Genomic DNA, 72089 nt, shown 5'->3' with positions numbered 1-72089 from the left:
ACTAAGAAACGGACCTCGTTAGGGATGAGCTCCTAAGTGCCCCTAGGTCGATGGACTAAGAAACGGGCCTAGTATGCATGCCTTGTAGGGTTCAAGACTTGCTACCTTGGACCTGCATAGGACGCGCGCAATTATGTATGTGGTACAAGCCGGGGCCCTAATCATGTTGAGATTATGTTCAAGTATGTATTGTATAAGTTTTCAAAAGACATGTTGCATAAGTTGCATGATATATGGTTAGGGATGTACCATGATTATACTTTATGATTACGCCATGCTAGTTATGCTGAGGTTATGCTATGACAGGATACGTTTGATGATCATCATATGTTATGCCATGATAATTTATGTTATGTTATGATATGCCATGATATGCTCTTAACATGTTACACTTGTCTTTATGCCTTATGACTTGTGATTTTAATATGCTTGACGGTTTTTGTGAGTAGGGAAGGAACTTACTGAGCCATGAGTGCTCATAGCTTACTTTCTTGTACCACAGATAAAGGCAAGGAATGGATGTACTAGGGGAGCAGCAGGAGTGCTTGAAGGATGTGTGCGGTAGTGGACTGGCTAAAAGAAATGACCTTCTTTCATTTAATAAGAAATTTGCCATGTTGATGTTTTTACTTTATGACTCCAACTTTAAGTATGTGTTTGGTATTAAGACCCAAAATTTATGATAAGCATGCTATGTGGACCTTTTATGTCTATTGTGACTTTTAAGTAAGAAAAAGGTTTTTAAATTCTCTAAGTAAGACTTCCGCTGTGTTAAGTATGCAAGAGTCGTCAAGTAACCCCCGTCGCCTTAGCAGGATGGGCGGGGCGTTATAGCTATAGCCCTCACACCACTCCTTGAGCCTCCATCCTACGAACTATCTTTCATTGTTCGAGATGAGCCGACGGGGGATGCTGAACGTACACAAGATGTTTTGTCATATAATTTTAATAACCATATGCTCAGTTATCTTGGCTAGCAACTCAGCCTTCACCCATTTTGAGAAATAATCTACTTCCATGAGTAGAAATCTTCGTTGACTAGTCACCATTGGAAACGATAACAATGATGTTCATGCTGTAGGATCGAAAAGAATTTAGATATCTCCACAATAGCATGATATTGTCCACTTTGGGCCTAGACCCTCATGGCTTTGCTCTTGGGCTCTCCCCAAAAGGCATCATGCCAATGGAGATATCTTTCTCTTTATAAACCCATGATCTTTCCCATGTTTTTTCAATGTGGGACTATGTTTGCAACCTTACAACACCAATAATCCCCCCCTCAAACAAAGGACCACAGGCTTCCCATATTCGATCCTCGACCCACCAGGTCTTCCTGCCCCTCGGTCCACCCGACCTACTAGGACTTCCTTGCCTAGCCGCAACTAGGACTTCCTTCCTGGTGTCTGGTCCTCTTGGTCCGAACATAAGAGCCCCCACTTTCTTTGTTCGAGGTCAATATTGTACCCACATGGCTCAATCAGACCATAGCTCTTGTGCACAGTCAGCGGTTAAACCTTCTGGTAGTCCGGGCTCTGATACCAATTGTAGGATCGAAAAGAATTTAGATATCTCCACAATAGCATGATATTGTCCACTTTGGGCCTAGACCCTCATGGCTTTGCTCTTGGGCTCTCCCCAAAAGGCCTCATGCCAATGGAGATATCTTTCTCTTTATAAACCCATGATCTTTCCCATGTGTTTTCAATATGGGACTATGTTTGCAACCTTGCAACACCAACACATGCCCCACTGGTCGAATGGACAAGACACCGTGGATGCTTTCATCTCCTTGGTAGGTCGGTACTGAATGTTATGATACATCTAACATGACAAGAAAGTGGCCACCGTTCGAGCTGCATCGTCTTACAATGTGGACCAAAAGTACCCCGCCAACATGATTTTTTTAGGCCAATGATCTACTGCTTGGATGACTACCGCAGGAGCCTTGATTAACCTCTTGCAAGATGCACTCAATGTCCTCTAATCCGACGCACTTGAGCAGTGGCCTTGAGAAAGTTCTTTTATATAACTGGTCTACAATCAGAGTGAACCGCCTGACCCTCTTTTTCAACAAATGAGCTTCCTCCTGATCAGCTGGTGTGATGCCCGATCAGAGGAATGTTGGGATGTATACTATAAGCCTAGCTTTTTGTATGAACATCTGTTTTGAAATATTTTGAAATGAAAATCAATTTGGTCAAATGTCTGGATTTTATATTTATATATATGTCAATGAAGTTATCCATTTAATTTATATTGTAGATAACATGGTGTGTGGTGTCACACAGAAGATCATGTTATTGGTTCCTTATAAATTATAAATAGTAGCTCACAACCAAGATGGATAGGGATAAACCATTAGAACAGTTGTAGTGTAATTTGGTATTAATTTATCTTGACTATAAAATTACACTAGTACACTATGTGTGTATTGAGCAGGACCATTTGAGGTTGCTCGATTTATACTGACTATATAAAAGAACAGAACCTTTGTTATTATGGATGTGTGTCGTCTTAATTCTTATATAATAACAAGCACATATACTTAGTATTTATTTCTTTAACTTATCAATGGGTGAGATTTATCCATTAAATCAATAGGCCTGATAAGTTGAGAAATAGTACTCTTTATATAGTGTGTTGTTGATTATAGAAGGAAACTGTGTCCTAATTATTTAGGCTAATGATGTCCCCTTGAGGAACTCATAAGGATTATCATGTAAACCCTGCAGGTGGACTTAGTCCGACATGACAATAAAGTTGAGTGGTACTACTCTTGAACTCAGATGTTAATTAATTAAGTTGTTAGTAACTCATTTAATTAACGAATATACGATATCTTAAACACGGGGAGATTAACGCACTTATAATAAGAAGGAGCCCATATTGTAATATGGGATTGGTGCGGTAGTTCAATAATAATCCTTTAGTGGTATGAGTTATTATTGATGGACTTGAGTTGGGTGTTTGGGGCGAACACGGAAAACCCAAGCCCATCAGGAGGCCTAAACCAATTCTCCTCTAGGTCCCTGTTGTAGCCTCTATATATAAAGTCTCGCATCCACCCTTCCATAACCGAGTTTGGTTTAACTTGGTTTGGTTTAACTTAACTTGGTTTGACTTAACATAACTTGGTTAGGTTTAACTTAACTTGGTATTGTTTAACTTAACTTGGTTTGGTCTAACTTAACTTGGTTTGGTCTAACTTAACTTGGTTTAGTTTAACTTAACCTGGTTTGTTTTAACATAGTTTGTTTAGATTTTTTTCTAAATAAAATTTTGTTAATTTTTCTTTCTTTGTAATCGACGGCAAGTCTATAAAAAGGAGTAGGATCTGCCCCATAAAACCTAATTTTCTATTATTCCATAACTCCCTTCTCTCCTTGTGGTTGCTGCTCCCTCCCCTCCTCCTAGGGCCGGCGGCACAACCTCCTCTCCTCTCCTTGTGGCCGACGCCCCTTATCCCCTACTCCTCCTTGGTGGCTGGCGCCACTTCTTCATCTTGGTGGTCGGCGGCTTGAAGAAAGGGAAGAAGAGGAAGAAAAGCAAGAAGAGGAAGAAGAGAAAGAAGAGGAAGAAGAAGAGAAGGAAGAAGATTAGAAGGTTTCCCATCATACAAACTTCTTTTGTGGCCGGCGTTTTGGAAGAGAAGCAAAGAAGGGTGGTGTCGTCTTGGTAGATCGTCGCCCACACAACGTCCAAGAAGAGGAGAGGAATATGGCAGAAGATCAAGAGGTCAGCGATCTTTAATTCCGCTGTGTATCTAGTTTTGTTTTCTTCGTGTCGATTTTGGATATCGATTTAAAATACCAACACAAGAGGCCAGTGATCTTGTACTTCGATCAAGGTGTGCTTTGATCATTTAATAACTTGCTTGATTGATCAAACACATGTCTGATCGAACGTGCGGGTTGCTAGAAATAGTTCTATACTTGTATAATTTTTTGTACTGGAAATTTAAATAGAACTGAATTCCTAGCGCCAACAATTGGTATCAGAGAGGGTTTTCTACCTCTATGTGATTGGTTTTTGGTTAAATTATGCACTATTCATATATAATTTAGGCAGGATAATAGTAGGATATGCAAAATAGATTAACTCTGTGGTTGCAGGCATCCTAGTTCCAACTATTATGGCCTATTGTGTTTGTATGTGATTTGAACCCATGGGCATGTCAAGGGTATTTTGTGTGTGCATGATTGTAATTATTAAATACAGCCGGAGTTGTATTAGTTTATTTTACATTTTAATCGATCTAGATTACATGTACATTCCTTCGTGGAATATAGGATCGATAAATGTAATTTTTTAATTTCTTATTGTTGCGGCTTGCTATGCCTGGTGCTACCTTGAGGATCGGAGGCGCGGTGAACAAGGAAGTAAGATAGACGCGATGACATAAACCCTAGGGCTGGTGGCTGGGTTTTCTCCTCCTCACCTGGCTAGGATTGGCGGCAGCTAGGGTTGGTGGCATACGGAGGACAGCGATGGATGAGGCCACAATAGTTGGAAATTTATTTTCATATTTGTTGCCTTTATATGCTATGTTTATGTGCTTGTGTGCATGTGTGATGTGTGTGCATGTTAAAATTCCTCGATTTTAAATAACTAAGTGGGAGAGGAATTATTTATATAAATTCCACAGTCTCAATTACTGGTTTGTAAGTGATGCATACACAAACTTGCGCGTTGGCTTTAAGTTCCTTCCTCCATATCGGATGAGTTTGTTTGCAGATCACTAGATCAAACTTCCTCTATGGATGATTATAGGAAATTATTTAGGTTTGTATGATCTTCTTCATCTGAAGGGGCACAATTCTAATTAATGGACTAAGTATCAAGTAATGGTATATACTTAAGCGCATTTAATAGTATCCTCCCCATTGGAGTCACTGCTATTATTTGTGTGACCGAAGACAAACCAACTATTAATTTTATTTGTCATAAAGTTAGGTTGACAAGATAATAAAATTAATGAGTAAAACCTCCTCTTACAAATGTTTGAATTAGTATACGTCCATACTATCGTGGCATACGAAATTCACGGTATTTTGAGGTGTTGGTGAATTTAAATTATATTATTCAAGGAATCAATATTATTTTAAATTATAAAATTTTGACCAAATATTTTATGTTGTGATTCTCAAGATTTCAAAATGGCTTTCAATCCTCTTGCTGCTATTTTAAAAGAAAACAAACTTACTGGTCCCAATTATATTGATTGGAAACGAAACTTGGACATTGTCTTAACCGTTAAAAAGTACAAGTTCGTACTTCTTGAGGTCTGTACTAGCATGCCTGATAAGGATTCTAGTGAAGGGAAGATAGAGAGACATAGGAAATGGGTCAAAGCAGATGAGATGACGCGGTGTTACATTTTGGCTTCTATGTCAAATGTGCTGCAACATCAGCATCAGGCCTTACCCACTGTCTATGACATGATGCTCAATCTCAAGGAACTCTTCGCATACCAGAATCGGGTTACCAGGCAGGAGGCCATGAGAAACTCAATGACGACCACCATGACAGAGGGAACACCCGTAAGGGATCATATCCTCAAGATGATGGCTTATTTGAATGAGATGGACTGTCCTCACAGAAAGGAGAACAATAAAGGTATATCTTGTTCATTAGTTGTCGAAACATGTTTAATGGTGTTATCTACCGGTACCTAGTGTGTATATACAGGCGCCACTGATCATGTCTGCAACTCATTGTAGGGGTTTTAGGAAACCCGATGACTACATGAAGGGGAGATCACCATCTACATGGGCAATGCTACGAGAGTGGCGACTGTTGTAGTGGGAGATGTTTATTTATCTTTTGATAGGACTAAAACTTTGATTTTTGAACATCTGTAAGCCTAGCTTTTTGTATGAACATCTGTTTTGAAATATTTTGAAATGAGAATCAATTTGGTCAAATGTCTGCATTTTATATTTATATATATGTCAATGCAGTTGTCCATTTAATTTATATTGTAGATAACATGGTGTGTGGTGTCACACAGAAGATCATGTTATCGGTTCCTTATAAATTATAAATAGTAGTTCACAACCAAGATGGATAGGGACAAATCATTGGAACGGTTGTAGTGTAATTTGGTATTAATTTGTCTTGACTATAAAATTACACTAGTACACTATGTGTGTATTGAGCAGGACCATTTGAGGTTGTTCGATTTATACTGACTATATAAAAGAACAGAACCTTTGTTATTATGAATGTACATCGTCTTAATCCTTATATAATAACAAGCACGTATACTTAGTATTTATTTATTTAACTTATCAATGGGTGAGATTTATCCGTTAAATCAATAGGCCTGATAAGTTGAAAAATAGTACTCTTTATATGGTGTGTTGATTATAGAAGGAAACTGTGTCCTAATTATTTAGGTTGATGATGTCCCCTTGAGGAGCTCATAAGGATTATCATGTAAAGCCTACAAGTGGACTTCGTCCAGCATGATAATAAACTTGAGTGGTACTACTCTTGGAATCAAATGTTAATTAATTGGGTTGTTAGTAAATCAATTAATTAATGAATATACGATATCTTAAACATAGAGAGATTAACACACTCATGATAAGAAAGAGTCAATATTGTAATATGGGATTGGTGCGGTAGTTCAATAATAATCATTTACTGGTATGTGTTATTATTGATGGATTTGAGTTGGGTATTCGGGGCGAACACGGGAAACTCAAGCCCATCGGGAGGCCTAAACCAATTCCTCTTCTAGGTCCCTGTTGTAGCCTCTATATATAAAGCCTTACATCCACCCTTCCATAACCGAGTTTGGTTTAACTTGGTTTGGTTTAACTTAATTTGGTTTGATTTAACTTAGCTTGGTTTGGTCTAACTTAACTTGGTTTGGTTTAACTTAACTTGGTTTGGTTTAACTTAACTTGGTTTAGGTTAACTTAACTTAGTTTGTTTAGATTTTTTCTAAATAAAATTTTGTTAATTTTACTTTCCTTGTAACCGACGGCAAGTCTATAAAAAGGAGTAGGATGTGGCCCTTAAAACCTAACTTTCTATTATTCCATAACTACCTTCTCTCCTTGTAGTTGCCGCCCCCTCTCCTCCTCCTAGGGCAAGTGGCACAACCCCCTCTCCTCCTCCTTGTGGCAGGCGGCCTTTCCCTCTCCTAGCTTAGGGCCAGCGCCCCTTATTCCCTCCTCCTCCTTGGTGGCCGGCACCACTTCTTCATCTTGGTGGCCGACGGCTTGAAGAAAGGGAAGAAGAGGAAGAAAAGGAAGAAGAGGGAGAAGGGGAAGAAGAGAAAGAAGAGGAAGAAGAAGAGAAGGAAGAAGATTAGAAGGTGCCCCATACTAGAGACTCCTTTTGTGGCCGACGTTTTAGCCGTGAAGCAAAGAAGGGTGGTGCCATCTTGGTAGATTATCGCCCACACAATGTCCAAGAAGAGGAGAGGAATACGACAGAAGATCAAAAGGTCTTTAGCTACGAAGAAAGGTACAACTAGTTCTTTAATTCCACTGCGTATCTAGTTTTGTTTTCTTCGTGTCGATTTTGGATATCGATTTTGAATACCAACACAAGAGGCTAGCGATCTTGTACTTCAATCAAGGTGTGCTTTAATCATTCAAGAACTTACTTGATTGATCAAACACATGTCTGATTGAACGTGCGGGTTGCTAGGAATAGTTTTGTACTTGTACAATTTTTTGTACGAAAAATTTAAACAGAACAGAATTCCAACGCCCTTCAAGGAACTCTATCAGTGGCATCCTTTAGTTGCTCGGGAAGGTTATTCCATTCGTCTTATTGATGTGTGCCACCAGTTAGATTTGTTTGATTGGCTTATCAATGACAATCAACAATAATGAACTGGCTAACTTACCCATCTCATTAGCGGCCTGGTTATCCGACCGGAGGATCTTCTGTATACCACTTCTTGGAAATTTACCTTCAACTTCTCGAAAGCTTCGGTGTATACCTTGAGCCGACGTTACTTATCTCGAACGTGCCCAATAGCTACTGAGCTGCCATCTGAGAATCTGAGTGGATGAGGACACTTTTGGCTCCTACATGTCGAGATGCCTGTAAACCATCCATCAGGGCCTTATATTCGGCTTCGTTATTTGTAGCCCGATAATCCAGCTGTACAGACAATTGCATCCTGCCCTCCCACGGTGATATCAAGAGGATGCTGATCCTGCTACCTTTCCGAGTGGATGAACCATCTACATATATATTCCAAGTCACATCCAACTCGGCGTTCTGGACCTTGATGACAAAATCAGCTAAGGCCTAGGCTTTAATCACCGTCTGCAGTTGATATTGTATGTCAAATTCACTAAGCTCGGTGGTTCATTTGATCAGCCGTCCGGACGCTTCTGGGTTAAGGAGAACTCTTTCTAGTGTGGTGTTGGTGATCACCATGATCGGATGTGAGAGAAACTATGGATGAAGTCTCCGAGCGGCGAGCACTAGCGTGTACGCTAATTTTTCGAGACTAGTGTAGCGGGGTTCTGCATCTTTTAATATATGACATAGAAAATACACCAGATGTTGCTCAGAGTAGTTTTGCCGCACCAACGCTGAGCCAATGGCATGCTCTGTGGATGACAAATAAATCTAGAGTGGCTCGCTGACGTTGGGTTTTGCCAATACAAGTAGGGAGGTAAGATACTCCTTGAGCTCCTCCAACCTTGTCACACTCCGCGTCCCGTTGGAACTTCGTCACGCGACATAGTACCTTGAAGAACGGGTGACTCCTCCATCCAGTTAGCTGTTGGGCCTTCTTCAAGTTGTGAGAAGGGGGCATGTCTTGCAACGCCTTCAGCTTTCTTGTATTCACCTCGATCCTCCATTCAGTGATGATATAGTCCAGAAAGTGGCCACTCTTTGCTCCAAACAGGCACTTATTCAGATTCATCTTGATTCTGTATACCCTTAGAGTTTGACAGGTTTCTACGATATCTGCGCAAAGGTCAACGGGTCGGAGAGATTTTATCAAGATGTCATCGACATATACCTCCATGTTAAGGTTAATCTGGCGTCGGAACACCTTGTTCATCAATCTTTGATAAGTGGTGCCGGCGTTTTTCAATTCAATTGGTATGATGTTGTAGCAATATGTCCCATCAGCCGTGATAAAGCTGACCTTCTCTTGATCTTCATGGGTGAGTGGCACTTGGTGGTAGCCCTGATAGACATTGAGCATGCAGATCAGCTTACTACTCACCATGGAGTCCACCATTTGATCAATTCGGGGTAGGGGATAGAATTTCTTTAGGCATGCCTTGTTTAGATCTCGGAAGTCAATAGAGACTCGCCACTTGTTGCCCGGCTTGGAGACTAGCACGACATTGGCCAACCAGCTCAGAAATTGTACCTTGCAGATGTGACCAGCTTTAAGCAACTTTTTTATCTCCGCTTGGATGATCTGATTTTGCTCCGAGTTAAAGTCCCTCTTCCTCTACTTCACTGGTCGAGCGTCCGGCTAGACATAAAGCTCATGTCGAGCCACGCTTGGTGAGATGCCTAGGAGCGCATGTGTCGACCAGGAGAACACATCATGGTTTCGCCTAAGACAGGTGACCAGCTCTGCCTTCTTCTCCTCCATCAGGTCGATGATGACAAATGTAGTGGATTCCGACTGGCTAGGATGGATCTAGACCTCCGCCTTTTCACCATAGATCAGTGCGGGAGGTTCTTCTGTGATGGTGTTCACCTCCAAATGTTGGATCTTTCACGTGACCCTTGCCTCCGATTTGACCATCTCGACGTAGCACCTTCGAGCGGCCAACTGGTCGCCTTTGACTTTGCTCACCTTATTATCCACCGAGAACTTTATTTTTTGTTACAAGGTAGACACAACAGCTTGGAACTCATTTAGGGCCAGTCAACCCAATATGACATTATAGGCAAATGACGCATCCACCACAATGAAATTTGTGGTCCTGGTCCTCTTGAGAGGCTCCTCTGAGCGATATAGCCAACTGAACCTGGCCGATCGGCAATACTTCATTGCCTGCGAAACAGCGGAGTTGTCATGCGCTACAACTCACTCCCGTCGATTTGCAGCTGGTCGAATGCCTTCTTAAAGATTATATTCACTGATCTACCTATACTAACAAAAATTCAATGAATAGTATAGTTAGCTGAGCTATTACTGCATGGATGATCAAGGCATTGTCATGAGGGATCTTCACCCCCTCTAGATCTTGAGAGCCAAAACTGATCTCTAGTCCCTTGACCTTCTCTTTGTTGTATCCCACAACATGTATCTCTAATCACCGAGCGTGTGATTTCCTGGCTCGGATGGAATCATTGACAGTTGGGCCCCCGGTGATTATTCTAATTTCACTTCAAGCAACATTGCTTCAGTTTTCCTCCTCCTGAGCAAAGAGCTTGTTCCGCTCAGTAGAAGCTTGGGTGGTACTTGTGTTATTTCTCCATTAAGGTTGATGATGGCACTGTTCATCCGTTGGTCTCTCTTCTTCTCTTTACCCATCTGACCGGCGTTGATGTTATCGATCGGGAGTTGGTGAGCAATGATGGTATCCTGGAGGAGCCGGTCGGCTGGAAATCAGCCTCAAGTAATAGCAGTCTCGAGTGTTGTGTGTCGCTAATAGATGAAACGAGCAAAACAACGACATCCAAGTCCTGCCTTTTACAGCTTTGGGTCGACCTACTGCTACGTGCTACACGACATGCGTTCTGCTCTCCTGGTGTGGTTGTGCTACTCCTGATTGGGGACCTTTTGGTGGGTGATGATTGGTGGTTGGCAACCGTTCAGGAGGAATAATATGCTCGACAGGCGCTTCTTTCCTTCGCGCCACTTGGGCTTCCTCCATTTTTATATATTCAGTGGCATGCCTGAGCAGGTGGTAGAAGTCTTTTGGCGGCTTCCGGATGAGTGAGCAGAAGAATTCCCCTTCGGTAAGCCCCTGGGAGAAGACACTAATATCTCCGAGGAGACCGATGGAATATCGATGGTCACCTGGTTGAACCACTTGATGTAGTCCCTAAGTGCCTCCTTAGGCCCTTGCTTTTTCACGAATAAATTAACGCTCATCTTTTGGTGACGATGAGTACTAGCAAAATGATGCAATAAAGCCGCTCGGAAGTCCTTGAAGTTGTGGATTGATTCGATCGATAGTTGCCTGAACCAGCGTTGCGTTGATCCTGAAAGGGTGGTGAGAAAGACATGACACTTCACTATATCAGTGTACTGATAGAGTATGACAACGTTATCAAACTTGGTCAGGTTGTCATCCGGATCGGTCATTCTATTGTATTCCCCGATCGTCAATGGGGTGTAATGTTGGGGTACTGTATCGTCAAGAATCCCCTGAGAGAACTATCGGTTGATTCGTTCAGGAAAATCATTGTTTCTTGGTGCTTTTCCTTTCCGTGCATTCCGAACGGGCACATCGTCTGTGTTGGTTGCTACTCGGAAAGCCTAGAGGTTCCACTGTACAAAAATTTTGTACAAAGGTCTGAACCTTTTCCTAGCTACCATGTGTTCTTTTAAATTAAATTTTGGATCGCCTGCGGAACTTAACACGTTTGATCCAAAACTTAATCTATTTGTTCTTTTAGGTTTTGACTTGGATCTCCTGCGGAACTTAACACGTTCGACCCAAATCACCTTAAGTTATTAATTTCATTAAATATTAATTTCCATAATTGGTTTCCAGTACTGACGTGGCGAGGCACATGGCCTTCTTGGATATGGGAGCAATCACCACCGACTAGACAAAACCTTTTATAGAAATCTAATATTTAATTTCCTAAAATAACTTTAGGTTAACCGAAAAGAACAATCAAATCACAAGGAAAATAAAACAAAAGAACACAACTTGAAAACATATTCGAAATACTAGAATCGTAAGCCTCTTGTATTTGGTATTATTTCCATAAATAACTAGCATGATGCGGAAAGAAAAATTACTAGTTATACCTTTTAGAAAGACCTCTTGATCTTCTACCGTATTCCTCTTCTAACCTCGGACGTTGTGTGGGCAACGATCTTCCGAGATGAGAAACCACCAAGCACCTTCTTCTCCTCCTAGCTAGGTTCGGCCAACACAAAGAAGCTTCACCAAGGACGAAGAACAAAACACCAACCAAGCTCCAAGGGATACAAGCTTTCTCTCCTCCTTCTTCTTCTTCTCCAAGTAGTATCCGGCCACCACAAGAGCTCCAAGCCAATAGAGAAGGTTCGGCCACCACCAAGAGGAAGAGAGGAAGAGAGGTTGGCCGGCCACAACACCAAGGAAAAGAGGGAGAGAAATAATAGAGGTTGTTCACCATGAAGGCACCCTCACCTCTTCTTTTATATTCCTTGGCTTAGGCAAATTAGGAAATTTAATTACAAAATTTCCTTAATTCTTTTGCCATGTAAAGAAAAATTATTTTAATTAAAACAATTTTCTTCTTTTAAACACAATGGCCGGCCACTTTAAAACAAAACAAGGAGAGTTTTAATTAATTAAAACTTCCTAATTTGTCTCCAGAAATTTTATAAAAAATTTCTCCAATAATTTTTATCCCTTTTATGATTGGTTTATAAAAAGAAATTTCTATAATTTTAATTTTTCAACATGTGAATAATTTATAAAGAAGAGAAATAAAATATCCTTTCTAATCTACAAATAAGGAAAGAGATTTAATCTCTTTCTTTAATCTTTTGTAGAGACTTATAAAAGAGATATTTTAATTTTTAATCTCTTCAATAAATTATATCTTTCACATAAGAAAATTTTAAAATTAAAATTCTTTTAAAATTAAATAGGGCCGGCCACCTAAGCTTGGGTTCAAGCTAGGGCCGGCCACCCATGAACCAATGGTTTGGCCGGCCCTAGCTTGATCCTCAAGCTAGCTTGGCCGGCCCCTATAACATGGGTATGAAGGTGGGTATAGGTGGGTATAGTACTCTATAAATAAGAGGCTACGATAGGGACCGAGAGGAGGAATTGGTTTTGGTCTCCCGATAAAATTAAGCATCCCGTGTTCGCCCCGAACACACAACTTAATTTTATCAATAATAATTCATTCCACTAGAGAACTATTATTGAACTACCGCACCAATCCCAAATTACATTTTTGGGCTCCTTCTTATTATGAGCGTGTTAGTCTCCCTGTGTTTAAGATATCGAATGTCCACTAATTAAGTGAGTTACTGACAACTCATTTAATTAATATCTAAGTCCAAGAGTAGTACCACTCAACCTTATTATCATGTCGGACTAAGTCCACCTGCAGGATTTAACATGACAATCCTTATGAGCTCCTCTTGAGGACATTATCAACCTAGTATCTCTAGGACACAGTTTCCTTCTATAATCAACAACACACACTATAAGTGATATCATTTCCCAACTTATCGGGCTTATTGATTTATCGAACTAAATCTCACCCATTGATAAATTAAAGAAATAAATATCAAATATATGTGCTTGTTATTATATTAGGATTAAGAGTACACACTTCCATAATAACCGAGGTCTTTGTTTCTTTATAAAGCCAGTATAAAAGAAACGACCTCAAATGGTCCTACTCAATACACTCTAAGTGTACTAGTGTAATTATATAGTTAAGATAAAGTAATACCTAATTACACTACGACCTTCCAATGGTTTGTTCCTTTCCATTATGGTCGTGAGTTACTGTTTATAATTTATAAGGTACTGATAACATGATCCTCTGTGTGTGACACCACACACCATGTTATCTACAATATAAATTAATTGAACAACTACATTTATCATAAATGTAGACATTTGACCAATGTGATTCTTATTTCTAGATAAATGTTTATACCAAAAGCTAGGCTTTTAGTATACACTCTAACAATTTCCCACTTATACTAAAAGACTAAGCTGCTATATCTGCTACCATACATCTGATTCCTAATCCTTCAATATGCCCATCAAAAGCTCTTGCCTTAAGGACCTCAGTGGAAGGATCAATAGGTCATCACCTGATGCAATCTAGGCAGCAACAACTTCTCCTCGTTTATACGATTTCTCGTATTGGGTGGTACTTGCGCTCTATTGTGTTTACTTGCCTTATAGACTTATGGTTTCTTCGAGTTTGCTACTGTACCAACATTATTACAATAAATTGTAATAATCTTTGGACAAACCAGAAATCATATCTAAATCTATCTTGAGGTTATTGAGTCATACAGCTTTTAATGGCTACCTCAGAGGCTTGCCATATACTAAGCTTCTATGGTGGAGTCCAGAAAAACACCTATGCTTATCACTCTTTCATAGTTATGACTTTACCTCCTAAAGTAAACACAAAACCCCGAGGTTGACTTATTATTGTCCCTATCTGATTGGAAGTCAAAATCCATGCAACCCACAAGGACCAAATTAACTGCCTTGTAAGCTAGCATATAATCTCTAGTTCCTCTAAGGTACTTTAATATATGCTTTACTGCAGTCCAATGTCCTTGTCTAGGGTTACTTTGATATCTGCTAACTATGTCCTTGGCAAAACAGATTTCTGATCTCGTGCATAGCATACATTAGGTTGTCTAACTACCGAAGCATAAAGAACTGCCTACATGTCCTCAATCTCCTTTGATGTCATCGGAGACATCTCTTTAGATAAAGACACTCCATGCTTAAAAGGTAAGAAACCTTTCTAGGAGTTTTGCATGCTTAAAATGAGCAAGGATTTTTCCGATGTATCAAGCTTGAGATAAGTAAAATATATTTTTTTCTTGCGATCCCTTATTACTTTGATCTCAAGAATATATACATTCTCCCAAGTCCTTTATATCGAATTGTTTGGACAACCATACCCTTACTTCTGACAACATTTTGATATTGTTTCCAACTACCAAAAATGTTATCTACGTATAGTACAAGAAATACCACCACGCTTCCATCACACCTTTTGTATACACAAGACTTATCTGGTTACTAAATCCATAGATCTGGATTACTTTGATAAACCGGATGTTCCAAGACCTTGAAGCTTTGCCTCAGTCCATAGACTGATTGAGCTTGCACACAAGATGCTCTTAGCCCTTTGCAATGAACTCTTCTGGCTGCTTTATATGGATGCTTTCTTCAAGACTTCCATTAAGGAATGCTGTCTTGACATCCTCTTGCCAAATAGATAAAAGAATCCGGATAGACTTAAGCATGATTACCAGTGAAAAAGTTTCCTTTTTCATCAAGCCTTGCTTTGAAAGTTACTACCTTCCTGTCTATCCCTCTTTTTCTATTATAGACCTTTTACTCCCAAAGGCTTTTACACCACCTGGTGGTTCTACAAGCTTCCAGATTTAATTAGAATACATATATTCTAATTCTATTATTCATTACTCTTTGCCAAGATGCTTCATATTTATCTTGGAGTGCTTCGTCATATGTCCGGAGATCAGGTTCATGTCCTTCAAGGATCGAGTTCAAAAACTCTCCCAAAACATGAATCTTTTAAGGTTGCTTAACAACCCTCCCACTATGACAAGGCATTTTCTGTAATTGTGTATCATTTGTGATACGTGTTGCAGTTTTCTTATGGTATCTCATCTTGTACAGTTGGTACTAGATTAGACATGTCTTTTATTATTTCCTTAAGAACAAATTTACTTATGAGCATGTTGTTCATTATATAGTCCTTTTCTAAAAATCAGTCATTGATGCTATCAATGACTTTCTGATTTTTAAGACTATAAACCTACTTTTGTTTATCTAGGATAACTTACAAACAAGTGAACTCCTATCCAACTTATCATTATCTCTCTTTAACATATGTGCTAGATTACCCAGATCCGAATATGCTTCAAAATAGGCTTACGCCTATTCAGTAATTCTATATGAGTAGAGAGTTATGACTTGGAAGGAACTATGTTCACTTTCATTTTCAGAGTTTATCCTTAAAACAAATTTGGTAACTTTCTGAATAACTCATCATCTATCTAATTATTCCATAAGAGTTCTTTACCTTCTTTCTACTACACCATTCTGTTGGGGTGTACCAGATGCAGTTAGTTAGGATTGAAATCCAACTTCTGATAAGTGACTCCTAAAATCTCTCAAGAGGTACTTGCCACTACGATCTTCCATAGTGACTTTTTACTTTATTCCTCCGCATCAACCTTGTACTCTTTGAACTAATCAAAGTACTTAGTCTTGCGGTACATTAAGTAAATTTATTTGTATCTTGAATAGTTGTCTATAAATTAGACAAAATATTCAATACTACCTCTTGTCTGGATAGTCATAGGATCACACAAATCAGAATGAACCAATTTCAACATATCTTTGACTCCATACCCTTGGACTTAAAAGCTTCTTGGTTATTTTTCTTCCAAGTAAGACTCGAGTTGGAAAGATTTCCACTACCAATGAACCCAAACATTCATCACTACCAATGAATCCTACTCAAGTATAACCTAGCTTTAGATGCCAAAGATATAATTGGTTCATTTCCGAAGGTTGCTTTCTCTTAAAATTAGAAGATGTGTTACTAATTTCCATTTGTTGCATCGTGGGAGTTATTGGATTATAAATTGTCAACCATCATACCAGAATAGATAACTTTCCTATTTTTCTTGATAACAACTTTGTTATCAAAATAGACATAATATCTATAATAGTTTAGAAACTGAAATCAGGTTCTTTCTAAACTTGGTACGTAAAGACAATTACTTAAAATCCATATTTTATTCTTATCAAAGGATAAACATCTCCCACTGCAACAGTTACCACTTTTACAGTAGTGCCCATGTGGATGGTGATTTACCTTTCATTTAGTTGTGGGGTTTTTCCTGAAACCCTGCAATGAATTGCAGACATGATTAATGGCATCTTGTATCTACACTCCAGGTTCTGGTAGATAACACCACTAGACATGTTTCAACTAATGAATTAAATACACCTAAATTGTTCTTAGTTCTAAGAAGACAGTCTACCTTAATGTCCAAGTCCTATTTCCAATCATTACAATTGGGACTACTAAGTCTTTTTCTATAGTATGACTACTAGGGATTGACAAACATCCTAAGAATCACAAAAACATTTGGTCAAGATCAACTCCTTAAAATCTCCATGAATTTTGTGTATACAAAATCGAAGAGGAGATTTTATTATCTCGTCAACTTTACTTTATGATGAATAAAATTAATAGTTGATCTGTCTTTGATCAAATATTTGGTCAAAACTCTTTGAATTTAAAATAACATTGATTCCTCAAACAATATTATTTAAATTTACCAACACCTCAAACACCGTGAATTTTGCATGCCACGTTAGTGTGGACGTATACAAATTCAACATTTATAAAAGGAGGATTTTACCCATTAACTATCTTGTCAATCGTATCTTTATGACAAATAAAATTATCTCAAACACCGTTAATTTTGTATGCCACGTTAGTGTGGACGTATACAAAATCAATCATTTGTAAGAGGGGTTTTAACCCTTTAATTTTATTATCTTGTCAACCTAGTTTTATGACAAATTAATAGTTGGTTTCATTTGGTCACACAAATAATAGCAGTGACTCCGATGGGGAGGATACTATTAGATGTATCTAAGTGTATACCATTACTTGACACTAAGTCCATTAATAAGATTATGCCCCTTCCGTTGGGGAAGATCACACGCTCTTAATTAACTTCCTATAGTCATCCAAAAATGGAAGTCTGTTCTAGTGATCCACAAACAAGCTCATCCGTTATGGAGGAAGGCACTCAGAGCCAACGCGCAAGCTTGTTTGCATCACTTACAAACCAGTAATGGAGACCATGGGATTTATTTAAAAATCCCTCTCCCACTTAGTTATTTATAAACGAGGAATTTTAACTATGCTAGCCTACTAGTCATGTATACTAACATGCACACACAGCACAATATAAAAGCAATAAATAGAAAATTTAATTTTTAACTATTATGACTTTTATCTCTAGTTGTCCTCCGTGTGTTTTCATCCCAAGCTGCTTCCATTTTTGGCCACCGCCACCGGGTCTAGCTGTCGCATCCATCTTGCTCCTAGTTCCGCTGCGCCTCTGGTCCTTAGAAGGTTCCACGCTTTGCAAGATTCGATCCGCGACATAAATAGAATTTTACATTTTGATCCTATATTCCATAAAAGGAATGTACATGTATCTAGATCAAAAATAAAATCCTAATAAAACTAAATACATCTCCTGCTGTATTTTAATACAATCATGCACACACAGATAAATGCCCTTGACATGTCCAAGGGTCCAATCACACACATAATAACTAAAAGCCATAATAGTTGGATCCTGCATCCATAAAGTTAGCACATCCTACTATTAACCTGCCTAAATTATGTATGACATGTGCATAATTAAACTAATACCAAATACACAGAGGCAAAACCCTAGCTCTGATACCAATTGTTGGTTGCTACTCGGAAAGCCTAGAGGTTCCACTGTACAAAAATTTTGTACAAAGGTCTGAACCTTTTCCTAGCTACCATGTGTTCTTTTAAATTAAATTTTGGATCGCCTGCGGAACTTAACACGTTTGATCCAAAACTTAATCTATTTGTTCTTTTAGGTTTTGACTTGGATCTCCTGCGAAACTTAACACGTTCGACCCAAATCACCTTAAGTTATTAATTTCATTAAATATTAATTTCCATAATTGGTTTCCAGTACTGACGTGGTGAGGCACATGGCCTTCTTGGATATGGGAGCAACCACCACCGACTAGACAAAACCTTTTATAGAAATCTAATATTTAATTTCCTAAAATAACTTTAGGTTAACCGAAAAGAACAATCAAATCACAAGGAAAAATAAAACAAAAGAACACAACTTCGAAAAACATATTCGAAATACTAGAATCGTAAGCCTCTTGTATTTGGTATTATTTCCATAAATAACTAGCATGATGCGGAAAGAAAAATTACTAGTTATACCTTTTAGAAAGACCTCTTGATCTTCTACCGTATTCCTCTTCTAACCTCGGACGTTGTGTGGGCAACGATCTTCCGAGATGAGAAACCACCAAGCACCTTCTTCTCCTCCTAGCTAGGTTCGGCCAACACAAAGAAGCTTCACCAAGGACGAAGAACAAAACACCAACCAAGCTCCAAGGGATACAAGCTTTCTCTCCTTCTTCTTCTTCTCCAAGTAGTATCCGGCCACCACAAGAGCTCCAAGCCAATAGAGAAGGTTCGGCCACCACCAAGAGGAAGAGAGGAAGAGAGGTTGGCCGGCCACAACACCAAGGAAAAGAGGGAGAGAAATAATAGAGGTTGTTCACCATGAAGGCACCCTCACCTCTTCTTTTATATTCCTTGGCTTAGGCAAATTAGGAAATTTAATTACAAAATTTCCTTAATTCTTTTGCCATGTAAAGAAAAATTATTTTAATTAAAACAATTTTCTTCTTTTAAACACAATGGCCGGCCACTTTAAAACAAAACAAGGAGAGTTTTAATTAATTAAAACTTCCTAATTTGTCTCCAGAAATTTTATAAAAAATTTCTCCAATAATTTTTATCCCTTTTATGATTGGTTTATAAAAAGAAATTTCTATAATTTTAATTTTTCAACATGTGAATAATTTATAAAGAAGAGAAATAAAATATCCTTTCTAATCTACAAAATATCCTTTTGTTCGACCGAGCAAGGTAGTCGCTCGGTCGGGATTCCTCCTCTCGGTCGACCTTTACTGCTTTTCCCCGCAGTGATTTGGTTCAGTAGATTGTTTTCGCTCGACAGGACAAGGGCTTCGGCCATCTTAACGTTCCTCTGATCCATAATGAACATCTGATGTTCTTGCCGTAATGTTCTTGGCTGGACGGGTGTTTTGCTCAGACAAACCACCTAGCCGATGGGACACTTCATGTCCGATCGACAGTTGGCGTTGCTTTTCGCTCGACTATCTTTGGTGGGACCGTTGACCACCGTTGATCACGTTGATCACCTGGAATTTGACTTCCATGCCAATAGCTGTCTCTGCATTTGACCCGCGCTTGATGGCCTCCTTGATCGCTGCATTAGTGATGAAAAGGATTACCAGTAGGAGCAACTATGGCAAGCCCACACATATCTCTTGAACATTACACTCGCCCACATCAACTCCATTCCCTTCAAGTGTACCGTTCACCTCAGAATTGTCAACGCCATCTATCACGACAATACCAGCAATCACCACCAGTCCATGATCCTCTCTCTCTGCTCTCCTCTCCCAACTCTGTATTTCAAAATTGATGCCTTTCATCGCCTCATGCGCCTCCTCGTCCACTCCAACCTCTTCATGAGATTAAAGCTCGACGAGGAAGAGGCCTATGACTTCATGCGCCTTCTTATGCATAGTCAAATGGAGAGCCTCCCATTGTTGGTGCGTTTCATGCTTGACCATACCCCTTGCTAGTGAACCCATAGCAAAGCCTAAGTCAATGATTGACCTCTTCGGATGATGTCTCCACCGATTTTTAAGATAGTGCACGTGACAACATCGTTCAAGCTCGCAACATAAAGCCCCATGTTCAACATCTTGTTAAACGAGGGGATGTCCTGCAACACTCGTCTAGTCGTGACAGGTGCTTGTTAGGGACAAGCGTGGCCTCGAGAGGAAACAAGCCAAGCTGTAGGCAACGGGGGTTGTTGGCTGTGTTGGCGATAATTGACAGTGGTAGTAGATATTTGACTTTGAAAGGTGGGAGCGACAAGAGTCAGGAGAAAAGCGAAGGCTAGAAGGGATTACGCGGGTAGGAAATTAGATATTCTAAAATAAGATTTCGATTCAATTTAATTAGTTTTACCGAATTAAGATTTTTAAAATCAAAACCAAATATATTAAATAGAAATAATTGATATTTTTTTTAAAAAATAATTTTTTGAATAAATCAAATCAAAATTTTAATTTCGGTTGGGTTAGTAGGTTAATTTGGTTGAGATAGTGGATACATGCAGGCCCCGCATAGGATCAGAAAGTCAATGTTCTTATTAACATGATGATCAATGTCTAAGGATAGGCCAACCCGAATGAAGTGTTGATCAGACCATCAAAAACCTTAAGTCGATCAGAAAAACCTTAATTGGAAAAGTAGAATTCAGTTCAAGGAATGCATATTTGAGGTTGGATGACAATGACTTTAACTTATGCTGTGGAGGAATTATTTCTGGCAAAGTTAAGTCTTATTCTAGCAACTTTATTTCTTCTTTTGGATACTCTTCTTCTAGATTATCCTCAGTTTCCAATACCATCTCTTTATTTTCCTCATAAATATCTTCGTAAACATTTAGACATTCCACCTTTTCTAAGAGTTCATTTGAAGATCTCCCTTTCTCAAATGTTTTTGATAGAGATTCACAACACCAAGAAAATAAATCTTAGAAATCTTTTTGATTCAAAGTGATGCCTCCTTCAAGCTCATTTACACCTTCTTGCTTATTTTCCTCGTCACTTTCTTTTTCTTTATCTTCACATACACTAAATGAGAGAGTCGTTAAATTTTGCTCTGACCAATCATTAAGATTTGATGTTATCATGCAGATTATCTCATATGCTTCATCCAAGCTTCTCTTCATGAAAGATCCTCCAGATGCTAAATCAAACTGACTCTTACATCTGAAAGAAATCCCAACATAGAATAAATGTACAATTAACCATTTCTTGATACAATGATGCAGGCATAAATGTAGAAAAGATAAATATCTCTCCCAGGCTTGATGTAATTCCTCCTCGACAAGTTGCTTAAAGTTTAAAATTTGATTTCTCAAATGTATGGTCTTTTGTGGTGAAAAATATTTATTCAGAAATCTCTGTTCTAACTCATCCCAAGTTCTGATACTCTGAGGTTGCAAAGTATTAAACCACCTCTTTGCAGCATCCTTAAGACTGAAAAGAAAAAACCAATAATCGTATAGCATTAGATGAAACCTCCTCATATTTCAATGTATTACAATATCTATGGAATTCCATGAGATGTGAATAAGGGTTCTCCATTTCTAATCCCCCAAATTGATCCTGCTGAATCTTTGAGATAAAGGATGGTCTAATCATAAAATTCCTCGTTTGAATTTCTGGATGAACAATTGGCCCTAATTCTATGATTGTAGGCCTTCTAGTGACTAATCTTTAATGCCGAATACTCATATTATGTTATTCTAACTATTTTCCTTTTATGAAAGGTTCTATCATTTTCGAGATTAAAAGGTAGTAGATCACCTACAAAGTTAGATCTTCGCATACAAGAACAAGATTGCAGAATTTGATTCACAAAAAAAAAGAATTAAGAATGCAAAGAAAAATTGTAGAACAGAATTACAAAACTAGTTACAAGTTAGATATGAGAAAAACAAAGAAAAGTTTAGTCTAATTCAAATGATAATCTCTAATGTTATAGACGAGTCCCCAACAACGGCGTCAAAAACTTGTTACGCAACCGCAAGTGCACGATTTCATCGTCAGTAATAAAATGATATCGTATCCACCGGGACTGGTTATAGCCACTAAAGATATCTCAAAGTGAATTAGCTAAACAATCAACTAGGAATTACACGTACTAAGAAGCAACTAGAAAATAGAAATAGAAAAGTAATGTAGAAACTAGGTTTTATGAAAGTTCTAGGAGATTTGGTTTCTTTGTGATACTTATCAATGTAATATGATTTACCAATTATATCCTCAATTGTCATGCATTTGTAAAAAGTCGTCGGTTATCTCCTGCAGAAAACACCGGCAAGGGACTTATATCTACACCTTAAGCTATCAAATAGTCATGATCTCTATGAAGTCCGTTAGCGGGACAGCCTTGTCACTACGTCCCTCGGTCATACAACATAGAAACACATCACAAATCAATTCGTATCAAGATATAGGGAACACCTCATCTATCTATCCCACTTCTTTGTAGATTCTTGCTTCACCCTTCAAGGTGATCCCCAAGATGTCCGTTAACAGGGCAACCCTGTCACGACGTCCCTCGGTTATACAATCTAGATAATTCCTCTACAAGATCTACAAGTAATATAAACATCCAATCAAGAATGATAATTAGATCCAAACACAACAATCCATACAAGATTGAATTGATACAAAACATAACAACATCATTGAAACAAGAAGTTATCCTTGAAATCTTACATCAATTCACATCACAAATACTCCCTCCAGCCTAGAACATGAAGATCTACTCCATGAAACAAAGAAAAAGATCTGAAGATAATAAGATCGTAAACATTTCAATCCAAATCAAGAAGATAGAAAAGAAATGCTTATCTAGAGACGACAAGTAATCTTTGGAACCAATCCTTGCTACCAGAGTCGAATTGGGAATGGAGACGTCTTTAGATCATCGGATCGACACCCAAAAGATGGAGAAAAGCCTTCAGATTGGATCTCCCCAAAGGGAGAGCCTCCCCCATTCAAAGTGGAAAAAACCCTTTATATAGAGCAAGGAATTTGGGTGCCACACTGCCCGTGTCACGGCCGTGTGAAACTCACATGGCTTTGGCTGCTTAGCTCTCAACCAGAGTCACAGGACCGTGTGAGATTCACACGGTCGTGCCATTCTTTGCCTCTGGACGGCTCACACGACAGTGTGACACACGCGGTCATGCCAATCTTGGCCTCTGGAAATGTTGCACGGCCGTGTGGAACAAACCGCCTGACAATGCTTGACTTCTAGAAAGGTTGCACGACCGTGTAGATCTGCACGACTGTGTTCTGATTCTGCTTCAAAAGTGACACGGTCGTGTGAAACCACAAGGCCATGTCACCCCCTCTTCTACTGATGTTACACACCCGGTCTACTCCACACGGCCAAGATCATTTTCCTTCCTGTTCCTTAGGCATGGCCGTGTGGTGTGATGGCTAGCGCTGTATTCCTTCATTTGTTGATTAGATTCGCAATGAACATCATTTCCTCTCCAAATTTGACTCCAGTAGACAGAAAATACACAAGAGCAGATCTCCGAACAAAGAAAAGTAAATATGCTAAAAGTAAAGCAAGGAGTATGAAAATGTATAGATAAAGCACGCATAAAATATAGGAATGTGCGTCAAAATATGCTAAACAAGTGTATAAAACCTATGCACATCACACCCCCAAACTTATACTTTTGCTTGTCCTCAAGCAAAATGCCGCAATCAAAACTCACATGCTCAATAATGCGTCGTAATCCCTAATGCACTTTCCTTACTCTATCTACAAGTTTCATTAATAAGCATAATCATAGAAATAACTCAAGTATGGCTTAAGCATAAGTCTCTTTGTGCACAGTACAAATAAGTGACCCAAACTCTTCAAATTTTAATCTTCATCCTAGTCAAGTCGTTATCCAATTGAGTTCCTAATGTTTCTAGTGATAGACACTTACCTACCACACACTTGGTTCATATTTCTCAATCAACCTAGGGTCTCAAAGGTGTGCTTGATATCAAGAGAAGCATAGCAGTCATTTCTCCAGTAACCTAACTCGGTCTCAAAGGGATAACTTGTTACTTTTCACTCACGACAACTATTTTTTTATATCCCTTATTCATCATCATCATCATTTTTTTTCATCATTTTTTCATTTCATTTCTTTTCTAAGTGATTGCAAGGTGTAACACTTAAACACAAATATACAAAAGCACAAATGTTGGGATATTTTGATTTTTCCAAATGAGCTTACATGATTCGAGCCTCATCCAGTAACCAAAATGAAGTTTGAGAAATCACCATGGAATTAAACAAATAGGATGAATCATGACTATTTCAATGATATCAACTATTCAAGCTCAAGTAAAGTGAAAGTAAGATCCTTAAGGTTAAGCCAAAACTCAAACTTATCTCCATACAATACTTAGCTCACATCATACAACTTAAGATAGAGAAAAGAGGTACACTAAACATACTAGCATCATTTACAACATCATGAATCAAGATATAAATGTGCTTACCATTTTTCTTTTAGACAAGTAAGCATATAAGTGAGGATTGATGTTCTCAATATGAATGCCACAAAACACTTCAAAAGATAGTCAAATGACAGTAAAAAAAAAACCAAACAAGCATAACAAAAGCAAGACAAAAACAAAAAAAATGCATACAACTGAAAATGCAAAAAATTTCAGGTTGCAAACCACCCCACCTGACTTAAACTTTTCATTGTCCTGATGAAATCAATATGGTGGTAATTGAGATAGTTTAGGGAACTCAGGAAGAGGAAAAGGAAAAGCACTAATGAACCATTTTACTTCATCCCTAAAAAATTTATGATATTCAGGCAATTTATCTAAATCATCTTGTAAATATCTCATAAAACCTCGAAAATCTTCATTAAACTCCATTCGATCTCTATAAGAATTCATGAATCCAGAAATTTTATCACACAACTCTCTCTCACTCTTAAAACACTTTTGCAATTTCCTAAATTGTTCCTCTCCCATGCAAACTTTATTTGTAAGTAGTTCATTAGTCGAATCTAACTCATTAGAAATTTTATCCAAAATAGAATGAAGTTCATGAAAATTAAATTTATGAATGTTACGACTAACCAAAGGAACATCTCTTGAAACTAAGGCTGACAATAGTCTAGATTGTTGACTTGCTAAAATTAAACACCAATTATCCTTAACACGAATAGTAGTAAGATCATGATTAGGCAATCTCAAAGGGAAATTATTTTTAATAAGAAGACTATACTCATGTTCCTCACGCCTTATTATTTTTATTGCTAAACATGAATTCAAATCTAATCTACAAGATTCATCAATAACCTCTAATTCATCAAAATCACACCCTAACACTAATGCTATTTGAGTTAACAACCCTCCTAATACAATGGGTGTGGTAGAATCTGCTTTCCCCAATTTCACTAAATGCTTAAGAAAGAAATAACCGGAATTAATTGAAACATTTTCAACCATTGCCCATAAACAATACAAATCCATAAGTCTTACTATCCCTTCTTTATCCTCCCGTCCAAATATAATGTTCTTCATGACTAAATGAATATATCTAAAAATGAGATTAATGATATAAGGAGCTCTAGAAGTGTGAGGGTTAAAATGGGATTGTCTAGTGATTTGTTGCCAAAAGCGTGAATTCTCAAATTCAGGTAAAATTGTACACGCATCACTTTTAGGCAGATCATAATAAGTATTAAAATCACTCAATGTCCATTCATAATCTTCATTCAATAGATGGAATTTTAATTTCCCCATCCTTGTACATTGTCTACCGTTATAGAACTTAAGATTTCTAAAATGATTCTAGGATAAGTTGGATATTTCATATTCATCAATCCACTCCAGCCTATTCTTTCAAATAACCAACCAATATCATCTCTAAACCCTAAAGTATCCAAAGTTACATCATCCAAAAATTTAGTACTCAAGAGAGGATATTTACATAAAGAGAAATATCGATGTTGTTGTTCTTTGCTAGAAAAGATAATGCCAAAATTGTTGGAAATACCTTTGAAACAAGAGTTTCTTCCTTTTGTGGCAAGCATCTTTTCTTTCCCTCTTCTTGTTGATGAAGTATCCTTGATTATATTCGACATAGAAGAAGCTGAAAAGGTTGAACTTTTAAGGAAGATGAGAGAAGGAATTGAGTGGAAGTAGTTTAGAACCCTTGAAAAGAAGAAAAGAAGAGAGACAAGGGAAGTGTGCGGCGGGCATGGCCATGTAGCATACACACACCCGTGCCCTAGCCTTTAAAGACTGGGTTGGGTCATGCTTTTCCCTTCACACGGTCGTGTCTGGATTTTCAACACGGCCGTGTTAATTTTGCACGGGCCTTGCATTCTCCTTCCTGGGTAAGTTCACATGGCCGTGTATGGTACACAGCCGAATCCTACTTATTCTCAGGTATACTCACACGGCAGTGTGTGGTACACGACCGAGCAATTTTTCTTCTCTGGAATCATCATACAGTCGTGTTTGGTACACGACCGAGCACAGGTCCTCCTCGGGTAAGTTCAAATAGCCAGTGTGAGTCACACAGCCGAATACTCCTCCTCCTCTGCAAAATTAACACGATTGTGTCTGGTACACGGTTGAGCTCTATTTATCTCAACACTGATGATTTTCCTCCTTTCCAACTTCTCCAATGCTTCCATGCCCATGAAGAAATCATGGCTAGCTCATGGAAGTGAAACACAACCTGAAAACAAAAAATAACAACAAATTTAAAAGCACTAATTAATGAAAAAGACAATTACAAATTGAATCTAATCTAAAAGAACCCCAAGGTTGCCTCCCAAGAAGCACTTGTTTAGGGTCATTAGCTCGATCAGTCTCCTTAATCCGGGGGACGAGGTTCAGAGAAGTATAATTTTTGTTTCTCTTCCAAATTTATACCATGTATATATCTTTTTAGACATTGCCCGTTCACTTTAATAATTTCCAGCTCTTCATTCCAAATATCATCTTCTCCGAAAGGATAAACCTTTTTGACCTTGAATGGACCCATCCATCGTGACTTAAGTTTTCTTGGAAAAAGTTTTAACCTTGAATTAAATAATAAAACTAAGTCTCCTTCTTTAAAATCTCTGTGTAAAATATGTTGATCATGCCATTTCTTTGTCCTTTCCTTATAAGATCAAGCATGTTCATAAGCATCCATCCTCAATTCCTCAAGTTCATTTAACTGAAGTTTTCTTTTTTCTCTTGCTATCCTGAGATTCATGTTAAGTTTTGTAATTTCCCAATAAGTATTATGTTCCAATTCAATTGGAAGATGACATGGTTTTCCATAGACTAACCGAAATGGAGTCATACCAATGGGAGTTTTATAGGCAGTACGATATGCCCATAAAGCATCTTCTAACTTCAATGACCAATCTTTGCGTGAAGTTTAGACTGTTTTCTCTAGTATAGCTTTGATTTCACGATTAGAGATCTCAACTTGCCCATTAGTTTGTGGATGGTATGGTGTTTCCACTTTGTGATTTACTCCATATTTCTTGAGTAAATTTTCGAACTATTTTTCTATAAAATGCGACCCCCATCACTAATGACTGCCTTAGGTACGCAAAATCATGGAAAGATTGGCTTTTTAAATAATTTGATGACTGTTTTTGCATCACTTGTAGAAGAAGCTATTGTCTCCACCCATTTCGACACATATTCCACCGCCACCAGAATAAACCTATTTCCTTATGAAAAAGGAAATGATCCCATAAAATCTATTCCCCATACATTAAATAATTCAACTTCAAGAATGTAGTTTAATGACATTTCATTTCTCCTAGTGATATTTCCGGTCCTTTGGCATTGCAGGATTGCACAAATTCTCGTGTATCTTTGAATAGAGTAGGCCAATAAAACCCTGCCTGTAGAATTTTTGCAGATGTCTTTGAACATCCCAAATGTCCTCCATATGATGAAGAATGACAATGGAACAAAATATCCTTAACTTCTTCCTCTGGTACACATCTTCAATAGATCACATCACTACATTTATTGTAAAGAAGCGGTTCATCCCAAATATAATTTTTAACATCCGAAAGAAATTTTTTCTTTTGTTGTCTAGAGAAATTTGGGGAAAGTAGTCCACTTGCTAGATAATTAACAAAGTTTGCATACCAAGGTATCTTTACACATGCCAATGCATATAGGTGTTCATCTGGAAAAATATCATCAATTGGTACATCACACTCTACTTCCTTTTCTCCATTTTGCCATACTCGAGATAAATGATCCGCCACTATATTCTCTGCCCCTTTCTTATCTCTGATCTCTAAATTGAATTCCTGAAGAAGTAAGATCCATTTGATAAGCCATGGCTTAGCATCCTTCTTATCTAGTAATTATCGAATGGTCGCATGATCAGTATAAACTATCACTTTTGAACCTACTAGATAAGATCTGTACTTATCAAATGCAAAACTACTGCTAGGAATTCCTTTTCTGTAGTGGAATAGTTTACTTGAGCTGCATCTAGTGTCTTGCTTGCATAGTGAATTGCATGTAAAATCTTGTTCTTCTTTTGTCCTAAAACTGCACCTACTGCAAAATCACTGGCATCACACATAATCTCAAATGGGAGCTTCCAATTGTTGGTTGCTATCCGGAATATCGTACTGGTTCCCTTGTACAAAAATTTTGTACAAGTCCTGAACCTTTCCTAACAACCTATTGTGTTCTTTAGAAATTAAATTTGGAATCGCAAACAGAACTTAACATTATTGATTCCAAATTCAACTTATTTGTTCTTAGAGGTTTAGACTTGGATTACAAACGATGCTTAACATTATTAATCCAAATCCACGCATGTTACAAATTTGATTAAATATTTATTTCAGAGATCGACTTCCAGGTTAAACATGGCGAGGTACTAGGCCTTCTTGGGTATGGGATCATCCACCACTTCCTAGACAAAGGCTTTCAACGAAATTCAATATTTAATCTCCTTATAGTAACCCTAGGTTTAACCATTAAGAATAATCGAATCACAAGATCGAAAAAATAAAAGAAACACAAAATCGAATCATAAATTCGAAACCTAGAATTGTTAGCCTCTTGTATTTGGTATTTCAAAATCCATACAAAAAAAACTAGTATGATGCAGAATAAGACAACTAGTTATACATTTCTTTGTAGCTTATAGACCTCACAATCTTTTATTGTATTCCTCTTCTTATATCGGACGTCGTGTGGGCGACGATCTACCAAAATGAGAATCCACCCAAGCCTTCTATTTCCTTCCAAGTTTCGGCCACCAACTTTCTCCAAGAGATGATGAAGTTCGACCACCAACTTTCCTCCAAGGGATGCTAGACAAGAGAATCTCCTTCTCTTCTTCTTCTCCTTCAAGCAACCGACCATCAATGGATCTCCACACCAATATGCCGCCGGCCACTAAGAGGGAAAACAAAGGAGAAGAGAGAAAGAGTAAGGGTCGGCCATCACCAAGGAAGAGAAGAGAGGAATAGAAGAAGATATCCCATGGGTGAGGCACCCCCTCCTTCTCTTTTATATTCCTTGGTCTTGACAAAAAAGGAAAGTTTTGTAACAAAAAATAAAACTTCCTTTCTTATCTATGACATGGCCAGCCACATGCTTATTCTCTAAGCAAGGAAAGATTTTAAACAAAATTAAAATCTCTCTTTTAAAATCTCTTTTGTGGATAGTTATAAAAAGAATATTTTATAAATTAAAATCTCTCTCCTTTAAATCCTTTTATGGATATCTATAAAAGATAAGATTTAAAATAAAACCATGATTTCATAAAGGAAAGTTTTATAACAAAAATTAAAATCTTTCTTTCACATTATAGATAACTACAAATAAGGAAAGATTTCAAATCTCTCTCTTATTCCTTTGTAGAAATTTATAAAAGGAAAGATTTTAAAATTTAAAACTCTCTTTTAAAGCCAACATAAAAGGAAAGTTTTTAACAAAATAAAAACTCCCTTTTATTTCCTTTTATGACCGATCTAAATAAGGAAAGTTTTATATTAAAATCATCCCTTTAAATCCTTTTTATGGGTCTCTATAAAATAAAAGATTTTACAAAAAATAAAACTTCCTTCTTAATCATGGTGTGGCCGACCCCTTGCTTGGGCACCAAGCAAGGCTTGGCCGGCCCTAGCTTGGGCTCCAAGCTTAGCTTGGTCGGCCCCTTGCTTGGTCACCAAGTAAGGCTAGGCTGACCCTAGCTTGGGCCTTAAGAAGCTAGGCTTTGGGTGAATATAAGACTCTATATAAGAGGCTACAATAGGGACCGAGAGGAGGAATTGGTTTTGATCTCCCGATGAGCTTGAACTTCCCGCACTACAACAAAAACCTTCATAGACATCGGTTTTCCACCGGTGTCTATTTCATTTTCGACCGGTGTCTATGAAGCCGATGTTAAAAGTCTGTCATTTTAGACATCGGTTTAAAACCGGTGTAGTATCACTTAACGACACCAGTCTTCGAATCGGTTATTAACCGGTGTAGTATCACTTAACGACACCGTTTCATCAACGGTGTAAAACCGATGTAATATTGTATGTTAATAACACCAGTTTTGGCAGCGGTAAATGACCGATGTAATATTAGTTTATAACACCGGTTTTACAGCGGTGGAAAACCGATGTAATATGTATATTTTTTAACAGCACAGATTTGATTTTAAAACCGACAATAACAAAAAAAAAATACACAAATATTCACAAATTATACAAATATTCTTCATTCAATAATATCCATAAAATACACAAATATTAACAAATTATATAAATAATCTTCTTACAACAATATTCATAAAATACCCAAACATTCTTTTTATATCAAAAGCTAGCTAATAGATATCAAAATCAAGGTAGAACATTCTTTTAACACATCAAGGTAGAACCGCACTTCAAATGTAATCTAGCATGCATTCAGCCCACTCGAACCGCACTTCATCAATTTCAACTCTGGAGTACTTGAGATTTGTAAACTGTAAAAACACATAAATCCACTATATGTCAAATAACTAAAACAAATGTGTACATGTATCAAATAAAATAGAATACTGAATTTTTAAAGGATGCTGTGGAAGATAACGAATAACATAGAATCTAAAACTTTCATATATGACACTTAGTATATGCTGCTTAGAATATAACATAGATAATTTGCTCCTTCTAATTCAAGTGTACAGATTGATAAGAACCGACAGCATCATACAACAACTTACTAGGCATGATAATGGTTGAACAAAGAAATATGACTACACAACAAATCCAGTGAAGGAAGCATAGAAGAACAAATCTACCTCTGATGAAGAGATATACTATTTATTGTACTACCTCTGATGCCATCTTGGTATCTTGAATATCCTGCACTAAGTCCCCTATTTTCTGTGATTTCTGCTACCAACCACAGCAGCAAGGAATGCGGTAAGAAGGCAGCTGCCTCCTTAGTTCAACACCCAAAACAGCAAGTTAGAGCTTCCTTTTGGGTCCATTCAATCTTCTAGTAAGTAGAAACTATTTTCCCTTTGGTTTATGATGGATTTGGAATGTCTTAACCTAAGATATAATCCTCTTGTAGCCCTCTATATTAAAGGTCAGCATACATGGAAAATTCCGCATGTTCTTCTGAAGTCAAAAAGACTAGTTTAAATCATCATGCACTATAGGTATATCTCCCATATGACATGATATGCTAATCACTACTGCATGCACAACTGGACTATAAAGAAACATGGTTAAGAGTGATGCAACTAGGTAAATACTGAAATGAACAAAAAATAACAGCAAATTGGAGAACTGCATCATCATCCAAGAAGGAAATCTAAAAATGAATATATATATATATATATATAAAGCAAGAATCATGTAAAAACTATAGTTAACTGAAATAAATCAGCCAAGTAATTATAAATTAGTGGCCTCAATGACATACAACATCCATGCTTTTTGTTCTAGCATCTAAAGCAAAAGAAAGTACATTAAGGATAGAGGATAAGGAATAACCATGACAAGAAACCAGGAAAATATATAATAACAGTAGTCCTTCAAAGACAATGAAAATCAAGCAACTAACTTAAATATGAAGGTGATGCGTAAGTTCGAAAATCTTAATAAAATACTTTGAGTGAGGCCATATTGATAACAGGTAGTCGAAGATTGTAAACCTCAAATTTCATTCCCATGCTCTGACGAATCAAGGTATAGCAAGATTTTAAGATTTACGAACTACTAAACAAAAATATCATGAGGAAGAATCTATAGAAGTACCTGGACAACATGGGAAAATTCATTAAGGAATGCATTTTGTGTGGCTAGGGACAGATGACTGCAAGCCAAAACCTCTAGCATATGCTTGATAGCCAAATCAAGAACTCCAATAAAAGAATACCATGTAAGTAAATGGAAGGAGATAAGGTCAAAAGCATCAAAGATAAATTCACAAATATACAAACAAAGCATAGAGAACCTTCCAACATTGTAGTGAACATGATTAGATATATAACTCCAACCATTTTCTATGTAAACGAAGAGTGCATTCCTGTAAGCTCGAATCGCATGTTGTCTCTACATTTTACAGAATGAATGTTTTACAATTAGCACATAAAACTTTGAACATACTTTAAATATCTGAGACAAGTTTCAATATGAAGATGAATTTGACATGCAATCGAGTACCTGATCAGAAATGTAGTAACGATTTCCAGACAAAACAAGATGAAAACCATACTTGCGTAACATTGGTGGGATGGAAAGCAAATAGCAGTAGGATGCTTGTTCAAGCATCACAGCTGCATGCAGAGAAGGCTCCTGATGACTCACGATGTCAGCTTACCAGTATACTTCCCATTTCTTTCATAATCATCAAGAAAATGAGAAACCACAGTGGATGGAATAACATATCCAATATTTTCAGTGTCTTCGGATCTGAAAACCTAAATGAAATATCTAGTGAGATATGAAAGAAGGTAGAATGCTAATTTAGGTGCAAAAGCAGTACTCAGATGCATTTCCATTAAACATTATTCTGGGACAAAGTTAATCTATAAAAGATTTTTGAAAAGTTTGGAATAGATAAAGTAGGGAAAATAAAAGGCAGATTTAGCAGAAGGAATACCTGGAATGCCACACCAATACACTCACCACGATCATTGAAGGCAGGACCACCACTGTTTCCTGCAAAACAAGTACGTTTCTTTGACAACATTAATATGCTTTTACAAGAATATATCTGTACCTTGCCAGAGAAAGTGGTGCAATAACATCCAACTATCTAAAAAATAAAATGCTATCTTTCTAGCAAGGAAACTAGGTTGAGTTACCAACCAGGGTTTATTGCAGCATCAATCTGAATACCAAGCAGATCAGAGGATCCATGAGCATACTAACCTGAAACAGAAGCAAAAAAAAAGTGATTAATATTAAAAAGCTCATTTGGACACCATGTTCTAAAATTTTCAACCAACTTAAAATTGATAACACTTAAGTCAGCAATTTATCATCTATAAAACAATCTCAACAAGAATATAAAATTCACCAAAAAAATACTAAAAGCTTATGATCACAATTTCATGAAATCAAACCTCAATTCGTGATACCACACCCTTTGTCACAGAGATTGTATCTCCACCAAGTGGATATCCTACAACAGTTACTGAATCATGTGTATCATATAACTTGTTAGTTTGATGAATTATGGAAGAACAACTAGATTAAATAACCCTATAGAAAAGAGAGCCTTAGAAAATGTTAACTGTTGCAACAACTGAACTTCTACTTGATCACACTTCATCACATAAAGATTTGACAACAAATACAGACTTGGCATACCAAAAGTACATATTACCACTGATAAAATTCAAGTGTGGATAATCAATATCTTTATTGTTTCAAAAGAAAACATGCTGCAAGTGGCAAAGCATAAATTCACTTGGAGAAACATGGAGTACGTTGCCTTATGAAAGAACATTATAGATTATATTATAATAGCCCATCACCTACCAGTGATTCAAAATGGAACATAAAATTTCCTCACTTTCTTCACATTGGATAAATACCTAACCACTATGTGACAAGAACCACAAGCAATCTATCAAACTTGGTAACTGGAGTTTGCTTTGATGAACAAAAAGGCTAATTATGGCATTTTGATACACTTAATTCATCAAAATTACAGATATAGAAGTGTAGGCCAGTTATTTACAATTTTCCAGCTCTTCATTATCCTGCAAGTCAGGGATTAAAAAAAACAATCATATGTTGTATCATTGAAGCAAAATGCTTATAGGAATTAAAAAATAATTAAGCCAATTCAATGAACAACTGGAGAAGGGCTAATACCAGGTTCAATGATGCATCAAAAGAAACACAAATTACTTATGGAAAAGTTGCTTATCATGAAGGAAGAGCAACATTTTTGCAATTCATGAACAACAGCAACCTGAAGGCAAGGCAATTGACCAAAACGAAGTGGTTCAGCACCTTTCCAGAATTCTTCACTCTCAACTGCAAGTAATGCAATGTCGCACTCTATGCCTCTAGCTAAGACCTGTAAATCAGGTTACTGAGAAATTTGGTAACCCAAGATTGAGAAGTCAAGTTCAGAAATAGTAAGAAGAACTAATGCTTTTAAAGGAAAGGAGGTATATAGAAAATCAATACCAGCTATGCCAAAATATTACCAATAGTTTTCAAAAAGATTACAGAACATACTGCAAACACATTCATAAAAACCTGGAATAAGTATTTAACACAAGATTTTAAGATGCTATTTGCAAATATGAATGAAGAAAAAGACAGATGATTTCCAATTACAAGCTCTATCACAATATAATTCTCACAAAGCACGGACCTAAGAATTTCCCACTGTGCTTTGTAATAAGCAGAGATCAAGGGGTCATAGCTATAAGAATCAGGCTTCAGCCCTCTGCTGATCATATCGTCAAGCAACTGCTTTGCTCTGTCTAGCTTACCTTCATGACACAAAGAGTTGATCAAAAGGCTATAGGTAACAGTATTGGGCTTCACACCTGTCTCAAGCATTTCACCAACAACCTTCTCTCCATCTTCCCATCTCTTGTAACTCAACAACCCACGGAGCAAGACGTTGTAGGACATTACATCCGGGTCGCATTCTCTCGAAGGCAAGCTCTTGAGGAACTCGTACGCCGCATCCACCATTCCTTCTCTGCACAGCCCTCGGATTATGGCGGTGTAAGTGTAGTTATCCGGCTGAAGCCCCTGCGACATCATCTCGTCCAAAAATTTCATGGCATCGCCAATCCCTCCCTGCAGCAGCGCCGCCTCGATCAAGATGGTGAAGGTGACAACAGTCGGCTGGCACTTGTCGTCCAGAAGCCTGTCCAAGGCCTCCAGGGCCAGGTCGAGCTTCCCCCTGGTGCAGAAGCAGCCGATGAGAATATTGTAGGTGACGATGTCCGGAGGACAGCGCCGGCTCTTCATCCGACCGAGGACCTCGATAGCCGATTCGATGCGGCCGGCCTTGCAGAAGCCGCTGACGAGCGCGTTATAAGCGAAGACATCGGGCTCACCGTGAGACTCCAGGATGTCCATCACGCGCACGGCCTTATCGACGCTCCTCGAGCTGCAGAGCCCCTTGATTAGCTTAGTGCAGAGGATGACGTCGAGCTTGTAGCCTTTGCCCACCATGTACTCCAGGAAATAGAGGGACTCGTTGAACTTTCCGGCTTTGCAGGAGCGGCTGAGGAGCTTCATGTAGTGAGACTCCTTAGAGTCTAGGGTTTGCGGCTGGGTCGTCTTGGCTTCAGCAGACGCCATTGCCTGATAGCTGCAGATCCTGATAGTAAAAACTCTACATCGACGGCCGATGGAATTCCGGCGGAATGTGGCATGGAGAAGGAGGTGCGGAGCGAAGGACACGCGCAAAGAAATTGACATTTTTTGGGAAGGGGAAGGGGAAGGGGAAGATGAGGCTGAGAGAGATGGTCAGGAGGTTTAGGTTTAGGTTGAGAGAAGCGGTGCGATATTGGTTTAGGTTTGGAGGGAACGAAGTGTTGTAAATTTTGACTAGTGGAAACATAATTTTTTTTTTTTTTTGGTTTATTAACATCGGGTTTTAAAAACCGATGTTAAAACCGGTGTCTATTAATAAAAAAAAAGGCGCTCATAGACATCGGCTAAAAAACCGATGTCTATGAGCGAAAATCTGCGCTCATAGACACCGATTTTTGGAAAAACTGGTGTAAAATACTCATAGACATCGGTTTTTGCTTAAAACTGTTGTTGTTCCACCGATGTCTATGAGGGTTTTTGTTGTAGTGCCGTGTTCGCCCCGAACACCCAACTCGAGTTCATCAATAATATCTCATTCCACTAAAAAGTTATTATTGCACTACCACACCAATCCCATATTACTATATGAACTCCTTTTTATCATGAGTGTGTTAGTCTCCCTGTGTGTTAAGATATTAAATGCCCACTAATTAAATGAGTTACTGACAACTCACTTAATTAATATCTAGCCCCAAGAGTAGTACTACTCAACTTCATTGTCATGCCGGACTAGGTCCACCTGCAGGGTTTACATGACAATCCTTATGACCTCCTCAAGGGGACATCATCAACCTAGATTACTAGGACACAGTTTCATTCTATACAACACACCATATAAATAATATCATTTCCAACTTATCGGCCCTATTGATTTAACGAGCTAAATCACACCCTTTGATAAATTAAAAAAAATAAATATTAAGTATATGTGCTTGTTATTATATCATGATTAAGAGTACACACTTCCATAATAACAGAGGTATTATTTTTTTATATAGTCAGTATAAAAATAAACTACCTCAAATGGTCCTGCTCAATACACTCATAGTGTACTAGTGTAATTTATTAGTCAAGATAAACTAATAACTAATTACACTACAACCACTCCAATGGTTTGTTCTATTCCATCTTGGTTGTGAGCAACTGCTTATAATTTATAAGAAACTGATAACATGATCTTCTATGTGTGATACCACACACCATGTTATCTACAATATAAATTAAATAGACAACTACACTTAGCATAAATGTAGACATTTGACCAATGTGATTCTATAAAAAGCTAAGCTTTTAGTATACATTCCAGCACCAATCTGGTGCTTGGATTACTGGAGATGAGATAAGGGTACTTTTAATCTTTTTGAAAGCCTTCATACAATCATCATCAAAACAGAATTCAACATCTTTATTCAACAAATTTGTAAGTGGCTAAGAAATTTTTGAGAAATCCTTAATGAAGCGCCTATAGAATCCAGCATGCCCCAAGAAACTCCTTACTCCCTTTACATTAATCGGCGGGGGTAACTTCTCTATTACTTCCACCTTGGCTCGATCTACTTCAATCCCATGCTCTGATATCTTGTGTCCCAAAGCAATTTCTTCTTTAACCATGAAGTGATAATTTTTCCAATTTAACACCAAGTTTACATCTTCACACTGTTCACGAACCGTAGAAAGATTTAGTAAACAAGTATCGAAATCATTTCCATAAATTGAAAAATCATCCATAAATACTTCCATTATTTTCTCAATTAAATCTGAAAAAATTGCCATCATGCACCTTTGAAATGTAGTTGGAGCATTACAAAGTTCAAATGGCATACGATGATAAGCGAAAGTTTCGTAGGGACATGTAAAAGTAGTATTCTCTTGATCTTGAGGGTGAATTGGAATTTGGAAGAATCCTGAATAACCATCCAAATAACAAAAATATAAATGTTTTGCCAATCTTTCAAGCATCTCATCAATAAATGATAAAGGAAAATGATCCTTCCTAGTTTCTTTATTTAATTTCCTGTAGTTAATACACATTTGCCACCCTGTGACTATTCGTGTTGGAACTAATTTATTATTCTCATTCCTGATTATAGTCATCCCTCCTTTCTTTGGAACTACATGCACTGGACTCACCCATTCACTATCTGAAATAGGATAAATGATCCCAGCATCAAGAAGTTTAAGCACTTCTTTCTTCACCACCTCTTTCAAATTTGGGATCAACCTCTTTTGATGTTCAATTGAATTTTTATATCCTTCTTCAAGTAAGATTCTATGCATGCAAAGAGAAGGACTAATTCATTTAATATCATCAATAGTGTACCCAATTGCATTTCTATTCAACCTTAACTCTTTAAGCAATCTTTGTGTTTCTAGCTCGGTTAAATTTTCATTGATTATAACTAGAAAAGTGGAATTCTATCCAAGGAGTGCATATTTGAGGTTGGGTGGCAATGACTTTAACTCATGCTATGGAGGAATTATTTTTGGCAAAGTTAAGTCTTGTTCTAGCAACTTTATTTCTTCTTTTGGATACTCTTCTTCTAGATTCTCCTCAGTTTCCAATATCATCCTTTATTTTCCTCATAGATATCTTCGTAAACATTTAGACATTCCACCTTTTCAAAAGGTTCATTTGAAGATATCCCTTTTCCAAACATTTTTGATAGAGATTCACAACACCAAGGAAATAAATCTTGAAAATCTTTTTGATTCAAAGTGATGCCTCCTTCAAGCTCATTTACACCTTCTTGCTTATTTTCCTCGTCACTTTTTTTTTCTTTATCTTCACATATACTAAATGAGAGAGTCGTTAAATTTTATCCTGACCAATCATTAAGATTTGATGCTATTCTGCAGATTATCTCATATGCTTCATCCAAGCTTCTCTTCATGAAAGATCTTCCGGATGATAAATCTAACTAACTCTTACTTCTGAAAGAAAGCTCAACATAGAATAAATATACAATTAACCATTTCTCTATACCATGATGTGGGCATAAATGTAAAAGAGATAAATTTCTCTCCCAGGCTTGATGTAATTCCTCCCCGCAAGTTGCTTAAAGTTCAGAATTTGATTTCTCAAATATATGGTCTTTTGCGGTGAAAAAAATTTATTCAAAAATCATTGCTCTAACTCATCCCAAATTTTGATACTCTGAGGTTGCAAAGTATTAAACCACCTCTTCGCAGCATCCTTAAGACTGAAAGGAAAAATCAATAATCGTATAGCATTAGATGAAACCTCCTCATATTTCAATGTATTACAATATCTATGGAATTCCATGAGATGTGAATAAGGGTTCTCTAATTCTAATCCCTCAAACTGATCCTGCTGAATTTTTGAGATAAAGGATGGTCTAATCATAAAATTCCTCGCTTGAATTTCTGGATGAACAATTGGCCCTAATTCTAGGATTGTAACGACCCGCCTTCTACTGACTAAGCTGTAAGGCCGAATCGTCACATTATGTTGTGCTAACTATTCCATGACCATCATTAAACCTAGTTGCGGAACTATACTATTTAAAACTTTGCTAAACTATCATCATTTCTTGGTTCTACATGTGCTAAGGGGTGTAATCTAAACTATTCATGACATATATTACATCCCCCAATGGTCAAGGAACTTAACTAAGAGTTTCTTGCTGATATCGGGCCTCCCAATCGATCCACGGATCTATTGGAATGGCCGGATCGATCCATTGATCGATCCAGGTGGCTACTGTATGCGGAAGTCAGGTTGGATCGATCCAGTGATCGATCCAGCACGCTACTGTGCTCGGCCAATATTCTGGATCGATCGGCTGATCGAACCAGACTAGCCAATCGATCAGTGATCGATCCCAGGGCCTACTGTTCGCGACAGAATTTGCTAGATCGATCGGCTGATTGATCCAGAAGCCTACTGTTCGTGGTACGAACTCCCCAATCGATCGGCTGATCGATTGAGAAGCCTCCAATCGATCGACCGATCGATTGGGGTTTCTGATTTCATACCAGAACTCTGATTTCAGCACTGTTTCATGCCAAATTCATACACGTGAGTTCTAACATGGCTATAAACATACTAACAACATTTAACTGACATTCTAAGCATGATTACTAACAATCTAAACAGGTCTTTCATGATTCATGCATCAAAATAACTAAAAATATGGAAATAACGTTATATAAAACTAAAGTTTTAGTTTGCTAGTTTCTCCAAGATCTCTACTCCAGGTTCCTTCCACACACATCTTCATCATTGCATTGACCTCCAGCCTCCGCTAGTCCACCTTTCCTTTACCTTTATCTGCAGTATAAGGAAAAAGCATCTGTAAGCTCGAGAGCTTAGTAAGAAACCATCTACCTCACTAAAACATGCATACGATGAGTTCATGCTTTTGAAAGATGCTGATTGAAAACATGATGGAGAATGCTAGGCATGACATACTATGATACTAAACATAGAAACAAAGAGCTATTCATGGCAATAACTGAAGTATCAACAAGAAAGGACTAAACTGAAATATAACTGAGTTAAACTAGAGCTGAACAAGAACTGATTTTAAAATATAATCACATGACTGATTGTGAGTTTGGAAAGCTATTATCATAATGATTAAAATACATAATCATGTTTCTAATGGGCCCGACAACTGTACCTGCTGTGCGCGCACCCTTAACTAGACCCGGGTTTGCAAGTCCCGAATTTAGTAGGGTTACTAGGTTATCTGAACCTAGGGACGACTGTGGGAGCCCAACCCAATGGATATCTAATCCAGTACAGTGCCACTGAAAAGTAAAATACTGAACATAAGCTAATAAATCATTGTCTTGCTTTTACTAGGTTGTCTAAACCTAGAACTAGGTTATCTAAACCTAGAGGCGACCGTGGGAGCCCTCCCATTGGACATCTAGTCCTGTAAAAGCTGGAGCAAGACTAAATAAGCTATAAAATTCTTCTATTGCATTTATTTGGGCTACTAAAATGCCTAAGCTGCATTTTTCTGTGCTAAACCATTTAAATCGAACACTTGGTATGCGCTAATTCGCATCCTTTGTGTCGATAATCTACATATTACTAAACTAATACATGAAATTCACACGAGAGCTACTTATACTGCAGGTGAGGGGTTTCTTACCTCCTGTTCGTAATTTCTTACGATTCTAATCGCTAGGTTTCACGGAGGAGAGATCTCTTCAACGATCTTCTCACGTCTATGCGTTCCTCTCGCGAAGGGGAGCGTCCTCGTGCCCTTGATGTTGCCGGGAGGTGCCCCTAGAACCCTTGGCTTGGTGCACCGAGAGAGGGAGGGGAAGGAGGAGTGGGCGGCGGTGAGGGTTGAGGAGAAGAGAATCACAATTAAAATAAAACTCTCACTTAATAATTTCTTATTTATATTAAGTGGTAATTTCGGCCCAACTTGAATATAAATTTAATTGTTTCCCTTTCCTTTCAGCACGGCCTTGCTGGGTTCACCTGGTTACTAAGGTTCACCATAAGTCATAGAACCCAATAGGTCTCGGGTTCAATTCCCGTGTAGGCTATTTTACGGTTCTATTTGTTTTTTCTACCTTCGCTACTCTAAAAATTCTATAAAAATATCCTAAAATTCCAGAAAAATCATAGAATATTTCTAAAATAGTTTTGAGAATTTTCGGGCGCTACAATCCCCCATACCTTATAAAAAGTTCGTCCTCGAACTTAAAATAACTCTGGGTACTTCTGTCTCATGCTGGCTTCTGTCTCCCATGTTGCCTCTTCTGCTGTGTGACTTTGCCAAATGACTTTTACTAATGGTACCTCCTTGTTCCGCAACTTCTTAACTGCTCGGTCTATTATCTGAATAGGCCGACTATCATAGCTGAGGTCTTCGCGGACTTGTACCAGCTGGGGCTCAATCACCTGGGTGGCATCTGGGATATGCTTCTTCAACATAGAGACATGAAATACGTTGTGGACAGCTGACATTTCCTGGGGTAGCTCTAACTCATATGCTACCTTGCCCACACTTCTACTGATAAGGTATGGTCCCACATATCTGGGACTTAGTTTGCCCTTCTTCCCAAAACGCATTACTCCCTTCATGGGAGCTACTCTGAGGAATACTGAATCCCCAACTGAGAACTCTAAAGGTCTGCGCCGTGTATCAGCATAGCTTTTCTGGCGGCTCTGAGCTGTCTCTATCCTCTGGCGGATCTGCTGTATAGCTACTGTGGTATCTGCCACTAGATCTGTCTGAAGCTCTAGTTCTTTCTGTTCACCACTCTCATACCAGCAGATTGGAGATCTACACCTCCGCCCATAGAGAGCCTCGTAAGGTGCCATGCCGATAGTGGACTGATAGCTGTTGTTGTATGCAAATTTTGCTAAACTCAAATATTTGCACCAACTTCCTTTGAAGTCTAGGGCACATGCTCGGAGCATATCTTCGAGTACCTGATTTACTCGCTCCGTCTGACCATCTGTCTGAGGATGGAAGGCTGTGCTGAACTTTAACTTCGTGCCCAGAGCTGACTGTACACACTCCCAGAAGTGTGATGTGAACCTACTGTCTCTGTCTGATATAATGGTTCGTGGGACTCCATGTAGTCTAACGATCTCCTTGAGATACAACTGTGCTAGCTGTTCCATGGAGTAGGATATCCTGATAGCTAAGAAGTGGGCTGATTTTGTCAACCTGTCGACTATTACCCAGATGGTATCAAAACCATTCGTGGTTCTGGGTAATCCCACTATGAAATCCATAGAAATGTCTTCCCACTTCCATTCGGGTATCTGAATGGGCTGCAAAACTCCTCCCGGTCTCTGATGTTCTGCCTTAACCCTTTGATAGGTTAGGTAGATGCTGACATATCGAGCGATGCCTCTCTTCATCCCAGGCCACCAAAAACGTTTCTTCAAGTCCTGGTACATTTTGGTGGAGCCAGGATCATCGCATAGGGAGTCTTGTGAGCCTCCTCTAAAATCTTGCTTCGTAGTTCCTCCTGATCTGGAACGCATAATCTGTCACCAAAGTATAATACCCCGCTATCTGATATTCTGAACTCTCCACCTTCTGATTCTGCTATCCCTTGCTTGATTTTCTGAATTTCAGGATCCTGTTCCTGAGCTGTCTGAATGTCACCAAGTAAGGTAGACTCTAATGTCATAGCAGAGAGCTGTCCAACTATGAGTTCAAGACCGAAGTCTGTGATCTCCTTCTGTAGGGGCGGTGACATGGCTGTAGAGATAATAGAGCAGCACTGGACTTTCTGCTAAGTGCATCTGCTACCCTATTTGCCTTTCCTGGGTGGTAGAGGATGTCTATATCGTAGTCCTTGACCAGTTCTAGCCATCTGCGCTGTCGCATATTCAGATCCTTCTGAGTGAAGAAGTACTTCAGACTCTGATGATCTGTATACACTCTGCACTGAGCTCCATACAAGTAATGTCTTCAAATTTTGAGAGCGAACACCACTGCTGCAAGCTCAAGGTCATGGGTAGGATAGTTCTTCTCATAATCCTTGAGTTGTCTGAAGGCGTAGGCGATCACCTTGCCGTCTTGCATCAGCACTGCTCCTAGTCCCAACTTAGAGGCATCACTATACATATCAAAGCTATCTGTGTTCTCTGGTAGGGTCAGAATAGGTGCACTGGTCAATCTCCTCTTTAGCTCGCTAAAGCTGTTCTCACAGTCCTCTGTCCACTGAAATTTTCTGTTCTTTCTGGTAAGAGTTGTCAGTGGGGAGGCTATCCTGGAGAAGTCTTCTACGAACTTTCTGTAATAACCTGCTAATCCCAGAAAGCTCCTGATCTCACTGGTATTCTTGGGTCTTTTCCAGTTACGCACAGCTTCTATTTTACTAGGGTCTACCATGATACCATCCTTTGAGATGATGTGACCCAGGAAGGACACTTGATCTAACCAAAATTCACATTTTGTGAACTTGGTGTACAACTGGTTCTGCTGAAGCGTCTGCAGTACTATTTTCAGGTGCTCTGCGTGTTCCTCCTGAGTTCCTGAATAGATAAGAATGTCATCGATGAATACGATAACGAACTTATCTAAGTATTCTCTGAATACCCTGTTCATGAGGTCCATGAATGTAGCTGGAGCATTTGTCACACCAAAGGGAATGACGACGAACTCATAATGTCCGTATCTAGTCCTAAATGTTGTCTTGGGTATATCCCCTTCTTTAACTTTCACCTGATGATAACCTGATCTGAGGTCTATCTTAGAGAACACTGCTGCTCCCTTTAGCTGATCGAACAGGTCATCTATTCTGGGAAGAGGATACCTGTTCTTAATGGTGACCTGGTTCAGTGCTCTGTAATCTATGCATAGGCGCATGCTCCCGTCCTTCTTCTTCGCGAACAATACAGACGCTCCCCATGGTGAGTGACTAGGACGTATGAAGCCCTTGTCAAGCAGCTCCTGTAGTTGCTCATGAAGTTCCTTCAGTTCTGCTGGAGCCATGCGGTAAGGTGCTTTGGAGATAAGATTTGTACCGGGAATGAGTTCTATCTCGAATTCAATCTCCCTGTCTAGTACTAGGCCTGGTAACTCTTCGGGGAAGACTGCTGGGTAGTCACATACGACTCGGACCTCTGCTAGCTGTCGATCCTTGTCCTGACTGGTACTAACTACGTGTGCTAAAAATCCCGTACATCCTGAATCCATTAATCTCTATGCCTTCATAGCTGAGAGAAACTTTTTGGGCTTTTTCTTTGGTTCTCCGACGAACTCGAACTGTGCTTCTGCTTCAGGTTGGAATACAACTTTCTGCTTACGGCATTCTATTGAGGCACCGTATTTGATCAAGAAGTCCATCCCAAATATGACGTCGTAGTCAGTCATATTTAGCACTATCAGATCACAAAAGAGCTCTCTGTTTGCTATAATGACTGGCACTGCTCTGAGCCAGTGCGTGGATGCCATAATTTCTCCCGAAGGTAAGGTCGTCAGAAACTGACTACTGAGTATCTCTGGGGGTCTTGCTAACTTCTCAGCAAATGCCCTGGATATATAAGAATGGGTTGCCCAGTATCGAATAAGACAGTGGTACTTTGCTGTAAAATATTAATCTGACCTGTAACGACTGTCGAGGCATTTGCTACGTCCTCTCTGGTCAGTGAATAGATCCATGCATTTGTCGTAGCTGGAGGGGCTTCTAGTTTGCCCTGGCTGATGTGGGGGCCCTCTAAAGCAGCTTGCATCTGATGCAACTGTGCTGGCTTGGCTTCGTACTAGATCGGCTGTGGTGGAGGAAAGTTGGCCTTGTTCGGACACTGTTTGGCCATGTGCCCTTCTTGTCCACACTCAAAGCATCCTCGTGTGCCCTTACGACAAACTCCAGGGTGGAATTTCTCACAAGTAGCACACTTTGAATAACTGGGCTGTTTGCTAGCTGGCCCTCCTTTTGGGTAACTCCCTGGTTTGCGCTTGTTGCTGGAGTTCCCTTTCTAGTTGGAGCTGTGGCCCTGTTGTTTCTGAGTGCCTGAACCTCCTTGACTTTTAGATTCCGTGAGAACATGCTTCTGCTGCTTGATATTGTTCTGGTAGTGCTCGGTGGTCAGAGCATTGCTGACTAGTTCTTCGGTGGTTTGCGGCCTGTGAATGCCGCCAGCCATGTTCATTGCTATTTCCGGCCTCAGCATCTTGAGCATCAACCGGACTCTTTCTTTCTCTGTGCTGACTAGTTCAGGGCATAGACGAGCCAATCTATTGAATTTCTTCACGGCTTCCTCAACTGATAGGTTGCCCTGACGAAACTCAGTGAACTCGTCGTAGTGGCGGTTTGTGACCCGCATGTGAAAGAATTCTTCAAAGAACTCCTTCTCGAAGTCTGCCCATGTCATCTGGTTTACTGGGCGCTTCGCTCTGATTCTCTCCCACCACATGCGTGCATCTCCTGTCAGGCAGAAGGAGGCGCACTTCACCTTCTCATGTTCTGGCCAGTCCAGAAGCTCCATCGTACTCTCCAGTGTTTTGAACCAGGCTTGAGCATCCCATGGTTCACTGGTGCCTGAGAAACTCTCTGGCTTGACTCTTTGCCACTGGATCAGATAAGCTTCTCTCTTTGTCCCCGCTGCTGGGGCCACTGGTGCTGCAGGTTGGACTGTGGGAGTATTCTGCTGATTAGCCTTTAAGGTGGTTATCTCCTGCTGCTGTTCAGCTAACTGCTGCTGTAACTGAGCCACCAATGCTGTCAGGTCTGGGAGAGGCACTGAACTGCCTGCCTCATGCTGGGGCTCAGTAGCTGGTGCCCTTCTAGCTGGGCATCCTTGTACCATTCTAGAGACATAGAGGACATACATAACTAATACAATCATAACTGCATATCTATGGTTATCATGTTAGGTACTATCATAAATAAACATGCTTCATTTACTTCTAACATGAAGACAGTAAACATAAATAAGGTGAGAGGTGTTCTTACTTGGAAGCTGCAGGTTCAATGCTGATGTGTGTGTAGGAAGTATGGAAACTGCTCTGATACCACTCTGTAACGACCCGCCTTCTACTGACTAAGCTGTAAGGCCGAATCGTCACATTATGCTGTGCTAACTATTCCATGACCATCATTAAACCTAGTTGCGGAACTGTACTATTTAAAACTTTGCTAAACTATCATCATTTCTTGGTTCTACATGTGCTAAGGGGTGTAATCTAAACTATTCATGACATATATTACATCCCCCAATGGTCAAGGAACTTAACTAAAAGTTTCTTGCTGATATCAGGCCTCCCAATCGATCCACGGATCGATTGAAATGACCGGATCGATCCATTGATCGATCCAGGTGGCTACTGTATGCGGAAGTCAGGTTGGATCGATCCAGTGATCGATCCAGCACGCTACTGTGCTCGGCCAATATTCTGGATCGATCGGCTGATCGATCCAGACTAGCCAATCGATCCAGTGATCGATCCCAGGGCCTACTGTTCGCGACAGAATTTGCTGGATCGATTGGCTGATCGATCCAGAAGCCTATTGTTCACGGTACGAACTCCCCAATTGATCGGCTGATCGATTGAGAAGCCTCCAATCGATCGACCGATCGATTGGGGTTTCTGATTTCATACCAGAACTCTAATTTCAGCACTGTTTCGTGCCAAATTCATACACGTGAGTTCTAACATGGCTATAAACATACTAACAACATTTAACTGACATTCTAAGCATGATTACTAACAATCTAAACAGGTCTTTTGTTGGTGCAGGAAGCATCCGACGATCGAACCTAAGTTTTGATAATGGCAAAGGGATTCAAAGTTAAGATTCTCTGTCATCTAACATGTTGAATGAGTGTTTCAGGAAAGTCCTAACTGCGGTTAGGTAGGTGAAAACCCTAGGGGGTGGTAACCCTGGGTCCTAGGGGGTGGTAACCCTAGGTGGAGAAAAGTCCTAGCTGCGGTTAGGCAAAGGGAAAACCCTAGGGGGTGGTAACCCTAGGTCATAGGGGGTGGTAACCCTATGCGGAAAGTCTTGGCAGGTCGATGGCTTCAGGCAAAAGTCCTAGGGGGTGGTAACCCTAGGTGGAAAGTCCTGGTGTCGCGAACCAGGTGAAAGTCTGGACTAGCCGGGAAGCGGATGTCCAGCAGAAAGTCCGGAAGCTTCGAGTGCTGAGCAAAAGTCCAGTCGATCTGGAGGATCGCACTGGCAACAGGTAAATCTCCTAAGTGGAGTAGGTGAGGACGCGTTCCCCGTAGAGGGAACAGTAGGCGTCGGGTCGACCTAGGGTTTCTGGTGGGAAACCCGAAGTCAGACTCGGACAGTCCGGAGACTGTCTATACTTCTTTTATTATGTTTTATGTGCTAACTTTGTGCTGCAGGGTATATTTGGGACTAATGTATCTTGTAGGGACCAAAGTGCAAAGATTAACCTCAGATGAACAGTGTCCGAGGCGCCTCCATGGAGCTTGGAGGCGCCTCGGGTGCAAAAGCTGACCTGGCCGCAAAGTAGGGCTAAAGGCGCCTCGGTTGGCTATGGAGGCGCCTTGGAAGGCACCTTGAAGACCTATGAAGGCGCCTTCAAGGTGATAAGGCGCAGAATGGTCAGCGCTCATCTGCACGGTGGACTCGGAGCTATGGAGGCGCCTTCGGAGGCTTTCAAGGCACCTTGGATGCCCTTTATAAGGGGTCTTCGAGCAGAAGTGAATATCAACGAACTCCAAGCAATCCTTACGCTACAAGCTGCTCTAGAAACGCCCAGAAGTGCTGTTACAAGTCCCCGACAACCCGGAGCTTCAGATTCTGCTACTTTATTGTTGTCGATATAATTTGTTTTAGTTCTTTCAATTGTAATATCTTATTGTACATTTTACGAGCTTATAGTTGTTTCCCACGGAAAGCGATCAAGGATCGCGGGCCTTCGAGTAGGAGTCGCCTTAGGCTCCGAACGAAGTAAAAATCCTCGTGTCTCTCTGTGTGTTTGTTTACTTTCCGCTGCGTTACTTCTCCGTTAGTTTTTACGATTCCGATACGAACGAAATAGCCGCGAGCGCTATTCACCCCCTCTAGCGCTTCTCGATCCAACATCTTTCATGATTCATGCATCAAAATAACTAAAAATGTGGAAATAACATTATATAAAACTAAAGTTTTAGTTTGCTAGTTTCTCCAAGATCTCTACTCCAGGTTCCTTCCACACACATCTTCATCATTGCATTGACCTCCAGCCTCCGCTAGTCCACCTTTCCTTTACCTTTATCTGCAGTATAAGGAAAAAGCATCTGTAAGCTCGAGAGCTTAGTAAGAAACCATCTACCTCACTAAAACATGCATACGATGAGTTCATGCTTTTGAAAGATGCTGATTGAAAACATGATGGAGAATGCTAGGCATGGCATACTATCATACTAAACATAGAAACCAAGAGATATTCATGGCAATAACTGAAGTATCAACAAGAAAGGACTAAACTGAAATATAACTGAGTTAAATTAGAGCTGAACTAGAACTGATTTTAAAATATAATCACATGACTGATTGTGAGTTTGGAAAGCTATTATCATAATAGATTAAAATACATAATCATGTTGCTAATGGGCCCGACAACTGTACCTGCTGTGCGCGCACCCTTAACTAGACCCGGGTTTGCAAGTCCCGAATTTAGTAGGGTTACTAGGTTATCTGAACCTAGGGACGACTGTGGGAGCCCAACCCAATGGATATCTAATCCAGTACAGTGCCACTGAAAAGTAAAATACTGAACATAAGCTAATAAATTCTTGTCTTGCTTTTACTAGGTTGTCTAAACTTAGAACTAGGTTATCTAAACCTAGAGGCGACCGTGGAAGCCCTCCCATTGGACATCTAGTCCTGTAAAAGCTGGAGCAAGACTAAATAAGCTATAAAATGCTTCTATTGCATTTATTTGGGCTACTAAAATGCCTAAGCTGCATTTTTCTGTGCTAAACCATTTAAATCGAACACTTGGTATGCGCTAATTCGCATCCTTTGTGTCGATAATCTACATATTACTAAACTAATACATGAAATTCACACGAGAGCTACTTATACTGCAGGTGAGGGGTTTCTTACCTCCTGTTCGTAATTTCTTACGATTCTAATCGCTAGGTTTCACGGAGGAGAGATCTCTTCAACGATCTTCTCGCGTCTATGCGTTCCTCTCGCGAAGGGGAGCGTCCTCGTGCCCTTGATGTTGCCGGGAGGTGCCCCTAGAACCCTTGGCTTAGTGCGCCGAGAGAGGGAGGGGAAGGAGGAGTGGGCGGCGGTGAGGGTTGAGGAGAAGAGAATCACAATTAAAATAAAACTCTCACTTAATAATTTCTTATTTATATTAAGTGGTAATTTCGGCCCAACTTGAATATAAATTTAATTGTTTCCCTTTTCTTTCAGCACGGCCTTGCTGGGTTCACCTGGTTACTAAGGTTCACCATAAGTCATAGAACCCAATAGGTCTCGGGTTCAATTCCCGTGTAGGCTATTTTACGGTTCTATTTGTTTTTTCTACCTTCGCTACTCTAAAAATTCTATAAAAATATCCTAAAATTCCAGAAAAATCATAGAATATTTCTAAAATAGTTTTGAGAATTTTCAGGCACTACAAGGATAGAATTTATAGCTCCATAATCTTTCAATGATCTGAATTCCAAATTTGGATGTACTTGTTCTTCTGAATGTCTTTGCGAGGTTTTCCTTTTATGAAAGGTTCTATCAATTTCCGGATTAAAAGGTAGTAGATCACCTACAAAGTTAGATCTTCGCATACAAGAACAAGATTGCAGAATTTGATTCACAAACAAAAAGAATAAAGAATGCAAAGAAAAATTACAGAACAAAATTACAAAACTAGTTACAAGTCAGATGTGAGAAAAGCAAAGAAAAGTTTAGTTTAACTCAAATGATAATCTCTAATGTTATAGACACAGTCCCCGACAACGACGCTAAAAACATGTTATGCAACCGTAAGTGCACGATTTCGTCGTCAGTATTAAAAAGATATCGTATTCACAGGGACTGGTTATAGCCACTAAAGATATCTCAAAGTGAATTAGATAAACAATCAACTAGGAATTACACGTACTAAGAAGCAACTAGAAAATAGAAATAGAAAAGTAATGCAGAAACTAGGTTTTATGAAAGTTCTAAGAGATTTGGTTTCTTTATGATACTTATCAATGTAATATGATTTACCAATTATATCCTCAATTTTCATATATTTGTAAGAAGTCGTCGGCTATCTCCTATAGAAAACACCGGCAAGGGACTTATATCTACACCTTAAGATATTAAATAGTCATGATCCCTATGAAGTCCGTTAGCGGGGCAACCCTGTCACGATCCCCCTCGGTCATACAACATAGAAACACATCACTAATCAATTCGCATCGAGATATAGGGAACAACTCATCTATCTATCCCACTTCTTTGTAGATTCTTGCTTCACCTTTAAGGTGATCCCCAAGATGTCTATTAATGGGGTAGCCCTATCATGACACCCCTCGATTATACAATCTAGAGAATTCCTCTATAAGATCCACAAGTAATACAAACATCCAATCAAGAATGATAATTAGATCCAAACACAACAATCCATATGAGATTGAATTGATACAAAACATAACAACATCATTGAAACAAGAAGTTGGCAAATCCTTGAAATCTTACATTAATTCACATCACAAATACTCCCTCCATCCTGGAACAAGAATATCTACTCCATGAAACAAAGGAAAAGATATGAAGACAAGAAGATCATAAACATTTCGATCCAAATCAAGAAGATAGAAAAGAAATGCTTATCTAGAGATGACAAGTAATCTTCGAAACCAATCCTTGCTACCAAGTCGAATCGGGAATGGAGATGTCTTTAGATCACTGGATCGACACCCAAAAGATGGAGAAAAGCTTTCAGATTGGATCTCCCCAAAGGGAGATCCTCCCCCTTTCAAAGAGGAAGAAACCCTTTATATAGAGCAGGGAATTTGGCGCCACATGGCCCGTATCATGGCCATGTGAACTTCACACGACCTCAACTGCTTAGCTCTTAGCCAGAGTCACATGGCCATGCCATGCTTCGCCTCTGGACGACTCACACGGCTGTGTGGCACACACGGACGTGCCAATCTTGCCTCTAGAAATGTTGCACGGTCATGTGGCACACACGGCCTGGCAATGCTTGGCTTCTGGAAAGGTTGCACGACCATGTAGATCTGCGCGGTCTTGTTCTGATTCTACTTCAAAAGTGACACGACCGTGTGAAACCACACGGCCATGTCAGCCCCCTCTTCTACTGATGCTGCACACTCAGTCTGCTCCACACGACCAAGATCATTTTCCTTCCTGTTCCTTAGGCATGGTCGTGTGGCACACATGGCTAGCACTGACTTCCTTCATTTGTTGATTAGATTCGCAATGAACATCATTTCCTCTCCAAATTTGACTCCTGTATATAGAAAATACACAAGAGAAGATCTCCAAACAAAGAAGAGTAAATATAAAAGTAAAGCAAGGAGTATGAAAATGCATAGATAAAGCATGCATAAAATATAGGAATGTGCGTCAAAACATGCTAAAGAAGTGTATAAAACCTATGCACATCAGTTATTGAGGTTGTTATCTCCAATTACATTGTGTATATAACTTTTGTGGACATGGGGAGTTTTTTGAACATTATTTTCAAAAAGGCATCTAACTAGCTACAGATTAATCAAGAAGAGCTTCAACTTATAATGATGATTTTCTTTAAGTTCACCTGATATGAAGTGTAGTCGCTCGACCAAATCTGATTGACCTTTTCCTTGGAAGAAGAACCCCTAATGAGAACCTGGAGGATTACTTTCATAGTGGTAGATGCCCCCTCTTCCTACAACATCATTTTGGGGAGACCCATATTACATGAGTTCTAAGCGATTGTCTCCACTTTATACCAAATAAATCAAATTCTCGGTAGAAGATCAAGTAGGCGAGGTGAAAGGAGATCAATTGGTGGCTCAAAAGTATATATGGATATTATCAAAATAGAATCACGTAAAACTCCAAGGTTCAATCAACAGAGATGTAAGCTATATAAGAGACACTTGTCTCTCCGTCGACCAAGGATTAAGAAGAAGTACAAATCCACCCTAATTGGCCCGAAGGATCTACCAATATTGTAGCTGATCCCCCCCTGATAGCTTAAAGAAAATATGATTACATGTCTATCATGCAATAAAAATATCTTCACTTGGTCATCAAAGGAAATCACTAGTATGTCTCTCATGCTGTGATGGAATACCACTCCAAATCTTCCTAGATGCTCGATTAGTCAAGCAAAGGAAGAGAAATTTTGGAGTTGATCAAAACAAAATCATTCAAGCTAAAATTGATAGGCTATTGGAAGCAGGGTACATTCAGGAAGTTCAATTTCCGGCTTGGCTTGCCAATGTTGTCTTGGTGCCCAAGTCTGGAAACAAGTGGCAGGTCTGCGTCGACTTTCAGGACCTCAACAAGTCTTTCCCAAAAGACTACTATCCTCTTCCCGACATTGACCAGTTGATTGATTCCACTTATGAGAGTGAATTGATATGCATACTGGATGCCTATCAGGACTATCATCAAATTCCTCTTGCCATGGAAGATTAAGAAAAATATGAGCTTCATTACATTTGACAGAATCTTATGTTATAATGTTATTGATCCTATCCGAATGCTGAATCAACGGACGCTGGGCACGTGGCGCTCTCCGGGTTGCTGATGTAGATCTTCGGCTAGTCTCACGAAACTCCGGCGAACCTGCACAGTTGTCGGAAACCAATTGGCGAGGGATGCCGAACCGACAGATGATGTGTTGCCAGATAAATTTTTTGACCATCTGTTCGGTGATCTTGGCTAGCGGCTCGGCCTCCACCCACTTGGAAAAGTAATCAACCACCACTAGCAAAAATTTTCGCTACCCGGTCGCCATCGGAAATGGACCAACAATATCCATTCCCCATTGATCGAACGGACATGAAACTGTTGATGCCTTCATTTCCTCTGCCAGTCGGTCGTTGAAATTATGGTACTTCTGGCATGAAAGGCACGTCGACACGGTCCGAGCGGCGTCTGCTTGTAAAGTCGGCCAAAAGTATCCAGCTAGCAGGATCTTCTTAGCTAGTGCTCGTCCGCCCGGATGTCCTCCGCACGATCCTTGATGCACTTCTTGGAGGATGTAAGCCAAGTGTTCCGAGCTCACCATTTCAATAATGGGTGTGAGAAAGCCTTTTTGTAAAGCTGATCGCCGATGAGTGTGAACCGACCGGCTCTCCTCCTTGGCAGCTGGGCTTCATACTCCTTGGATGGTGTGGCGCCCGAACGGAGGAACTCTATGATGGGTGCTCGCCAATCGCATGGAAATGTGAGGCCTTCCATCCGGTCGACATGCGCCACCAACAGTACTTTTTCAATTGGCTGCAGAATGGCGACCGGCGTTATTGAGCTCGCGAGTTTGGCTAACTCATCAGCTGCTTGATTTTCTGCTCTGAGTATCTTCTGGACAATAACTTCTCTAAAATCGGCTTTGAGCTTCTCGAAGGCTTCAGCGTAGAGCTTGAGCCGAGCACTATTGATTTCGAAGGTGCCAGAGAGCTGCTGAGCGGCCAGCTGCGAATCCGAGTGGAGCGTTACCCGACCGTCTCCCACATGCCGGGCAGCCTGCAAGCCAGCTATGAGGGCCTCATACTCTGCTTCATTGTTGGTAGCTTTATAATCCAGCCGGACGGATAAGTGCATCTTTTCTTCTTGAGGGGAGAGCAACAATATTCCAATCCCGCTTCTGAGCCGAGTGGACGACCCATCCACATATATTCTCCACATAGCTTCCGGCTCCGGCCTTTGTACCTCAGTCACAAAATCGGCCAAGGATTGCGCTTTGATCGCCGAGCGGGGATGGTATTGGATGTCGAATTCACTTAACTCTGTCGTCCACTTGATGAGCCGCCCGGATGCTTCTGGGTTTAGTAACACACGACCGAGCGGGCTATTTGTTTTGACAATGATGGTATGCGCCAGGAAGTATGGACGAAGGCGCCGAGCTGCAAGGATCAGAGCGAAAGCCAGCTTCTCGAGCCCAGTGTAGCGAGATTCAGCATCTTTTAAAATGTGACTAAGGAAATACACAGGCTCTTCTCCGCTCGCCCTTACTAAAGCCGAGCCGATTGCATGCTCGGTTGAAGACAAGTACATATAAAGTGGCTCACCCGCAGTCGGCTTGGCCAATACCGGGAGAGAGTTCAGATATGCCTTCAAGTCTTCGAACGCCCGATCGCATTCTTCATCCCAGTGAAACTTAGTGGCCTTGCGCAAGATTTTGAAGAAAGGGAGGCTCCGGTCGGCAGTTTTGGAGATGAATCTGGACAAAGCAGTTATCCGACCGGTCAAACGCTGCACTTCCCTTATATTTCTTGGAGGCGGCATGTCTTGGAGAGCTTTCACCTTGCTGGGATTTGCTTCGATTCCCCGCTCGGTCAATATGTACCCTAGAAAACACCCTCCTTTCGCTCCGAACAAGCACTTCTGGGGATTTAGCTTGACTCCATATTTGCGCAGTGTTCGGAAGGTTTCCTCCATGTCTTTGAAGAGATTGGCCGCTCGGACGGATTTGATGAGAATGTCGTCCACATACACTTCCAGATTTCGCCCAATCTGCTCTCTGAATACTTTATTCATCAAGCGTTGATATGTGGCTCCCGCATTCTTCAATCCGAATGGCATCACATTGTAGCAATAGGTGCCATCGGCCGTGACGAAGCTGACTTTTTCTTGATCTTCACGGGCGAGCGGCACTTGATGATAGCCATGGTAAGCATCGAGCATACATATTAATTCGCAGCCGGCCGTAGAGTCCACCAGCTGATCTATCCGGGGCAGGGGATAAAAGTCTTTTGGGCAAGCTTTGTTGAGATCCCTGAAATCTATGCATACTCTCCATTTGTTGTCCGGCTTGGAGACTAATACTACGTTCGCCAGCCAGCTCGGGAATTGCACTTCGCGTATATGGCCGGCTTCCAGAAGCTTCTCCACCTCCACCCGGATGATGGTATTCTGCTCGGCGCTAAAATATCTTTTTCTCTGCTTTACCGGCCGAGCGTCCGGTCGGACATGCAACTCGTGCTGCGCTATGCTCGGCGAAATTCCGGGCAGCTCATGTGTCGACCAGACGAAGACATCATGATTTCTTCGGAGGCATTGGATCAGCTCCTCTTTCTGCTTCTCCTCTAGATCGGACGCAATAAAAGTCGTGGCCTCTGATCGGGTTGGGTGAATCTGCACTTCCTCTTTTTCGTCATAAATTAAAGAGGGTGGCTTTTCAGTGATGGCATTTACCTCGATCCGGGGCGCCTTCCGAGCGGAATTGACTTCTGCTCAGACCATCTCGATGTAGCATCGCCGAGCTGCTAGCTGATCTCCCCGTACTTCTCCCACTTTGTCCTCCACAGGGAACTTGATCTTCTGATGGAAGGTTGATACGACCGCTCGGAATTTGCTGAGCGCCGGTCGTCCCAAAATGATGTTGTAGGACGAGGGAGAGTCGACCACCACGAAGTTTATTGTCCTTGTCCTCCTGAGCGACTCTTCTCCCAGCGAGGTAGCCATCCGGATCTGTCCGACCGGCTGAACTTCGTTACCCGTAAACCCATAGACCGGAGTTGTCATGGGTAACAGCTCGGCTCAATCAATTTCCAGCTGATCGAACGCCTTCTTGAATATGATGTTGACTGAGCTCCCTGTGTCAACAAATACGCGGTGAATAGTGTAATTGGCTATTACCGCTTTGATGAGCAGAGCATCGTCGTGGGGTACTTCAACTCCTTCCAAGTCCCCGGGCCCGAAACTAATTTTGGGTCCTTCCGCTCGTTCTCAGCTACAGCCGACTACATGGATCTGGAGCTGCCGGACGCTCGCCTTTCTAGCTCGGTTGGAGTCTCCTCCGGTCGGCCCGCCAGCAATAACGTTGATCTCACCTCGGGAAGTATTGCTTCTATTTTCCTCTTCCCGAGCGGACGATCGGGACCGTTCTCTGGACGCTCGGCGATTCTCCTGCCTTGGAGAACGATGTCGATCGGGAGTCTGTTGCTGCTGTGGCCTATCAGCTCGCGTCCGATCGGCTTCATGAGTTCTCTGTCGCCTGTCGACTGAGGGAGACCGTCGTCCGGCATTCCAGGGCACAGGATGAGTCACGAAGGGAAGACTTCGACAATCCCTTGTGTTGTGCGTATCCGTCCGGTGGAAGGAGCAGAACATCGGGGTCCATCTCTTCTTTGGCTTGGGCCGGGCGGCATCTACCTCTTGCACATGGGACCTGGCGTGGGGGGATCGGATTGCTTCGGCCCTTGGTCCTCTAGGCGGCTGATGAGCGGCGTGCTGTTTCCGCTCGGCAGGGGGAGCCCGCTCGGTTGGAGTTTCTTTTTTCCTGGCCGCTTGCGCTTCTTCCACGTTGATGTATTCGTTAGCCCGGTGTAGCATGTGATCGTAATCTCGGGGCGGCTTTCAGATGAGTGATCGGAAAAAATCACCATCCACTAGGCCTTGTGTGAAGGCGTTCATCATGGTTTCCGAAGTGGCCGTTGGAATATCCATTGCCACTTTGTTGAACCGCTGAATGTAAGCTCGGAGCGATTCACGGGCTTCTTGCTTGATGGCGAACAGGCTCACGCTCGTTTTCTGGTAACGTCGGCTGCTTGCAAAATGGTGGAGGAAGGCCGTTCGGAAGTCCTTGAAGCTTGTGATGGATCCGTCCGGCAACCTCCGAAACCACCGTTGAGCCGATCCCGAGAGAGTGGTAAGAAAAACTCGGCACTTTACTCCATCTGTGTATTGATGGAGAGTAGCTGTGTTATCGAACTTACTTAGATGATCATCTGGGTCGGTTGTCCCATTATACTCGCCGATCGTCGGAGGCACGTAGTGCTTCGGCAGAGGATCTCGTAGAATAGCATCTGAAAATTGGCGATTAATCCTCTCGGGTGATGCGTCCGCTCGAGGGGCTTTCCCCTTTCTGTCATCTCGTCTAGGCATTTCATCCGAAGAAGATCCCCTATCTCTATGAGCTGGTACGGCTTCAGGGGTGCGGAATAGGCCTCGATGAAATGCAACGGTGGCCGGTGGTGCTTCCGCTTGACCACCAGACACTGATGTTGCTTGCTGCTCCGGCCGCTCGGCTGTGGCTTTCTATTTTTGCTCCACGAGCTTGGCGGCCCTTATCTCGATCAGAGCGTCGAGTTCCTCGTTCGAAAGCATCACCATGTGTTGTCGTCCAGCCTCGTCCATTGTTTTCGATCGGATGCAGGAGCGTTCCCACAGACGGCGCCAAATTGATCCTGTCTGAATACTGAATCAACGGACGCTGGGCACGTGGCGCTCTTCGGGTTGCTGATGTAGATCTCCGGCTAGTCTCACGAAACTCCGGCGAACCTGCACAGTTGTCGGGCCGGGAAGGGGTTCCCGGCGGCGACCCTCCGACGCTCAAGTCAGGTAAGCAAGTGGTGGAACAAGTAGCTTCAAAGCTTGTAGAACGCGTACCTCCGGCGAAGTCTGTGACTCTTTATATAGAGCGGTGAAAGAGCTTCTACACGCCCACCGAGGCACGTACGTGTCCACAATCCATACCTCGGTATGGGTTTGTCAGAAAGCTTACCTGACGCCATACTACAACAGTCCCATCGCGCCTTCGATGGGACAACAAGACACCCCGTTGTCAGACTAGGAGTATGGCCTAGCCATACGGCTTGACGGCTATCAACAGATGTTCCTGTCCCTATTTACCCACCGCCGGCCAGGACGTCCGTCCGACCGGCTAGACGAAGAGCGCCGTCCGGACGACCCTAATTCCCTGCGTCGGCCGGGCGGCGCACCCATTACGTCCTGCCTTCTCTTAGGCCTTCCGCTCGGTCATTATTTACTGTTTCATTGAGCGTCGGAACCCCGATCCCTGTCAGGGCGCCTTTTACTATCAGATGTTTACTGGCAGACCGATCGGCCTGCCCTTTTCTCATGAGTCCGGTCGGCTCACCCTTCTTCGACGGACCACCTGGCCCTTTGACCTCCATGGGGCGTTGACCCCTCCTTTGACCTCCGTGGGGCATTGACCCCTCGTTAGGGGGTCCCGGGCTCTTACCACCGGATCAGTTATATCATTCATATTAAAGAATGTAAGAGCGACCTATCAACGACTCATGGACAAAGTCTTCTAGTAGAAAATTGGAAGAAATATTAAACTTTATGTCGACAACATTATGATCAAATCTAGTCGAGTGACGAATTTGATCTTTGATATCGAGAAGACTAGCAGCATGCAAAGGAAGTATAGGCTCAAATTGAATCCCAATAAATGTCTATTTAGAGTCAAAAGAGGCCGCTTCCTCAGCTATATAGTGACTGAGTGAGGGATTGAAACCAACCCAGGAAAAGTCCAAGCACTCAGAAATATGACTCCTTCTCAGAATATCAAAGAAGTCCAATGACTGGTTGGTCAGATTACAGAACTCTCTAGGTTTATCTCTCGATAGGCCGACCAGAGCTTTCCATTTTTCAAAATACTTCCCAAAGCTACCAAATTACAGTGGGACAAGAACTGTCATAAAGCCTTTGCTAAGCTCAAGGAATATCAGGCACATCTACCATTTCTTTCCAAACCAGCAGCTGAAGAGTAACTTTTGGTGTACCTATCTAGTACTGAGAGGGAAATCAAGTCTGTGTTAATTAAGCAAGAGGGCAGTGTACAACAAAATGTATATTTTTTTTATCCATTTATTAAAAATGCTGAATATCACTACACTGCTCTGGAAAAACTAACTTTTGAGCCAATCCTTATAGCTCACCAATTGAAACCTTACTTCCTTTCTCACCCAACAATAGCTTTTGACTAATAGTGCTATTGGCAAAGTATTAATTAATCCAGAAGCTTCAAGGAGACTAATCAAATTGACTATGGAGTTGAGTGAGTATGATATACAATATTTGTTAGGACCTTTGCATTTGGTTAGAGGTGGTGAATAGCATTTCTTCGATTTCTACTTGCAAATTGTTAGTAGAAGCAAAACCAATGGAAATGAAATAATGAAGTAATGAGAATACAATGCTAACTCCTTGATTTACTTGGTCTCCACCTCCTTGAGGTGACTAATCCAAGGCACCCACACACGATCAAGATTCACTATGATCTTCTCCTTCTCGAATCAAGTAGGAAGGTGAAGAAATCTTTACAAGATGATCTCTTCCTTTTACAAGATGAAAGATGAGCTTAGGAGGAAGAGATTGAGAGTTGTGTAAGCTTGGAGATCACTTGAAGAGCTCAAGCCTTTTATATTTGAGGCTAAAAATCTGATCACCAATCAACTAATGGATACATTAGTCAACTGGAAATATGTATTAGCGACTGTTCTTTTCAAAATCTATGAGGATTCTGTATGTCATTAGCCCAACAGTATTATACCAGTTGACTAGTAGCATGCCGTAACTCTCTATTCGTTTTAAAATCGGGTATCAGTCGATTGGTGTGAGTACCAGTCAACTGATTCTTCTTAATGTAAGAGTGTAGCACTTCAAGCATGATCTTTCATATTGAAACAACCCCTTAGCCTAGACTTATACCTTCAAGCATCTTCCATCAGCCTCATGCCCTTAGGATGCTTCTGAGCCCACAACTCCTCATCCTTACGCTTGCCTTCAGGTGTTTTTTTTTGGCTTCGTCATGCTAATTCTTTTTTTTACCAAGAGGTCGCACCTCTTGGACTTCATCACCAAGAGCCATGCTCTGAGACTTCATCCTCCAAGACTATCTTCTTGGACTTTCATTGCCATGTCTTCATACCTGGGCATTCCTTTGTAGCTGCTTTCTCACATTTATGTTAGATCATCAACATTGCCTAACTTAAACTTATTTAACCAAACATCAAAAGTAAATAATTTCTAGAGCAAGATTATACCAACAATCTCCTTCTTTTTGATATTTAGTAAATTGTTTAAGTTAGGTCTTTAAATATGCAATAACCATAAAGCATAGGCATAATGATTGTATATGAAAATCATGATCATAGAGCTCAACTTTTTAAGTGAAGGTTCTAACTTAACCTATCTATTTCTCCCCCTTTGACATATATCAAAAAGGCAGAGGGAGCACAATCCAAGCTCCCCCTTAATCATACTTTTTAAGTGTGAAGTGACAGAATAATATGCCACAATAAAATATATCCAAGTTAGAGAGATTCGAGGTTAAAAGCTTGAAAGTAGGGCTGAAAACATAGTATACCAGTGGACTAGTACTTGTACTAGTCGAATCGTACTAGTTTTTTAGCAATGATGTGCATTACATGTCAGAGATGCAAACACCCATGAGTGCACTACTCAAATAGACAAACTTATGAAATTTAGACATTTCACACACTAAAATAGACAGAAACATAATAGTCATACACAAGCACTAATAGGAATAAAAGTCATACACAGGCACTAATAGGCACAAAAGTCATACATAAGCATAAGCCTATGCAAAGTTACAAAGAGACATGCATGAAATATAAAGTGCAACAAAAGTCAGACAAACTGGTGTTTGAGATGAATAGAAAGTGAACATTTCTAAGCCAAAAGTCTCTTGATACCAACTAAGAGCCAGATACCGCGTCTAAACATCATTACTAGGAGGAGGAGGAGGAGGAGGAGGAGGAGCCTAACACGTCAAATTCTAGCGCTACATCATCTTATGCATGGCAATTTGATGCTATTGAGAATCGACCCAATCCGGACAAAAGTTCTGAATCTCCTGACGAAATCCCTAAAACTCTTGACGAACTGTCTCCTCCAGGTGGCTCATCCGCTCGCTAAGGGTCATGTGTGTTGGTCCTGGAGCAGGGGCCTCCTCTGCATCATCATCCAAGTCTGAAGCATCATGTCCATGCTCGTGACGCCAGACCATGATGCCCTGACATCGCATAATTTGCACCAGAGATAGTTGTTGAGGTCCTAACTGATCAAAATCCTTGCACAACTGATGCTATGCACCCTTAGTGACATCAATCCCTTTAGATGCGAAGAACCATGTCAAGACATGACAAAATGACATGTACAACTTCCTTTGCATAGGACTAGATAAGTGTATGATGGACTCAAAGACCTGGAGAGCTATGTCAATGTCTAGTCGCTGTTTCAATGCATACATCATGACTAAATGAGGTAGTCTAATCTTGGCTTGCCCTTTAGTGATAATGGGAAAGATGCATGTAATGATAACTTTATAAAATATATAACTAGGGGTTGATATGCGTGTGGCATCAAAAATGCACCTAAGAGGAGCCTTAGGAGCATGAAAGTAATGCTGATGAATCATGTCTATGGACACCTGTTACACTTCCGCAAGTACATGGATACGTCGTCAGTAATAAAAGACTATCGATCCCACGAGGACTGGTTATAAGCACTAGCGATTGTTCACGTAGAATTAGCTAAACTACCAATGATTGTAAGTTAACTATTTCCTAAGAGGAAAGGGAATGGGGAAGTAGATGTGAGAACTAGCAAAAGAGAGAAAGGTTAACTTGGCTTAGGAAGAATTCTAGGAGTTTGGTTTCGTTGTGGTGGAACCTGATGTATCATGTTCAATTTTTTCCTCATTGTCAATCAACATGCATTTGCCGGAAGTTAAAGTTGCTATCCTTAAGCACTAAACAGAGAAGATCTCTGTGAAATCCTGTTACGGTTAACCCCTATCACTAGGGTGCCTCGGTAGATCACAAGAATACAAATTCAATCGGTATCCTTAAGGATAGAGATAGGAGTTTGGTTCGGTCTCTTACTTCCTTGTGGAGAAGTTGCCTCTCCTTTCAAGGGAGAATTCTAGATGTCCATGAATGGGTTACCCCTGTCACTAGGGCCCCTCGAGTACACGATCTAATATCCTCCCTTTATGAAATTAGTATTTCCTATACAATCAACCAATTTGACGAGAAAATCTTTGCGAGTCTCATGCATATCAAATAGAAACAAAGCAAGCGAAATCATCCAATAAGTAAAGGCATAAACATGAGTCTTACATCAAACCCTATCCACAACTACTCTCTGATCCTAGAATAAAGGATCTACTTCATAGACACCGGAGAAAAATCCAAAGACATAATAAAAGTAAGCATACAATCCTCAAACGAGAAGAGAGAAAGAGAAAAGATGCTTATCCAATAACGTCGAGTGATCTTCGGGTCCAATCCTTTGCTTCTGGAGTTGATGCGATGATGACGGTGATCTCGGAAGTCTGGGATAGCGTGGAACGACACCAAGGTAAATCCTTTCTGACGGCTCACGTCCTCCCCTCGAGAAGAAGAGCTAAAAGCCTTTATATTGGCTAGGGCACGGGCGTCACACGGCCCGTGCAACGGCCGTGCAAAATCCGCACGACCAAGCTCTTCTTGTCTTCGGGTAAAGTGGCACGGTCGTGCCACGTCTCCATGGTCGTGTCTTGCTTTGGCTCGGGTTGCACTGCACGGCTGCGTGAGGTTCACACGACCGTGTGGATCTTGGCTGCTGGTAGTGAGGCACTGTCGTGCAAGGTTACACGGCCGTGCTCTGCTCACTCTCGGTGAATGACCACACGACCGTGCATGGTTGCACGACCGTGCTCTGCTCTCTGTCTGGAATCGTCACACGGCTGTACAGGGGTGCACAGTCGTGCTCTGCTTTGCTCGGGTGCATTGACCATCACCGTTTTTGCTCCAAAAGTTGTCCCTGTCAACATAAAACCAAACAAAGAGCAGATTTCTGACAAAAGAGTAATAAATGCTGAATAAACGATAAGAGAGATGATCATGCAAATAATATATACAAATAAAGCAAGTGAATGTGCGTTAAAGCATGTATAAACGATCATAATATCTATGCACATCACACCCCCAGACTTGAACATTTGCTTGCCCTAAAGCAAAACGCTGCAATCAATGTTCATGAGTTCCTATAGTGTATCATAATCCCTAGTGTACTCGCCTAACACTATCAACTAGTTTCATTGATAAGCATGATTGTGGAGTAACCTAAGTATGGCCTAAGCATAAGTTCTTTGTACTCGGTGCAATAAGTAACTCAAACTCTTCAAGTTTCAATTTTTTGTCCTAGTTAAGTCGTCATACAATTGAATTCCTAATGTTCCCGGTGATAGGCACTTACTTGCCACACATTGGTTTGTTTTCCTTAAATCACACAAGCTCTCAAAGGATACTACTCGGAATCAAGAGAAACATAACATTTATTTCCCCAGTAACCTAACTCAGTCTCAAAGGGGTAAATTGTTAGTTTCCACTCACGACAACTATTTTTTTATCCCTTATTCAACTCTTTGTTTTCTTCTTCTTATTATTAGTATTATTATTATTATTATTATTATTATTATTATTATTATTATTATTATTATTATTAGTGCTATAGAGGTGTAGCACTAATGACAAATGCCAGATGCATATGTTGGGATTTAGATTTTTCCAAATGAGTTTCCACGATTCGAGGTCATTCAGTAACCAAACTATAACTAAGGAATCCCCATGGGAACAAAAGTACTAAGCAGATTGGAAGAAACATAACTATTTCAAAATATTTCTAGTATTCAAGCTTAAGTACTTAAGTGAAATGAAAGTAAGATCCTTAAGGTTAGGCCAAGACTTATACTAAACTCCGTACAATGCTTAGCTTATTTCATAATACTAAAGATAGAGAAAGGAGGTACACCAAACATACTAACACTATTTCTACAACACATGAACTAAGAAAATACACGTGCTAGTCATTTTACTATTGGACAAATCAGCAGAGAAAGTAGAGGGTTTGATGTTCTCAAATATGCCTCAAAACTATAAGTGGGAAAAGAAAGTACAATTGAGATGCAAATGGAAATATGAAACTAAAAGAAATAAAAAAGAAATGCAAGCAAACTAAATAAATTTGCAAAAAGAAAGAAAGAAAAGAAAAGGACTCGACACGACTCAGGTTGTGCAAACACAACCCCCCCCCCCCAAGACTTAGATTTTTCATCGTCCCGATGAAATCAAAATGGCCGATGAGGCTGAAGGTCGGGAAGCTCAGGATATAACTCAACTACCCATCTCAAGTCCCTAACTTGTTTATGATACGAGAACAACTCATCAATACTACTCTAAAAATTCCTCATATACCACCTAAAATCCTTGTTCCAAATCATTCTCTTCCTATGAGCATCCATGAATTCAAGCATTCGTGTGAATAAATCTCTTTCACTCCTAAAACTATCCTACAAGTGCTTAAATTGCTCGTCCTTCATGCAAAAATTTCTAGTAAACAATCTATTAGTTTGTTCTGAGCCATGATGAAGAGAGTTAATAATAGGATGAAGTTTTTGGAAATCGAATCACAAAATATCTCAACTAACCGAAGTCATATTTCTAGGAAGGGAGGTTGGAGGTGGGTTAAATTGTTACTTTGCTAAAGTCAAACGCCAATTCTCCTTAACATGGATCGTGGTCAAAGCCAGGTTGGGCAATCAAAGGGGAAAACTATCCTTAATCATAAGACTATACCCATATGCCTCTCGGGGAATCAAATGAGTGGTTAAACAAAAATTTAAATCCATTCGATAAACATCTTCAATCATTTCAAGACGACTCAGATCATATCCTAGTACTTCCGCAATATGAGTAAGCAATCCTCCTAAAATAATGGGGGCAGAGGAAGAAGCCTTCCCTAATGTTATCAAGTGTCTTAAAAAGAAATATCCAAAATTAATAGACACATTTTCTATCATTGCCCATAAACAATACAAGTCTGAAAGTCTTACAATTCCTTCTTTACCACCCCTTCCAAATATCGTGTTCCTCATCATCATATGGACATATCAAAAAATTGGGTTAATGATACTAGTGTCATTAGAAACATGTGGATTAAAGCAAGACCTCCCACCAATTTGCTCCCATAAATTTAAATTTTCAAAAGCAGGTAGGATTATGTAAGCTCCATCCCTAGGCAAATCATAGCATACATTAAAATCCTCAAAACTCTGGTAGCTATCCAAATTGATGTCACAAATAAACTCCCAGATTAATGTTAAGATCGAAAACCCACAACTACACAAAGAAATGCTTTAGTAAAAGGCTCGAGTCAAATTTTTCAAGGATTACGCTAGCATTGTGTTTGTTTCGGATTCGAACACTCTTTTTGGGTTTCCTAATTATGAAATGGGGATTTGTATTGAAATGAAATATAAACGAGAAACAAATTTGCAAACACTACAGTTATTTGTTGCAGGAATCAAATAGTTCTTAATAAGAGGTCAAATTCCATAATTCAAACTTACCATGAATGAAAATCTACCAAATTGCATGTATCAAACCTTAACTTAACTGACCACTATAGAAATTAACTACTCTATTAAGCTAATTAACTTAACAGCTAATGAAGGGCTTTAACAGAAATTGCTAACACAAACAAAGAACACAGAATTGTAGTCGTGACTGCTAGACAAACAGAGCAGAACAGAACACGAAAACAGATCTAAGAAAAACAAATTCATGCAAAAAAATGAAACTGCACACAAATCTAAATTATAAACTAAAAAATTCAGAAACAAAATTGCAATAACAAGATAATCTAAGCTAAGCTACAAATTACAGGAAAACTAAACATCCCTACAACTCAAATCTTAAACCAGTCGTCTTCTCCTTGCCGTCACATAAAGAAACAACAGAGAACACTCCAACTGCTATCGGAATGGTTCCTTCAAGATTCAAGATTAACCTAGATTCACTTGTATCTTCACGTAAATCTCCAGCAAGATCATGTCTCTGAAATGATTCTCTACCGCACGTTGGGTTCTCTGGAACTGGAGTCACGAGCTGGACGAAGGGAGCTAGGAACGCTGAAGTGCTGTCAGAAATGGTTCAGAATCACCAGAGGACCACCACCGATGGTTCTATAGAGGAGTGGAAGCTCAAATTGAAAGAACGCCTCCAACCCAAGAGGAAACTCACGATTCGCAGAAACAGTAGTCCACACACGAAATTGTCTTGCTGATGAAGATCGACGATCAGAAGCTGGTGTCTGGATGTTGAGGAACTCCACGCCGATGAAGAGGACTCAATTTGCAGATCTGGTTGCTGAGAGGAGCAAGCGACGCGACGTTGATAGAAACGGCACGATGAACAGTAGCGCAAACTCACTGTTCACCGTGCCAAATTCTGTTTTTATACTTAGGGTTTTTCCAATTGAGACCTAAGTTTGATTAAAGTTCATGTGTGCTCTAGCTTGGGTTTAGGCTAGATGAAATCAATTGAAATCCAGGTTTAGTTGAGCCTAAATTTGGTTGTGCACTACTTCATTTGGTAGACCAAGCCTCCACTTGAAACATGAATCCATTCGTACCCTACAAGACCACATTCACATCATGAGGAATAAATCATGCATTAAAAAATTAAAAACATCATAAAGCTCATCAAAGACCTTGTTTGAAGAATATGGTTAAAATTGGAACTTAGAATATGCAAATGTATAAAAAAAGCACCACATATCAACCCAAAAACAATGTATCAAATCATAGCTTATCAGACTCCATTCATAGTCATCATTAAATAAACAAAATTTTAATTTTCCTCCTCCTTGAACATTATCAACAGTGATGGAGCTTAAAATTTCCAAAAAGATATGAGGATAAGTTGGGTACTTCATGGTCATTACGTTAGTCCAACCTATTCTATCAACAAACCAATCATTAACATTCCTAAACCCCAGCACTTCCAAGGTTTCTTGGTCCATAAACCTAGTGCTCAAAATAGAACGTTTGGATAAAGAGTGATAACGATGCAATTGTTCATCACTAGAAAAAGTAATGCCGAAGTTGTTAGATATACCTTTGAAGCGTGCATTCCCCTTGTTTGAGACAACCAACAACTCTTTTCCTTTCCTTTGATGAGAGCTCTCTTCGATGATATTTGACATCACGGATGATGGGAGAGGTAGATTTGAATAAGATGAATGTGGGAGATGGCTGGTAGCACTTTTGGAAACTTGTGGGAGGAAGGAAAGAGAATGGGGGTATGAGGAAGGAGATGATGGTGGTGGCACGGCCGTGTAAGCCTCTACTCACCCATGCCCTAATAGGGGTGGAATTGGGCTGGGTCGTGTAAGAATCCGCACGCCCTCCTCTTGATAGCTTGGCACGACCGTGTCAGTTGACACGGCTGGTTCTTTCCTCCTCTCGGCAACGATCGCATGGTCATGCCAAATCTGCACGGCCCGTGCCCTCTTCCCCTCTGGTGACTTCGAACAGTCATGCCATTTGGCACGGCCGTGTATTGTTCTTTCTCTAAACAAGCCACACGACCATTTGGAGTCGCACGGCTAGTGGCATTTCTTTCTCTGTTAGCTTCACATGGTCGTGCGGGGTCACATGGCCGACTCTCTTACGCGCGTAGTCTTCTGATGCCTCCACGCCCATGAAACGATCACGACCAGCTCATGGAGGTTATGCACATCCTGAAAACAAAGATCCAACAATAAAAAAAACTTCATTGAACTAAATAGAACGACAAATTGATAACAAATTAAAACGAAAACCCTTGGGTTGCCACCCAAGAAGCGCTTGTTTTAGGTCTTTAGCTCGACCCCATATCAGTTAGTGTGGACTAAACCCATGGAAGCATGGCTCTCCTCCTAGGGTTAATGCTCCAGTCTGCTCCTTCAGTTTCGCGCATGTAGGACAGATGTACTTCTCTTTTCTTGTTGGAGGCAACCTCTCTTGGAAACTGCATTCCTTAGCTTTGTGTATATTTGTTTTGCTAGAATTTTATTGAGAAGAGGAGACGTAGTTAGGAGAATCAGATAAATCGAATTCCAACCTTTCTTTGCCGATCTTCAAGGATAACTTGTGATTTTTCACATCGATGAGGGCTTCAGCGGTGGAGAGGAATGGTCTTCCAAGGATGATTAGGATCTTGGGATCCTCCTCCATGTCCAGGACAATAAAATCTGTGGGAATAATGCATCCGCCTACCTCTACTGGCATGTCTTCCACTTTACCCATTGGGTATCTACATGAATGGTCAGCCAATTATAGTGTCATAGTAGTAAGTTTGTTGTTCTAGAGTCCTAGTTTCTTACATAATGAGTATGGAAATAGGCTAACACTCGCTCCCAAGTCACAGAAAGCCTTTTGTATGAGCTGAGGGTCAATTTTACACGGTATAGAAAAACTTCTTGGATCCTGGAGCTTTACCTTGAGTAGAGTGTTGCACTTCTCTGTCAATGCCACAGTCTCGAAGTCGCCCTTCTATCTTTTGTTAGATAGAACACCTTTTAAAAATTTGACAAACTTCGACATTTGGTGTAGTGCATCTATCAGAGGTACTTCAATGCAGATTTCTTTAATCTTCTTAAGGGATTGGTGGAACTCTTCATCCTTTTGGGATGTAATGAGTTTCTGGGGGAAAATAATTGTCTGACTTTGTGGGGGAAGTGGAAGAGTCCCTTCGATCTTCTTGGTGATCTCCTCCCTATCCTTGTTCTGGACCAAATTAGGCATAAGAGGAGAGGGCTCTTCTTCTGAGTCAATTCCTTTCTGAGAAGTTATTTGGGAGTCTCCCAAAGTCCATCCGCTCCTCAGCTCAATGCAGTTGCAATGTTCCACCAAGTTTATGTCAAGCTTTCCCGGAAATGCTCCCAATGCTCTTGAAAAAGACAGGGCTATCTGGGCGATTTGGTTGTCCTGCATCTTTTGATGCTTTTTAGAATTCTCCAATCTTTGATTCAAATGTTTAATTTCATTCTTCATCTCTTTTTGCTCCAAGAGAGCTTCTTCAAGCATCTTTTCGATTTTGAATAGTTGTGAAGGTTGCTGTTATTGATAAATCTATTGTCCAAGTGGGTAGCTTTGTTGCCCAGGTTGGTAACTTTATTCTGCTGGTCTTTGATCCTGATTGCCCCGGTAAGAAAATTTTGGGTGGTTCCTCCACCCAGGGTTATATGTGTTAGAGTAGGGATTGTTTTTCTTTTGGTTATAACTGACTATCGCATCGCATTGCTCAAGTTGGTTTATTTATGCTTGTATTGGTCCTATGGGGCAAGTATCTTGAGCATGTTCCGAACTTACGCAAATTTCACAAACACACACTATTGCATTGGATGTGTTGTTCCCGATGGTCTCAAGCTTCTTGGTCAGAGCATCCAACTTTGCAGACATGAGAGTGACTGCATCTATGTCAAATTTTCCTAATGCTTTTATTGGATTCCCAGAGAAAGAACCTCCAGATTGTTCAGCTTCCCACTGATGGTGGTTCTGTGCCACATTTTCTATGATATCTTCAGCTTAATCAAGGCTCTTGTTCATTAACGCCTCTCTTGCTGTAGAACCGAGGGACACCTTCGTGTGATAGTTGATTCCATTGTAGAACGTGTGTAGCACCAACCACTTCTCAAGGCCATGATGGGGGCACTGTCTCAACATACTCTTGAATATGTCCCATGCTTCGAGTAGTGATTCTGAGTCTATTTGTTTGAAGCTTGCAATTAAATTCCTCATGTGTGCAGTTTTACTCGGCGGGTAGAATTTGTCCAAAAATTTCTGCTCACACTGATCCCAAGATGTTATGCAGTTTGCCAGTAGAGAATTAAGCCACTACTTGGCTCTATTTTTCAGGGAAAATCCAAAAAGGAGTAGCCTTACTATTTTTGGAGGGACCCCATTTACTTTCATAGTACTACAGATCTCATAGAAAAGCTCCAAGTGATGATTTGGATCATCGTCCGGTCCTCCTTCAAATTGGTTTTGCTGGATCATGTGGATTACTACAGGCTTCATTTCAAAATTGTTCGCTTCAATTGGTGGTCGAGTGATGCTAGACCGAAGCCCTCATGCATAAGGTGCTGCGTAATCCTTCAAAAGTTTGTCAGTCATTTCAAAAGTTTCTTGTTTTGCTTGGAGTTTCTGCAAGTTTCTTCTCCTCAAGAAGTTCTATCAATTTCTGGATCGAACGGCAGAAATTCTCTTGAAAGATTAGCTCTTCACATGCAAGAACAAGATATTGAATAATCCAAGTGAAAAATAAAAAGTTAAAATATATTTTTAATATTTTTTTATGTTAATAAAAATGTAGAAAGTAAAGTGAAATAAAGAAAAATAAAGTCTAGTCTAATCCAATATGATTTTCACTAATGTTATAGATGCAGTCCACGACAACGACGCCAAAAACTTGTTACGCTTCCGCAAGTGCACGGATACGCCGTCATTAATAAAAGATCATCGATCCCACGAGGACTGGTTATAAGCACTAGTGATTGTTTACGTAGAATTAGCTAAACTACCGATGGTTGTAAGTTAACTATTTTCTAAGAGGAAAGGGAATGGGGAAGTAGACATGAGAACTAGCAAAGGAGAGAAATGTTAACTTGGCTTAGGAAGAGTTCTAGGAGATCAGTTTCGTTGTGGTGGAACCTGATGCATCATGTTCAATTTTATCCTCATTGTCAATCAACATGCATTCGCTGAAAGTTAAAGCTGCTATCCTTAAGCACTAAACAGAGAAGATTCCTGTGAAATCCTGTTACGGTTAACCCCTATCACTAGGGTGCCTCGGTAGATCACAAGAATACAAATTCAATCGGTATCCTTAAGCATAGAGATAGGGGTTTGGTTCAGTCTCTTACTTCCTTGTGGAGAAGTTGCCTCTCCTTTCAAGGGAGTATCCTAGATGTCTGTGAATGGGTTAACCCTATCACTAGGGCCCCTCGGGTATATGATCTAAGATCCTCCTTTTACGAAATTAGCAATTCCTACACAATCAACCAATTTGACGAGAAAATCTCAGCGAGTCTCATGCATATCAAATAGAAACAAAGCAAGCGAAATCATCCAATAAGTAAAGGCATAAACATGAGTCTTACATCAAACCCTATCCATAACTACTCCCTGATCCTAGAACAAGGGATCTACTCTATAGACGCCGGAGAAAAACCCAAAGACATAATAAAAGTAAGCATACAATCCTCAAACGAGAAGAGAGAAAGAGAAAAGATGCTTATCCAATAACGTCGAGTGATCTTTGGGTCCAATCCTTTGCTTTTTGAGTTGATGCGATGATGACAGTGATCTCAGAAGTCTGGGATAGCGTGGAACGACACCAAGGTAAATCCTTTCTGATGGCTCACCTCCTCCCCTCGAGAAGAAGAGCTAAAAGCCTTTATATTGGATAGGCCACGGGCGTCACACGGCCCGTGCCACGGCCATGCAAAATCCGCATGACCAAGCTCTTCTTGTCTTCAGAAAAAGTGGCATGGTCGTGCAACGTCTGCATGGCTGTGTCTTGCTTTGGCTCAGGCCATACTGCACGACTGTGTGAGGTTCACACGGCTGTGTGGATCTTGGCTGCGGGTAGTGAGGCACGGTCGTGCAAGGTTGCACAGCTGTGCTCTGCTCTCTCTCGGTGAAAGACCACATGGCCATGCAGGGTTGCACGGTCGT

General features: G+C 40.3%; 1 protein-coding gene, 1 long non-coding RNA gene and 1 pseudogene across 2 annotated transcripts; 1 reads left to right on the top strand and 2 right to left on the bottom strand.

Moving 5' to 3' along the window:
• Positions 1 to 33246: 33246 nt before the first annotated feature.
• On the bottom strand, positions 33247 to 34023 carry LOC121980931. Its single transcript, XR_006111686.1, has 4 exons — positions 33952 to 34023; positions 33695 to 33757; positions 33486 to 33544; positions 33247 to 33303 (listed from the first exon to the last, which is right to left on the bottom strand). It is a non-coding gene; the product is annotated as an uncharacterized LOC121980931 (long non-coding RNA).
• Positions 34024 to 34563: 540 nt separating this feature from the next.
• LOC122040349 (pentatricopeptide repeat-containing protein At3g04760, chloroplastic-like) lies at positions 34564 to 36166 on the bottom strand. The gene is made up of 6 exons (XM_042599673.1): positions 35398 to 36166; positions 35183 to 35340; positions 35081 to 35101; positions 35030 to 35032; positions 34809 to 34916; positions 34564 to 34593 (listed from the first exon to the last, which is right to left on the bottom strand). The coding sequence occupies exons 1-6, from the start codon at positions 36164 to 36166 to the stop codon at positions 34564 to 34566; spliced, it is 1089 nt and encodes a 362-aa protein (XP_042455607.1).
• A 33881-nt stretch (positions 36167 to 70047) lies between these two features.
• LOC121994660 lies at positions 70048 to 70119 on the top strand (annotated as a pseudogene).
• The last annotated feature ends 1970 nt before the right edge of the window (positions 70120 to 72089 follow it).

The sequence above is a fragment of the Zingiber officinale genome, chromosome 1B (assembly GCF_018446385.1).
Source record: "Zingiber officinale cultivar Zhangliang chromosome 1B, Zo_v1.1, whole genome shotgun sequence".
In the NCBI taxonomy this organism is placed as follows: Eukaryota; Viridiplantae; Streptophyta; class Magnoliopsida; order Zingiberales; family Zingiberaceae; genus Zingiber; species Zingiber officinale.
Note: the sequence above shows the minus strand (reverse complement) of the source record. Positions and strands in the feature narration are given on the sequence as shown.

Coding starts and splice junctions, on each gene's coding strand:
- LOC122040349 (XM_042599673.1), bottom strand. CDS start 36,166: ATGGCGTCTGCTGAAGCCAAGACGACCCAGCCGCAAACCCTAGACTCT. Junction 35,341..35,397: donor TGGTGAAATGCTTGAGACAG/GTGTGAAGCCCA, acceptor TGTGTCATGAAG/GTAAGCTAGACAGAGCAAAG. Junction 35,102..35,182: donor ATTATATTGTGATAGAGCTT/GTAATTGGAAAT, acceptor TACTTATTCCAG/GTTTTTATGAATGTGTTTGC.